This window comes from Lineus longissimus, chromosome 6, assembly GCF_910592395.1.
Source record: "Lineus longissimus chromosome 6, tnLinLong1.2, whole genome shotgun sequence".
In the NCBI taxonomy this organism is placed as follows: domain Eukaryota; kingdom Metazoa; phylum Nemertea; class Pilidiophora; order Heteronemertea; family Lineidae; genus Lineus; species Lineus longissimus.
The window spans coordinates 11,970,553-12,042,641 of record NC_088313.1 but is presented as its reverse complement, the minus strand read 5'-3'; the positions used below and the strand labels follow the sequence as shown (position 1 = coordinate 12,042,641).

The window sequence follows — 72,089 nt, the reverse complement described above, 5'->3', positions numbered from 1 at the left end:
TAGCTATTTGTCATCGCGGCGTGGTAAGGTCTACACTTCAATCTATCTAAGTGTCATCCTATATGTAAGCTTGCATCACAACAAAAGTGACCTTTCGAAAAATGCACTACTTATTCATGGTCAAAAAAACTTGACATTTACAATGCTAAAATTGGCTAAAAACCGAGCATGAATGTTTAGTGTCATTTGATAGTGTATGATGACATTATAAGCATGACATTTGCGACCTTCCTACCATATCAAGAATATGTTGTCTGAACGTGTAAATGACGTTACTCCAAAAATGTTATTTTGCCGCTTCCATGAGAGAACTTATTCCAAGTGACTGAGAGTAAAAGAAGTAAAATGCAAAATGGAGGCAAAATTTTAAAATATTTTTTTGGGGAGTATCTATATTGTCAATAAAAATTAAAAAGTGTGCGAAAATTTTCAGGTTGACAGTATAGTCCAAGGAATGGAAGTTCCAGCAGCCATTATGGCGCCAAGCAAGCCGGAGGCCAAGCATGCAGCAGCAGCAATGACAAAAAGAGCATTATAAATACGGATTCCCCCTACCTTACTTTCAGTATCACGAAATATACCCTGGAGTGATACCGACATGCTGACACCTAATTGGCTTCTAAGCTCTTTACTACGTTCTAGATTTGATAGTGTGCAGCGCTGTCGTGATACAGGTCCCGATTGTATAGACGAAAACTAATCACATCGAGACAAGAAATTAACTTATTTCCTATACACGTATAGCTCCCGATTAGAAACACCGACTACTCATTGTTATTGTTTACTAGTAATATTTTATCGTATTCTCCTCAGGATACGAAATTACAATCAAAAACTGTCCAGCCGAATGATGAATAACGAATTACGAATTTGACTCAATTTGGCTCTCTCTTAATACAATCTGAACAACATAAGCTTACAGGATTAAAATGCAAATACATGTACAAATGTTAACCCGCAACACCTGCCACACCACATGACGATAATGAGAAGATTTTCCGATTTTCGTAATGCATTGTATACTCAATGTTCTGTACATTGATTTTAATGTTGTCTAGCCGATGCGCAAAGAAATCGAGCAGCTGTTGGGTCAATGTTCTCTAAGCCTGCTACGGAAAGAGCTGCGCGTTCAGTCTTATTACCAGAACAAGCAGATTCAGGCCATTTACACTCCTACACAAGTTATTTGAATTATTGCGAAGCGGAGTGTTTAGAAAACCCTGGTATTGGAGGATGCGTGGACAGGCATGCCCCTTGCCACTTTGATAACCAAATACTTTAGAAATCAGGACCCATTTCGAGTATTACTTCTGTCCACATTCCATTCAGGTGAAGATAATTGTCTTCTGCGGAATAGAATTTGGCTAAATAACCGAAGATACACATTACTAACTTAACACCACAGACTTTTTACTACCCGTGTTTAAAAAATTAAACTTTCACAACTTTTATTTTGGCGAATCGAATGAAATGAGATAAAGTTTCGTTTTGTAAATTGAAGTTATTCTCGAAATCAGCGAAGAGAAAACGCCAGCAAAATTTGACAGTATTTGTCAATGATATTTAGGTTCATGTAAAAAAGTGACATTTAAAGAATAAGGAAGATATTCTCGCAAACGTCAAAACATTTTTTCTTTCATTGTAAATTTCCAAGCATAGAACGATCCTGCATATTTAATGTGATTCGGCATCGGAATAATTGATAATCGGCTTTTGGACATGAGTTTCGGGTCATCCATAATCATCTCTCAGAAGTTCTCTAAAGAGTGCAAAATGTGATCTTATTGGCAGATTCCTCCCTCCCTTAAACCAGAGTCTTGATCCCGTCAGTACTAGTAAAATTTGTAGATGTTAGAGAGAATATTAACCGACATGTAATAAAAAGTTGAAACCACACATTTGTCACTTTTGTAGTCTTTTTACACTGGTGATAATAACGGATGACCACTATCACTTGCATTTACCATATGGCTGAGAACGGCAAAGTGGTGAGATGCAGAGACACAACAAACTGAAAAAGATACTTCGTGTCCAAAGCAGGATTTGCATAAAATTCATGTAGTCCCGATCACCTGCAGAACGAACCAGTCATTTCAAAGGAGAAGGCCACTTAGCCACTCTCATGATCTTTATGTCCTGTTTTCAAGCCAAAAAAGTCCACTCACGAACATTCTCGTTGAAAGCGACATGGGACTCGTGAACCGTGACAAGTAAAGCGACGTGAATTCTTCGTTAGCTCGGCCTAACCAGAGTCTTTCAAATAAAGAGTCAGGCAACTAGAGACCGTATGGCTTCATCATCAAAACTACCGCCCGTTTCGGAAGACGCGCGCTGGGACAGAGCTCTCTCCGGTCACGTGGTACACCCAAGCCAATTCCGAAACAACTGGACTTTGAAGAATTCTTCGATCAGCTGAACATGGCCGTTACAAACACCCCGTTTTAAAGCAAACGCCTGCTTCAAAGTCACTGATCTCTATAAAACTATTTAGATAAAATGTCAAAGATAACATTTATATGAAAAGCGATATGTTTCGCATTTTGCTGTTCGACAGTTTTGAGGAGAAGTGATGGCACTGGTTTGAGAACAATTTTCGAAAAGCGTTTTTTCTGTTTTTTTTTAATGGTTAGATGTTCACATGTTCAGAAATCCAATTTTATGTCTATAAACTTTTTTCTAATTTAATGTAACTGTTATTTAATGGGATATATTTGTTAGTTTTGTGATTTTGAAGCCCAGTTTCTAGTTTATTTAGAATAAACAACGGTTCATTTTCCCATCGATGAGCTTGTTTTGGCTCACATATAAGCGCAAAGCGGTGTGAGGTATACCGTTCCAATACTGTTGAACACGCAATTTGGCTTAAACCTTACAAACATTTATGATGTGTACATCACTTTTGGGTCACCTCATAAGAAACAATTTACAGAATAATATGTTGCCATTGATTAAAGCCTGCTTATGGATGTTTTATAACAAATTGCATTCAGATGAGAGTGCATGCAGCTTAATTGTGGTTTGATTATTGTTATGTTAGGCAATTAGCAGCTAATCAAGACATCTGCCTAAATTCTTAGATCGTTCTCATCAATATAACTTATATTGTATGTATTTTTAACCCGATAAATCATATGTGTACCTCATGTGCAGAGTAAATATTTTTCTTTGAATTTTGGTCGTTTTCATCATTGTTTTCACCCAGCTCAGTTTGTAGCTGAATTAAAAAGGGCTTCATCCTTGCTTCCAGTTAATTGCCAGTTATAGGCCAGAGAGCTGTGGGATCAAAGGAAAATTGCCGTGACCTGACTCTTTATTTCAAAGACTCTGGCCTAAATGTCAGTTATTTGTGGCCTTATTGTCTGTCTCAATCACCACACGGAACAAGACAGACTAATTAATAAATGGTGAGATTCTATCTGGAGCTTCACCATAAGGATTATCATGTATATGAAGCTGACTATACTGAGAAGGCTGTCATCTAAAGCTGTAGGGCTGCCGATTGAGTTAATGGCTGTCAACAGTGTTCGGTAGGCAGAGCGGCTGTTGGCTCTCTTATGGTCTTAGATGTAGCATTGACTAATGAATAAAGGGTAAACCTATAGCTTCTTGATAGACACCAGTATACATGGACATAAGACACATCAAAATGAGAAAAATAATTTGTGTCTGATTGGTTCACCACAATCATCTCATGGAACAAAGCCCACTAATTAATATGCGGTCAGATTTCATCAATATATTCCAATCAGCCCGGTGCTCATACATGTATCGGGTTATTCAGAAAATAATTGCCTGTATTCTAAAGGATGGACGCGCAGAAAGTTTATAATATGTGTGCACATCTAGGCTCAACTAAAAGATTATAGACTATTGCATGTTTATACGGCCTTTAATCTTTTAAGACTTCATGAGCAGGCATGTGATACCAGTAACTTGATCAGCACACTGCGTTCACTCCGACATATTTTATGGTTATTGTTTTAAATAAAATGTTATTGGTGACATCAAGAATGGATTAAATCTAATCTATACTTGGTGACATACTAGGCGTTACTGACCCAAAATCATTGCTGTCATTTGATTGGTTATCGTTCGAATGACGTCGTCATTCCAAAATATCTATAAACATGATAAATAACGGTAGTTACTATTCAACAAGAGGCCCAAGGGCCTGGCGCTCAGCTGAGTTGTTGCTGCGTTGTTCGTATATATTACATTACTCGTCAAACTCTACTAAACTAAGGACTCAAAGCCTAAGGATAATAGCTTCTGGATGTGTAACAGTGAATTGCGGTAGACTGGCGCAATCTACTTCAAGCAAGCTCCACCCTTGCAATGTGTGCGCAAACAGATAACCTAACCTATATTGGACCATCAATTCTACACACAGCAACATGATTCATCCTCAGCTGTTACCATGATGATGATGATGATGATCCTTTTCGCAAATTGGTCGTCTTCTGTCGTTCTTCCATACTTCAGTGCCACCGGATGTAGTCTGCCCTTGTGGAGGGATCCTTTCAGCACCGGGACACAAGAATCCATGCGAATTGAATCACATGGAGAGACTAGCCCAATCACCCGCTTTTGGCTGGGTAGAAATGGGTAAATCTCGCAGACTGGACCTTAAACTCTACTGCCGACGTGTGAGGCCGGTCTGACAGATGAGTAAGTGGGGTCCACCTAATGCAGAAGGCACCAGTTTCCCTAACTAAAAGGGTAATATTATTGCCTAAAGGCCTGTGTACACTAGTAAAATATTAGCAACATTTTTACATTTCCAGTTGCAACAAATGTTGCAAAAATGTTGCGTAGTGTGTACAGAGCAAAACGCGTCTTACAACATGTTGTAAAATTGTTGCAAATTAAATGCAATGCAATTCTTTGTTGCATGTTGTAAAAATGTTGCAAACTCTTCAGCCAATCAGAAATAGGATTTGCGTCATGTGATCTACCGGAGTTCATGTGACTTGAACAAGAAGCAGGTATAGCAACTCTCAAGTGAGTGTCTTGCTTCGTAGGGTGATGAAACCTTTTCTAGAAGTTTTTGTATGACGGCTTGTCAGTCAGCCGCAACTCCTTTAGGCTGCGTATCCATAGGCTGTTCCGTGCCCTGCACAACATTCCCTTTTTACCGCCTGGCGCGCCACACGGACAATGAACCTTCGTTGGTGTTATTGATCGTTCCCATAGGTTATGCCGTGTCACATTGCGGGCATATATGCACTGTGGATTGGGAATATAGGCCCATATTGGGATTGAACATGTCCATTCTTTTGCGAGGGAACAACACGGAAGCAATGTCTGAGGCGAAATTAATTCAAGAGGTTCATCAACGGGAACTACTCTGGGACCCCGAAACTGATGATTATCATAACAAGCACGAACCTGTAATTTGTTGCTTAAAAGTCAGGTTTTATATACATGTACATGTCAATTTGATGTTGCAAGTGAAAATACAAGTTACTTGTATTTTCATTTTCAATATTCATAAGAAATTGTCTTCTGAAATAATGACAGCGTGCGGATAAACGCGATTGACTGCTGCGAAATGAGGACTACAAAGGCCTACATTACCAAAAAGGAATATCCAATGGAGACGCAGGGCATAAGCCGCACTTACACCACCTGAAAATGGACCACCAATCTTGGTTCGGGAACCAATGCCGCACCATCGAAAATCCACCAAGCGCTTACACCAGCGCTGCAGCTAGTTATAAAATCCGGCTACAGATGGCGCGCAAACAATAAGCAGAACGCAGAAAGCCTTGGCAGAAAGCGCCATTTTGAAAGCGCCGCCTGGAGCCGAACCATCTAACTAGCTAATTGCCGATCCATTTGCGCGTACACCACGACAAAGCCGAGCTTTTAACAAGCCGGGCGATTTGGACCATCAAGCTTGGTGGGACAAATTCGCTCGGCAATTTGTATCGGCAATGGATTGCCGAACCAATTTGTCGCGGCAATGTGGTGGTGTAAGTGCAATTGGTCCACCAATATATCGTGGTGTAAGCGCAGCTATAGTGCCAGGTCACAAGGCTGTTACGCCATAACGCCACACTACACAAGGGCATACCCTATGGATACGCGGCCTTAACAGGCAGTGGTATGCCCCATCATCCACCCTCATTTTGATCCAGGGCCTGGTCCATATTCTCTTTGGTTATTTCGCCGCCTCTTCCGTCTCTCAACAATGACAGCTAAAATTGCTGCAGAAGCACTCAAAACACATCTTCTCTCCTTGGAATCATCCATTTTCCCTCCAAAATACCTATTTCCCTTTGTTCCCACTAAAAAGTTTGCAACAATTTACCAACATGTTGTAAAAATGTTGCTAATTTGTTGCTAGTGAACACAGGGCCTTGAAGGGCTTGTTGCAAAATTGTTGTAAAAATGTTGGTAAAATGTTGGTAAAATGTTGGTAAAATGTTGGTAAAATGTTGGTAAAATGTTGGTAAAATGTTGCTAATATTTTACTAGTGTACACCCTGCTTAAGTCAAGTGAAACTCTTAACAAACCTTAGCAGAATGCCACCATTGAAATGTTGATAATAATGATAGCAAGTAAAAACTTTAAACAGATAGACTTGATTTTTTTAACCAACTGCCACATGTGGTTTTCTTTATTTAGTAAATTTTGAGGTAAGTATTACAGAATGAAATACTTGAATACTAGAATTGCCTGGCTCTTCTGATGATTGCACTGGTGAACACCGAAGTCGATGGGATGTGCAAAGTCATAGCTCGATCCTCTCTCTTGGTCATCTTTGAGATGTGGTCACCAAATATGTTCAAATGCAGCTGCAGATCATTCCTGTCCTGCAAAACATGATGAGGAGATAACATTTTAATTTTGATAGAATAGGTAAGCTAGCCAAGTTTTATATCAAAATACAAGGCCAACAACAACTGATAAGGCGCTAGGGCCGAATGATCAAGGAAGTTCATTGATATGATTGGGAATACATTGTGATAAGAGTGATGAATCGGCCCCGTTTGAAGCATTGTGCTATGTACAGTGTGCAAGTGTCAGTGTGTATCAGCTATCGCATTTATTGTTTGTTGACATTTCAAATCGCTGGAGTCGATCCTCAATTACACTGTTTATGTACATTGGCAACCTTACCCGATGATATCAGAACGATGTTTATTATTGTCTTGTTTATTCACATTAGTTCTGCTATGTGACAAGAGTTATTTGTTGAGAAATCCATGATTTAAAGCCGGACTTTGACATCGTTTCTCAGACCAACCAAGCTGCATTTCGCAGATCGTTTTTCAACGATCGTCGACGAACTATTTCAAATTTATCACATCCAATTAAACAATCCAAGCCTTCCCTAATGTCATCAACATGCAATAACACAAGCAGCCAAATATTATCGCCTATGAAATTGTGAATTTAATGAGAACTTACCTCTGAATTGACAGAACGCGATCTATTCCATAGCATGGTCTCCTTACGTCTGAACTGCGCAGACTCGAGACGTGACGTTCGCTGCACGTGTGATTGGACGTGGGATAACTCGCGCGAAATTTAAAATGCTCTTCTTGGAGGGTGCTCACTAAATTGCGCCAGTAACACCACCTGGTGAGAAATTCATGAACTACGCCTATTGATAATGAAAGAGAAAGCTTTGCTCTATAAAATTAGATTTGATTCATGATCCCCAACTGAGAAATCAGCTGCTGGAAAAGTTTTTGGAAAATTTCGCTCGGTGCCACCTAGTGGCCAAACCGCTCATCCTGCCGGACCCACATTTGGTCTATTCAGGAGTCCTGAAGGGTCTCAACGCCTCAGAGGGAAAATCTATCGCCTATCCGCCATAGTTTTGAAACGTGCCTGTTTAACGGACAGACAGACAGACAGACAGACAGACAGACAGACAGACAGACAGACAGACAGACAGACAGACAGACAGACAGACAGACGGACATTCATTCTACCATTTACTCATATGAATAGCTCAGCTTGTCAGCTGAGCTAAAAATGGTTCAATAAGGCCTGCGGGTATATTCTGTGACACTAAGCTGATCAAATACAATAATGATAAATACCGAAAATATGGGCGTTTTTCTCATGTTTAAGTATTTACGAGTGTCTCATCTGTAAAACCAAAGCGCTCAGACGTCACACCAGTGGCAACCAATCATGTACACCTGATCACCTTTTACCAGCAAAATCTCTTAAAAAGCAATCATACATCTCAGGTTTTGTACATCCTGTACCGATAATCTAGTCAGTTATGAACTTCATTGTTTTGTTTGAATGCAAACATCCGGGTCTGATGGTCCAACCAGAGCAAATTGTGGATGCCTACGTATACTATCCAGGGCATTATTGTGAGTCAGTTCGGGAGCTTCAGTGACAGGATGATCGGATGAAGATCAAGTATTGTTGTCTAGCTATTGACTGTAATATAATTATATACATGTATATCATCAAGTTGGCGTACATTTTATCAACGTTTTAAAGTTTGTAGATAAGGGTTTGTAAGTAGTGATGTCTGTTGCTATTGTAGATCTCATAATTTCTTGAAGCTGGAGCACTAAACCTATATTGATATTGATATTGATATTGATATTGAATCAAACAGATGTGGGCTAATGTTCTGCAAGCTATTAATGTCGACGTTTTCTCCTTTTTCGTTCTCCCTTTTTGTGATCCCGAGCCTTTTAATCCCCTCCCTCTAAAGAATATTAATAGCACATTTTCAAAGAAAGTGGTAAATCAGTAATATGTATTTTAGGCGTCCTACATATGCCATTACTGCTTATGGTTCCAATATCCACATCACTGAAATTTACATGAGATATAGCAAACACGTCATAAGAGATGATCACAAATTTGGGACACTTTTCGTCTGTCCACCTTCTACATATAGATCACTTTAAAGACAGGCATTTTGATTCTGAATTACCCGGCCGTTATAGGGATTATTTTTGTATGATGCTTAGGGCAGAGCATGATGTCATTTGACAATGTTTCAAGCAATTGTGGTGTCATGTGATTTAATAAAGGTATCCCCGAACACATCAAAATGATTACACTCGAAGGCTATACTTCTTATATGGTGAGAAGATCGGACCGAAATTCAGTGTTAGAGGTCACCCGATCTGGGAGGGCCTTTGTACAAAGTTTCAAGTTCATAGCTCCAGCGGTTAAGAAACGAGCCACAGTTTTTGAAACAGGATACAGACGACGATGGACGACGACGACGGACTACGGACGACTAACACAGCGGTATTTTTTTTCATTTCGGACGAGCGGATCTTCTCCCTGATTTCGGACTAGCGGACAATCAGATCAGCGGGATCTTTTTCAAAAGGAATATGATAGTGCTCTTCTCGGACTAGCCGGTCTTCGGACTAGAGGCCCTTCGGACTAGGGGACGGCCACCGTACAAACTTGAAGAACAGCCTACTAAGTCTACACACATGGATTCAGCAGGCAAAGTCAATAGAAACCGTCAGCTCAAAATAGAGGGTGGCGACCTATTAACTAAACACGAACAGCCTGTAGGAATGTAAGTGCACCAGAGATGAATAAACATCCCTAGATCTAGGTTTAAATCCGCAAGCTGACAGGTTCATCATCAGTATTGCCGTCCACAGTAAGCTCTTTCTATCTATAATGCACTACATCAATATATTTACTGAATGTTTTGAGTGTACCCCCGATTAAGCAGGGGCGTAGCTAGTGTTTTGGTTGTGGGGGGGGGGGGGGGGTGAAAAGGCTCTCAGGGATGACTCTCTTTGGGATTTTTTTTAAAACTGAAACCGTGGTCAAAAACACAAGTTTTGGTGACATATTGGGGCATTTGCCCCACCCCCCTCCGTTAGCTTCGCCCCGAGTTAGTTTAGTTGCGGTAATCCGCCGAGCCAAGCTGGATGGCTTTTAATGCCATAGGAAGCCTTCGACCAGTGTCCAACCCTAAAATGTGGTGTCGCATTGCTATGTCAAAGACCTTTCCAGAATTAGGTATCTAGTTGGTAAATATGACCGACATTTATATCGGATTCGGAAGTCATGAATTTACCCGTGCAAATTACGGTAAATAAGGTCTATTAAAAAAAAAACTGGCTGCATTTTGACAATTTTACGCTCCGTATCCAGGCCTTGCCAAGGTCGAGAAAGAGGATCTCGCCGACCTATGCACTATCAACGAATCAACGAACGTTGTCTCCACTCTTCACGACATTCACGCTCATTTTATGATTTGAAGCACTTTTGGTGAACAATTTCGTTTCCAAAAAACGATAATTTAGATGAAGGATATATCAATGAGGATATTAACCTTATTACAGTCCAAATCACAATTGACATCCACCCTGCTTCGCGTCAGTGACACGGACGTACGCTCGAGTTGCGCGTCAATGATGACGCACTAGTGACGCGCTTTGATATCACGCTCGACCTACGCGCGATCTACAGGCGGGAAGATTCGTTGGAAGAGAATCCTCCACCGCTAACACAAATTACGTATCAAGATAACGTATATATCATGCAGGAAAAGATTGAGGAAAATGGGCAGAGCTATGCTGGTCACATTCTGTTGGTACATCTCATAATCACCGGCGATAAAACCCTACATAGAAAATGGCAAATTACGCGAAACACGGCTTTTTGGATTTGGCCAAGGCAACAAGGGTCACCATTTTCATGTGACTATCATCCTGACTGTGCTGGTTCTATGTGTGTATACTTATTAAGAATAAAGCACTGATGACGAGCAGACGTTCATGGAATATGACTGCTTATAGGAGTAGGATGTTTGCTCAAACCATGGACGTAATATCACACCCAGCTTAAACTGATTACAGATATAGACACTATTATCAATAGTGCCTTGTGCACAGGAAATTGTACATGACAGGATTCTGCATCCGCTTCACGTCAGCTCGGTTTAATCAATAATGTATAGATTACTAGTATATTATTTATGCACATTTTGAGGCACCTCTGGGGCAGCCAGCATAAGTTGAGTTTAACTGTAGACATCACGATTATGCTGAATATCACGTATGTTCTTATGTTACAGGCAAGTCATCCCCAAGTCGTCTGCATAATTTCCTCTTCCAGTGTTCACGTCATCTCACGGCGGATACTCCCATACTTGTCGGATGAAAACAAATAGAAATAATTAGCTAGAGTGGCCAAGACATGCGTTTTGACACGCACGTTGGCCGTACATATTGAAGGGGAATTGTGTCATGACGCTTTGAATCTCTAGGACTTGGCACGAAAAGTAAGCACGTGTAGTGGCATATAAAAGACGCGTTGTGACAGTTTAGGGTATAGTAGGAATCTGCCTCACACTATTTGATTTTCGAAAATGTCCGTTTACTTATAGGACTATGTTGACTAGAAATGGTGTCAAGACATTTAAAAGGTATGTCTTGGACTGGGTGTTGTAAACATCATGGCCCCTTTGTAGATCAGGGCAGATTCGTTTGAGGGGAGCAAAAAGGAATGTTCCCCTACCTGAATGCGACACTTAGAACTGATGGGCGAGAGCAGTCCGACCAAGGCGTGCCTTGATGCTTATTGGGAAATGATGTCGAGACGCTTTGGATGTAGATGACTTTGTTTGAAACAGCTTCAGAGTTAATTGACAGCGAAGGACGTGATTTATTTCATAAAGGTTTTTTTTAAAACTTTTGCGAGAAGAAAAAACCCTGGCAGCCGATTGGCTAAAGTGGGCAAGACACGTGACACTCATATTGGCCGTAGTCTCGGGAATGGTGATTTCTGAGACATGGCGTGATAATGGCGATCTTAAAGTCACTTGAGTGGTAGAAAGCTTCCACAAAATGTTATAAAGTATCTAAACTCCAGAATTACAATCGTTGACTTGACTATTCTTTACAGATGGTGGCGGTTTCGTAACAGTTCGAAATAATAGGACAGATCCAAATTAGATATCCAACGATGTCAATAGATCATGTGACATTGGCGCCAGAACGTATCCAGTTTTCGAGCTGGTTGTTTGATTAATGGCTAAGTAAACCTGATGACGATACTGTATATTGCAATTACTGAGTGGTGACATTTAAGGTTCATTCAGGAGGCATTCTTTAACTGTAGATCGAGAAAGATGGTGGTGGTCCAGCATTACATTATCGGTACCAAAAGCCTTCGGATACAAAATAAACCTGCAACAATGCATAAGGTAACAACTTGTTATGAAGGTCCTACATTTCCGGTCTCCCTCCGACTCCCTGGAAAATGCGACAATGGTATGAAAACCTTGTGCAGCTTCTGTTATCTATCAAAATGGGTTTGCTGTGTTAAAAATGGCTGAAAAATTATGAAATTTAAAGTCCCCCTTTGAATAAAGTGCCGCTTTCTTATTCAGACCACAAGTGCTGAGAACATGAAGTTAATGATAATAGTAATAATAATAACCATGAGATTTCTATAAGGTTAAATCCAACTGGTTTCAGTTGCTCAAAGCGCGTTACATTATTCCCCTTGCTTTTGGCCAGTACATTCATGATTAAATCACTCTCTGGGAGTATTACAGGACCGAGCTGCAGCTATACAGCGCTTAGGACCAACATTCATAGTTTGCCATTTCTGCCAGCTAGGTACCTGTTTACTCCTGGGTTGAGGGAAGCAAGTAGGGATGCCTTGCTCAAGGACACAAAGACGAAACAGCTGTGATCCTTCCGATAATCGAACACACGACCTCCTGATTATGAGCCCGGTGCTCTAACCACCATGCCTGGTCTCCCGAATACTTGTTCTACCTGTTTCACCATTAACGTGTTTAGTCTTGCAGTTGACAGCAATTAAATTCCTTCTTTGTTCTACAAAGGACATCATTTTCTTCTCATTCTCCTCCCGCAATAAACTATATTTACTATCACCAAAAGACACGTTTGAAGGGCTGAGAACCGGAGGCGGGTTGACATACATTTATGTTGTTTTAGATAAAAATTTGGGCCAGACTTCCCTATCATCAAGTATACTAGCTGTATAAAGACCGATACCACTCCGGCTTTTCGGACCTCCAAACTGACGGGCAAAAATATTCCCATTCTGACGAGCTGCCGATGCCAGATTGTATATTCACCCAACGATGATTTTTCAATATATCACCAGAGAATCCCTTTCTACGTCAAGAAATCGCCTGACCACGAAACATTAATGCCTCCCTTCGGATTTCCGAACATTAACCAACAGATCGACATATTACACATAACATTTGATTCAGTAATAGCATTCAAAGATCGATAAGACTCCTTTGTTTACTTTTGAATCGGCACAATCCACGACCATTTGAATGACCCCAATTTAGCAAATTATTACACCAAATAGGCTGAATAAGGGATGAATGCATTCCAAATCTTCCCTAGATACGAAAACAAGCACTCAAATTACAAGACACAATCGTTTCTTGCAGTACAGGACGATTTCATGAGACTTCATAGAACATTTTCCATGGGGTGTATATAAATGATGACTCAGAGTGCAGATCTGATTTGACGGGGCGTATACAGGGCGTCATCATTTGTTGCAAAGGAGCAAACCTCAAATTTGGATTTTTTTGGGTAGCCCACTTTGTCTCTAAGCCCTCCACTTGTTGACGACATCTTTTCGCCTATAGTTATATTTTCGCGGGCTTCGTGAATGATCTCGATTCGCGAACATAAAACAATTGCAAAACTATTTTTCCATATGAAAAACAAAAAAAAATCGTAATCCGCCAAGACTAAATCGAGAATTTATTTTTCAGATAATTTTCGTGAATCGCCAAAAAATATAATGGTGCAAAAATGTTGTGGTTTACAGTAAGTATTGCACTAAATAACGCAGACACAGGCAGGTTGCTATTTTTCTCTGCAAAATCTTTGCCTCTTATTTCCTTTCTTCCAATAAAGTATCGCCTATCGCCATTGTCTTACAGAGCACTCATAAGTGTCAGTTAAACCCATTGCCGCTTGTTGACTTATCCTTACATAAGCTGCTTAAGGGATGCGGATCAAGAGACGTTCACCAATGGGAAGACTCAGCTTCTTATTGGAGTTAGCGTTCCCGATACCACACAAAGTGATATTGGTAAACGGTTCGTTATAATAGGTACGGGACCGGGGCATAAAGGTTTGATATCGTATTTTAATTTTTAACTCTGCATTGACTTCTTCATTTAGCCTGCAGCACACTAGCCGCCAACTTTGGCGACAAGAAGCGTTCAGCTGACGCCTCTCGACGCCGAAGTTGGCGGCCAGTGGATCCCGGTCAGAGCACACCTGCCCAGAATCGGCGTCCAGTAGCGTATTTTCCGCCACTTTAGGCTGCCATTTTGAAATCATGTGACATCAAGACGCATACTGATTGGCCATAGCCTCGCCGCCGACGCCAATTCAGGCGGCCATCCGTAGCACACCTGGCTTCTTCTTACGTTCAAACGCGGCGACAAGCGTCAAAAATCAAACATGTTAGATATTTGGCGTTTATTTGCGGCAAGTGGCGTCAAGTCGCGTTCGCCGACGCCGTTCGTAGCAGACTAGGGATTTTTTAGGCGTTCAGGACTCTTGCGGCAAAAAACGCCTGTGAACGCCGAAGTTGGCGGCTAATGTGTTACGGGCTTTACACCGACATCATGGAGCATTACGTTTATCTGTCCTCGCCTATCGACCCTCCTGAAAGATATTTCGTGGGGTTTGATGTTATCAAGATTTACCTTGATGATCTGCCTCAGAAACTCTACGCTACTTCTTCTTCGATTCTTCGATTTACTTTTACTATAAATCTGTTGTTCGTCCAAAATGTCCGTGTCGAAATTCTTACTTCTATCCAAATTTTTGTTATGAGGGGAGCAGTCATTCGCTATCCATAATTTGATCACCACGCAGTGCTTACTAAGACTCCTTTTATATGGTACATGTAATTGTTAAATAAGTGATTATCAGTGAAAATGATAGGTAATTGCGACCCGATAGTATTGCTAACATCTAATTGATTCCATTTCAAATGACGTCATCATACGCAAGCTGTCCGTAGATAACGATGTCTGGTACTCAGAGAGGGCTATAGTCAATAAAAACAGCGTATTTTACGAAATCTATTGACAGTATTCCAGGCTGCTTGGTTTATCACTGCATGTACTTTAGTCGCCAATAGGAAAATACAGAAAATACTAGCCATTCCCCAAATTAATTCATTAACACGCGACTCATCTGCAAAAGCTAAGCGCCAAGTTATATTGAAGACGTAACAGTATAATGGCAACCAATTATATATTAGACATTTTTACGTGCCAAAGCGAACAAATATTAGCGATAATGTTTTGATGAAAATGATAAATGAATGATAATAATAGTGATTTTTGGTGTCCTACAAACATCTTTACCCTAAAAAAAATACAATTTATTGTCACGTGCTAGATTTACATGTATGGCCCCTTTTTGAGATGTCTACAAATTTTGGACACTTTTTGTGTGACCAAGGTACGCTTAGATACTATACGTTTAAAGACATGCGAATTTTCCTGAATAATCAGATATTATAAAGATGCAAACCCACACGTTTCCTTACGTAGGAAATAACCCTGCCTTGATTCATATGTTACCTCATATAGTACATGTTTTAATCCGTGTCGTTGCGTGATTTTGTAAGAAAATATTGTAAAAGAAACACATCATGAGATATGTACGTTATTTTTCATGCAAAAAATGCCTGCGTAGGACCGTGTTCTCTCCAAATAGGATCATTGAAAACTATTTAAACTGCATGTAATAAATAGTTCACCAGGAATGGAATGAAAGCCAACCTGAAATTCATAATCGGCCACGTTTTAGAACTCGGGTCAAAATTCTTTCTTGCCATTAGCATTTATGTGATGACGCCCGCTACTTGTGGCGGCGAGCAGTGATATTTTCTTCCTGCTTACTTAACTTCCACGCCCAAGATATGCACTTAATCTTCTTCACAACAGGATCACTGTACAGGCGCGTCACGAGCCGACGGAGCTATATTGACAGGAAGAATGTTTCAATGATGTACATGTGTTTATTTAACTCACTCTGTATAACAACAGGACATCGTCATATGTTGTTACATCTGTAACTTGCTATAATTAGCATTGCTTCCTGAAAATAATGTTAAAATATTTAAACAAAACCATCACCGAACACTTTCAAACGATTCCGTCAAAATTCTCAGTCGGAGAAGCATTCCCTAGACAAATATTCTCCCAACTGTGATGCACTTGAAACCACAAGCAATCACATAACTATACTCCAGCATGCACCAGTCATGAATTGTGAGTTTAATTACTAGGTAACCACTAAACTAATAATAGGCCTAATTATAATCAATACTATACTCTCAACTCAGCTCTATAAGACCAAATTTATGATGTTTATTCATAGGGATATTCATCTAGGTTAGGGGTGTTAGGCCTATAAAAATTCTTGTCAGACCTCATTGCTTGGAATCGTGATTTTTGGTAATCCTACATGTATGATTAACATGAACATGTATTTAATGGGCGGGCAAGAAATATATGATCTGGTCTTATACAGCCGAGTTGAGAGTTTATAAATACGATCACCACGTCCAAAGAAGGACTTCGTATTCAGGATATGCTACCTTTATTTGCGCAATCAATGATACCCAGTTCGCAAACTTATATCTAAAAAAAACTATTCGGGAAAATAGTTTTACGCGGCGCCGTTTTCCTTTGAAGATGATAGATAAGCTAGCTAGTTACGCAGGTGTTGCTTGAGGGCCAATTGCAGCCTTGTGTCTTGATGATATTTCAAATAATCGTGTGTTTGCAACATGATGAGACAGGACACCCCGGGCGCGTGCCGCTCTGTAACTATATATCTAACTAACGAGCTACTCGACAGGACTAGGGGCGTCCTATAGCGCTAAATCTGCGTCGGATAATTTAGCCATGGTGATGCATTGTGTTACGGTTGCCATAGTAAAGGTTTGTTTTGCTGTATGATTATGTGACGAGGGTTTGTAAGGTTTGATGAAAGTCCTTGAGAATGCTTGACACGCGTTTACCTTACGAAGAAGGTGTGGTATTTTATACAACTTTCTTTCTTTTTTATTGCTACCCCTTTGCATCTGGTGCTAAAAGTGACCAGAACGAAGAACTGGCCAAAGGAAGCATCCTGGAATTTCTGCTCACAAGAACCAGATGTCAGAATAGAGGCGACTTAACATACGACAACATGAGCCATCTGCCGCTGAAAATTGTATGTACTGATTTGATACTGCATTTTCTTGAACCTTTCAATCGAATTGTACTCAAAGGTGCTTGCAGAAAAACGCATCGCTTTCGATTGTGCACAGAGGATGATGGGTAGTCAATAGAGAATCCTAGTGATGGGATACGAGCATATCTGAGGGATTGGCCTCGGCCTTACACTGGAGAGTATGTATTTTGACCCGTCAGCTTAAGATACAAAACTATTGGCATACCGGTGTAACAGTAACAAATGCCCCCCTGGAAAAAGAGTCCGGCCCTATTGTATTCTGCAATATGGTTCTATAGAGACCCTGACCGTCGATAGCTCAGAGATTGAAGCGCATAATAGAATCCTTTGTTTCCCGGGCGTTCTATCCTAGGACATTTTAAACTTCTACACCGATGTAGAAGAAGTAGATAATGTCCCCCTGAAAAAAGTGTACGGTCCGATTGTATACTAATGGATTATGGAATGGTTCTAGAGAGGCCATGATCGTCAATGATACAGCTCAGAAATTAAGGGCATACAAGAGGTCATCCTTTGTCACCCGGACATTCTATCATTGGACATTTCAAAGTTCTACACCGGCACACGATTCATGTTTTAAGGCTGCGATATAGCAGCCATTTATAGAGTCTTGCACTGAGGAAATGATGCAGAATGCTTCATAAACATAAATATATTCTGATTTGCTATGTACCCTTCTTGGCATTACCTTACTCGTATCCACGAAAGAGTAAGGTTCAAATAACAACAAGATTCCTAACAGCCTTGCCGTCCGAAAAGTGACCGGATTCTCAAACTAATTACATCAATGGCCAACCGAAATAATTGGAGTCTTATTGGCTTATCGCCCACGGCATCTGAGAGTGGATTCCACCATCAGTCCCTTCCCTGTCTCCACTGGCGATGACGTCCGTGCATGGATAAATATCAGAACAATAATGATATTTTTCCCGGGAGGGTACATCACAAACATTGTCTATTCCAGCCACAGACTACATCATTGGCATGTACACCATGACATGAATCTGCTTAATATATTGGTTCCACAAATTTTTAGGTGGATCGGAAACTACTAAAGGATTTAAAACATCTTAACTATTTTTGGCCTGCGTGAGGTAGACGTTCTTTTTTTTAAAAATCTACGTTATCTCAGGCCTCGTCGAATTGACGAAATGAACGGTATATGATGGAACGTGATAACATCAAACTTAATCGTCGCCAAGAGTTTTCCAGTCTTAGGGCGGCAGTTGTAAAATTCGGATTTCCGCGGAAATCCGTTGAAAATAAAAAATCTGCCAAAAACACCCGGGCATTACATACCTTGATAATAATTTTATCCAAACAAAAACATATATCGTAAATTGGAGGACAAGAACTTGCTGTGAACTACCCATAATAATCGGTCAGATTTGATTTCTATGGTGCTCCATTCCGATTGACTCGTCCCTAGATATGTTTTTTTCTTGGTCTTGCAACTGGCGATTGGCGAGTGGTGATTAGCGAGATGGTGATTTTTTCATTAAAAGGGTACGCCGTTCTCTTAAATATATTCATCGAGGTTTGATCTTATACAGTGTTTCTAATTTACGCTTGGCGACACCAACAGTCAGTCATATGTTAATGTTGCATGCTAACTTAAATCGCTTGCATCAATCCAATGTGTGTAATTTATGGTACTGTGTGCACTTGAATTGTCATGAGAATACGACAACATGGATGTATTCGCTGAGGGTACCAAAGGGTACATTTTCAGTGAGAGCTTTACCGGTATAGAGACAAGATGCCGAGACAATAATGTCAGTGATCTGCAATTTGACTGCACCGGCTTGGATACACCCACTATTTTTTACTCGGATTGGACTACTACATGTAACGGTTGCCTAATTTTGGCTTATAAGTGTCCTGATCAATCCGATGTTAACGTCACCGGTCAGAACACGGCCATTTCATTAAAAAAAACCTTCATTTTCACTACTTCTTATTGTATTTTGTGGCATTTGGGGGATGGGGGGGGGGGGGGGCTTTCATCTGCAAAAAATGCTCATGAGGGGTAACTGTAATCCATTTTTACTTCGCCCCCTAATTGATGTTGACTCATTGCTCTTTTGATACGTTAAACTACGTTGGGCACATCGTCAGGCCAAAACGATGAAGTAGAAAATCAAAGTGCTCATTACGAACATTCCCGGGTGCTGAAGACAAAACGTGGTGAGTGGCGAATGGCGAGTTGGCGAACTTCTGATTATGAGCTGACGCATGAAATTCACCACCCCGAGTAAGGCGAAGCCGAGCACTGGGGAATGTTCGTAATGAACATTTGGAATTTCTGCTGAGCAGAGTGATTCCCCATTACGCTCTTTTGGCCTGACGATGTGACCAACGTCGTTTAACATATCCCAAGGCCGATATGAAAGTGGTCCGAGAATTCGCCAACTCGCCTCACACCATTAACTCGAGGTAGATGGGAAATCGTGTTTTACGGGGCATCCAGCGATCCATCGTCGCAATTACTCTTAGAACACTCACCTGTTGACCAGGTAGTGACCGAATGGCCAACAAGTTTTTTGAAATGAACTTCATGATTTTTTTCCCGCGGCAATCCGCGTTCCATAACTGCCGGTTTCAGTGTGGGGATTAGGTCAGTGTCAGGAATACACTGTCCACTTATGGTTACCACAGCGCTAGCAGACGACAATAACACATTTGAAAACTCAGGCAGATTCAATAGCGAATAATTCCTGTTCTATGGCACTCGACGTGGATTTGCTCGTAGATATTTCTAAATGATAACTTGAACATATATATTGATAGGTTGATATTGGTGTAGCTGCCCTGAATAAATAGATAAAGAAATGTTTTGTAGCCCTATGTCTAATTTAGGGTACACTTTGTGCTTATTTCTACCATATCTGCCTAAGTTGAGAAGATTATTATTGCATGTGCGGTGTTGTTTAGCATGTACACCAGAATAGGCAGATGTGATAACAAGCACTTGGCTAAACGTGTTCCATAAAGTGACTTAAAATGTTATAAAAAAGGCAGACTGTCCGCTATGGTTTGGCGCTTCGGGAGTAGGTAAAATGGCCCCAATAAAACGCATCAATCATCCTTCGTACTCTAAAGTAAAGAGGGAAAAATGACCCATCATTTTTAATTTGAGATGACCAATGCAGAATGCGAAAACAAATTATCGATTAAATGAATTTTAGCGACCAGTTTAGGATTATTGGGTAGGTCGGCACTGGCAATGGCTAAAGTATTTTTGCACGCTATCTTAGGCACGGATGATAACAGACCATTATATTGTCATTCCAACTTAAATTGCTTGATAATCGCCACAGTTATTGCTATATCATGAATGCAATCGCTTTGATCAATTTATGAATTAACTTGCTGAGAAAAATCAATGCTTGTGTGAGGAATCAATGTCAGTCAAATGTTGCCTTGTGTCTCGCTTCTATTCTTCCTGAGGTTATGATGTAAAAGGAGTATATAAAACTACCAGCGAGAAAATTTAGGGGACAGACTTCGCATCCTATATTGTTCCGTTTAGTCCTGTCTTAAGAAGACAATGAAATTCGACCATGCTTGTCATTCTTATGAGAGTGAAGTGACATTGAGTCGTGATCCTTCCTCTTTTTCCGACAAGAAGTATGAAAGATAACTTACGAGCGTCTCGTAAATGACTTAGCACAATAATTGATAACACCTAATACCTTGCTTTACCTGCCTATTGACGCTAAATGACTTGACCAATTACTTATATTAGTATTAAATACAAAGTGAAACTGCCCTTAAGAGGAAAATGTAACCGTTGACGTGAATCAAAAATATTTCACTGTCATAATATGAAGCATGTTGACCTTCAATATTTTCCCATTGCTTAGCTTAAGGAATTGATACCAAACTGGACCGGAGGCATTGGTAATTTCACCAAAACCACGAGGGTTGAGCCAAAATGTAGACCAAAACCGAGGCAGATCCGAGGATTTGTCCAACATTTCAGCTCTACTCGGGCGATTTTCGAGAGACAATCGATCAATACCGACGATGATATTCTAGAATATCTCAAATTAAACAACGAAAAATTTGGATTTAAATGCTTTTTGACAGCTTCCATAGTTTGCATCAATCCACTGAAGCGGTTACAGTTGCCTAACCATAACCACTGAATTCAAAACGAGGCTTTGTTTGCGCATAGTGCATTTACACTGTAAAGTGCGGTTCGTTCTAAATCCAGGTATTTTAAAATTTCAGACTATGCACAAGTGTCGAAGCGAAGCCCTCGAGAAGTTTAATTGAGTATAAAACTGATAGCACACAGCTGCACACTGTTCTCTTATCAAGCCTGAGTTAGTACTCTGACGTCATATACAATACAAAACTAGAAGGACTCAGTTAGTACACTGACGTAATATCAAATACGTAATATGGAATTGTATTGTTTTGATTATATGATTGTTTATTTGATATAAAACCCATCGAACAATAAGGTTACTATCGTCTGTGTTTCACATGTGTTGTATTGATGTTGGGTTGGGTTATCAAGGTGAATTTGTTCATGAGCAGCCATTAGAAAATTCCCTCCGGGAATATTTATTATAAGGCATCGATATGCATTTATCAAAAAACCACTATTAAAATCTATCGATACATTTTTGAATTCAAATTCTTAGGAACATAACTACTTTCTCATCACCAGGGTTAGTTGGTCGAAAGCACAAACGACAGGCTTATGATGAAAGTCGCCCGGACGCCCGATCACGCCCGACGCCCACTTACGCCCAGTCTGCAGATTATACCTTTGCAAATGTTAGATTCAATCAACGGTTGCTGGTCACGTGATGTAAATAAACGCACGTGGTCCACACTCGGCATTTAATACCAAATACAAAAATATGGATTTTCCGGGGAATTTCATGCGGGAATTCGACAGGGCGCATGCATGTGACACCTTGACAGGTCTGATACACCGGCAATATCTTTGCCTCTTGTATTCATGACTGAGAAGGGCTTGAAATTTCTAGGAACGCATGCAATCAGAAGGTGTAGAGCGACATCCCGCTTCGATCCTGGGCCAAATTACACCCTCATTTACCCTACAAATACCGTACCTTACCGTACCTTAGCCAAGGGTAATTTTTTTTAGTAGGCGCATCTTGTCATCAGTGTCTGGTCGCATTTGCTTCTTGGTTATCCTATGTTTATCACTAAGGGGCCGTACCTTTTTTAAAAGTACGCCCCCCCCCTCATGCAAATAATCGTAAAAATGTACAGTATACTCAAAATCCTCCCCCCTCCATGTAATTCTCAGATGCTTGTATATGTAAACACACGGTCAACACAGTCCCCATCCCCTAACTGTACATATTAGTAAAATAAAGATCACCAATTCGACCCCCAGCTCCTACCTATAGTCGCCCTTTAAGAAACTCTTTTCGAAACACCGGGAAACCCAAGTCCAGCAATCACTCACGTGATTCGAACTGCGCACCTGCGTTTGTTTACAAATCAGGTGACCTCAATCGTGGTTTGAAAATAACATTCACCAAGAGTTGCGGGAAGAGGCCGCGTAACAACAAAAATTCAAAAATTGTTCACAAACATCAAAATGTTCAAGAAACGTGTGAAAATAACACTCAAACTTCTTGTTTTACTAATTACTAAAAAAATATTGTATATTTTGAGCAACCTTCCGATTTTAGAAAGTGAAAATATTTCATTACATCCCTATTTGTGGTTTGATATGTTACTATTTCCTTATGGTAAAGGTAGTCTGCAGACCTCAGCGTGGTGGGGCCGGGCGTGGGCATTGGGCGTGATCGGACGTCCGGGCCTCTTTCATCATAAGCCCGAACGAAACGTTATCTCCAACGGTTACGTACGTTAAGTATCCTCAAAAACTTTATCTCCTGCATATCTCTTTCAGTTAATCACATTAGTACTTAACGACCCCGTAAAAGCTAACATGGTTTGAACAACCCCGCCTCGATTGTTGGCAGAGTTAGGCGGATTCTAGTTGGTATGCGTGTCAGTCAACATTTTATGACATTTCTTGTGTCTTTCTTCGAAATTGTCGCTCAAACTCACTTTCGGGAGGTAATATCCAAGGTTCGCTCACACGGAACAAGTACAGAAGAAGAAGAAGAAGAAAACGAAGAAGATGAACAAGAAAATGGAAAGAAAAATATCCAACATACCTTTAGACGAAAATACCGTTCAGAGCAGGAACATAATCCACTTTAGAAAAGCAGTGCAGACCTATCCGAATGGGAAATTCCGGTGACTTTTCTTTTCGCGAAGAATTAATTCTCTTTTTTCAAGATGTCAGCGATCTTTCATATCGGTGTTGTTCCCGGTGATTGTATATCATGACTTCGTGCCAAAGTGATCCATGTACTCCCCTAGCGATTCAAACTCCGACAAGAGAATCAACTTCGCTCCAAATGCCGATCCGGTGTTGGTCAGTCAATTGTTAGGGCCCTCATGAGCGGTACGAATTCCCATTCATAAATCTGTTTTCTGTTTTAAAAATCCTAGCACGTTTAATCACCCCTGAACCACTATCGTACAGCAAAGTACCCGGCACCGTATTTGTGAGATAATGCACCGTTGGTTGTGAGCATTGAGTCACCGATATTCACAAGTTGCGCACTTTTTCAGAACAGAGTACGGCATTTCATAAAACAATGTCAGACTTTACAGTTCTATGACCGTATCATTAAGCTACGTCCGTCGTGATCCACGGTGAATAGAAACTGCCGTTCTACATAGCACAGAGATGCACTTTACGTGTGCGCACGGCGGTTGCAAACAATGTTCTATCGACGATAGTTCGGTCGCTAGGCTGTTGAAGCTAACATTCCCTTGACAACCAGCTGTAAAATGCTCTTCAGTAAATATCAAGACGCTGGTGTGATCACGTTCCCTAGGTCACGCTCTCGCGAGAATATTCGTCATTACGTTTCAAATCACAAAGGAGACTTATAATAGTAACTGATTTGTTTTCTCGTTAAGTTAGTTTGCGAACGGAAATTAGCTCTGTTAATCTCGATATTTTACTAAGCTTGTCAGTTGTAAAGGTTTTGATCTTCATTATCAGGGCACGCAGTGAACCTGAATTCCAAGTGAACACATCGCGATGGCAATGTAGCATTTAAAATGCAATGTACCAAGTGCCTTATTTTTACGAAAAAGGTATCATTTTCAATCGCGACGACTGAGTGCCGGGTTTGATTTGACCGAACGGAGTCATGTCTGAAGAGATATTTCAACACGTGTTTTTGCGGAACTGTTTTTTTAAAGGTACCTTTAAAGAGTTTCCTATGTGTTTGTGCGCCTATTCGTATTGAAATATCTGGCCCATGTCTTCAAACCTGTGTCAGATGTTTGTCTTGAGGCAGTTTTAGGCATATTTGTGCAGTTCTGAATCGGGGAGCTTTGGTGGAAATGATGTTCCAAGGGTTTTATAAAATATCAGTACCAGAAGCGTGTATGGTGCTATTTAAATCGGGGTGATGAATAGGGACTACCCGAAGATTGACCTCGAGTTCAATGCGGTAAATTTTGGTCGAATTTACACCATTATAGGTAGAAAAAAATTAGCTGACTAACTTATTATTTTTTTACCTTTTTTTCTGGTTTAGAAATGCCTTAAGACAGAAAACGTATTTTTGTGACAATTTACCTATAGTGTGGGTATTAATAGGATCACGCAAGCATGATTTGATACGCCACATTTCCCTTTCCCGGATGAAAGGTATATTTCTGCCTAAGCACGAAGTTCCTGCATATTTAGATAACCACCATTGGTCGTATTCCAGGGGGACAAGCATTCTTGTCACACAGAAAGTTATATACAGATAAATTGTATGAACTTACTTTTGGTCAGTATTGGTTTTTCCCAGTTATTTAGAAGAGCAATGCTAAACTACGCCCTTTTAACAACACGGTCGTTTGAAACACCTACCCAACTGTTGCTTGCATGATTTAGTTTTAAAGCTTCAATAAACTTTCCTCTAAATTACCATGGCAACACGACATGAGTTCATGTCTTGTTCTCGCCCTATAAACATGACTGAATATCTGACTTCAGAAGAATACATGAATGAAAAAAAAAAAAAAACCGATCACATTGAGAACGGCGCAAGAAAAGTGTATTAAGGAGGAGCGGGATAAAACACCTTTGGGTTATTAAAGCAAATGCCATTCTTAAAGGAGACCGAATCAAATGTTTTTTTTACATAATTCAGTGTACTAGATGGAGGTTTTAATGTAACACTTTAGAAGAGGAGCCATTGTCTATAGCGGTCAAGATATCCCTATTGTCGGCGTGAGACTCTAGGGAGGGTCAGGTTGTTCAAAATCCTGTTAAAATGGCAGCCATGAGAATTGGTGACAACCTCTTAATCCGGGGTCTACTTGATTAGCAATTCAAAATGGCTGCATCATAGACCCTGGACACACCCCTATGTCATATGCCGCGTCACCGCTAGAATCTGGGGGTGACGTAGTATGTCTGACGTATGTCTGACCTCTGAACCGTCTAGTGGGCCGTTACGTGTCACTATACTGTTACTACATAACAAAAATATTTTTGTTGCCAAACAAGTAAGTTTTAAATTGAGAACACGTCTTATGGTAGACATAAATAAAGATACCTGACACAAAGAACATACAGAAATAAATTTTTTGTCGCTAATTGTAATATATTATTTTGCCACCTGCTTAAAATAGTACGACCATTTAAACAAATCCACGTGGCTCTCATTTAATCTTGATGACAGGTTTTTGTTGCAGTTAATTCACAATTGGAAAATATTTGTCAGTGATATTCTAGTAGGTGTCGTTTGAAATATTTAAGTGTAACATGTTGTTTATTTGCCGCATTGGGGAAATTTTCACACCAAAGGTCAAAAGCGAGAATTCAACCCATAGGAGGCTTGGATTGCCGTTCTTATGATTACCAGAAGCAAAATAAAAAAATGCATGTGTTCAACAACCTATGCCAATGATAAAAAGACATGTGATAGCGAGTGACGTTATCGATATTTATGTTACTTGTCATTAACTAATCACAGAGCTTTTATTTTTTGTTGTGTCCAGGGAATGCAACTTCGGAACCGAGGAGCGCCACTATCGGTGCTGAGACAAACCAGGCTGCTGGGCGAGAATTTTTTGGGCCGGAATAATTTGTACTGCGCAAAATGTGGTCTTGTTTCTTTATCCGGGATCTCAATTTAGGCACAAGTTTTTGGGGTCGATGAAGGGGGAGGGGGCAACCTGCTGAGTGTTCTTGCTTCAAAAACTTGATTCAATTACAATTTGATTCCCAAACACGTGATTTCTAGGCCACGTGCTTGATGTAAATGAAAATAAATCCTCTCATTGTGGGAACACCACAATGACGTCATGACATCATCAATGGACTTTCGAGTGTTAAAAATAGATAAAATCACATATATTTGTTGACATGGACTTGGAATTTCTAGCATAAGGCATCCATATCCTTTTTAAATTAAGTGTTTTTGGGTGATAACCGGTGCCGAGTCATAAAATGGAATGATTCTAAACCGTAACATTTCAACTTTTCTCAGAAATTCAGACCCTTCGATCAGGTCCTCATGGTATTATGGAAGAGGTCAAAAATGTCATGTTATCATTTCAAAATTGGTGTCAATTTGTAGGACGGTATAGGAAAAATACGCCTTCCTCCTTAGTCCAGCATCATTATCCAGTTCCCAGGTTGCAGGGGGTTCCACAGGGTGCTCGAAAAAACTTAATGATATTATCAAAGTTTCAGTTTGATCACAGTCGTTTTATCTCATTCAATGTCATGATGCATTGTAAGTAAAATGTTCTATGTTCACATTTGCGCAGGAATTCAGGTTTTTATATGCTGGTGCCACCTGCTGGTGTAGCATAGTACTTGTACTAAATTGAGCCCATATTAGGAAGCTGACATCTGTCACCTTAAGGTATATCCAACAATATACCTTATAAGGGGATTCTTGGTATAGCGTGCATAACCTGTAGTTATTTTATGCGACCTTTGGTTGGACCATCTACTTCAACACTGACACGAACAGCACCACAAAACTAATTTGCGAACTGATAAAATATTTCAACCACACCGCCAATGCTTCTTTTTTTGGCCACATGACAATCACGTGACTATCTGTCACTTAGCCATGTGCTTTTCTAAATTTAGCATATTCCGCCATGACACCTCCTTGAAACACTCTTGGTCTAGCCTCACCCTAGAGTCAACCACTCTCTTGAATGCATTGCAGAGAGTGGCCCGTAACTGGCCAATAGTGGTTACACACTGGCCACCTGGCGGGAGCTTATACGAAGGGACAACGTATATAACAGAAGTTGGTCGTCGATTTTCAAATATGGAACATTTTATTGAATTAAATCTGTTAGTCCACACTAACAATCAAATTTGTGTAATTTATGACAGACAGCTCATATGAAAGACCATCTGTTACCAATATTTTGCGTCATTAAAACACTAAAACTTATTCCCAGCCGATCATCAATTTACGTAAAATGCATTCTACAAAAAAAATTTTAAGTTGAAGAGAGGATACTTATGGCAAGCCAAAGCGGAAAAAATGCAGGACTTCATTTGTACGTATTAGAACACAAATTTAACGTCAGGACCTTTCATTTTCTCATCTAAATCTCCTTTTTTCAATACTTTAAAACAACATCATATCATAAACAAATTTAAAAGGGCTTTTTATTCACCATGGCTTCATATTTTCATATCCGTTAACTATCATCGATCATGTCAGAAATATTTCGTTCTGTAAAAAGATTTTTCATATAAATTTTTTTTCGTTTAGTAAAGACCTTTTTTATATACAGAAAAATGTTTATCATACAAATATTTTTATCATATCAGAAATTCTTTCGTTCAGTAAAAACATTTGCATACCAGGAGCACGTGACCTTCCAGGAGCACGTGACCGCAAAAATTGATGACGTCACGTTTGGTACTATTGTCGTGTTGCAAAAATGATTCCATGCTTCATATTGTTACCCTCCTGTATCATTCAATTCCTCCCGAAATCTAAGTTGATGATGAAATACAATTCTTATTGTCTCTGCCTCGTTTTGCGTCATTTATACCATGTATATTACCGGTACACGACTTAGATTTCGAGAGGAATTGAATGATACAGGAGGATTACAATATGAAGCATGGAATCATTTTTGCAACACGACAATTGTACCAAACGTGACGTCATCAATTTTTGCGGTCACGTGCTCCTGGTATGAAAATGTTTTTACTGAACGAAAAAATCTCTGATATGATAAAAATATTTGTATGATAAAAATTTTTCTGTATATAAAAAAATGTCTTTACTAAACGAAAAAAAATTGATATGAAAAATCTTTTTACAGGCCGAAATATTTTTGACATGATCAATGATAGTTTACGGATATGAAAATATGAGGCCATGATGAATAAAAAGCCCTTTTAAAAAAAAATTATGATGTGATTTTGTTTTAAAGTATTGAAAAAAGGAGATTTAGATTAGAAAATGAAAGGTCCTGACGTTAAATTTGTGTTCTTATACGTACAAATGAAGTCCTGCATTTTTTCCGCTTTGGCTTGCCATAGATACTACCATTCATCACATAGTTCGAATGAAATCAATTGATAATGTTTTAAGAAATCTACAGGACTTTCAATAATTTGTATCAATCTCAATTTTCATTAAAATTGATGTATCAAGAAATCGTTGTTGACTGTTGGGGACTTAAACTAAAGATAAGTAGGGGTTTTTGGTATTATCATTTAGTTTGTCGGTCCCATAATGGACCTTTGTTCTCGTTTTGGCATTTCATCACTTTAAGGTTGGGGTTCACATACAGCCAGCACTTTTGACAAGCGGCGGTCCTCTGATCAAATGCTTACTAATTCACACCATGTGCATACCAAAATTTACTTCAATGCAGATTTCGGCTTCCATGTTCGGTCAGTCAGAGCTAGGCCCATTGGCCTGGTTTGCAATTGACCACAAGTGATCGCAAGTGACCACACAGAATATCCGAACAGCAATAGGCAGTGGCGGGAATGAAGTGAATTACAATAACAAAGCTGAACCTTACTGGCGGTTGGCACGCGATATTTTCTGATTTTTGTTACAAGTTTTCTCTTGTATGGATGGATATATTTGAAAAATTATGTTTTGTAAAATATATCAATCTGTGCATTCTAGCAGTTCCTAACGATCGCTTTAAAAAAAAATTTGGTCTCAAATCGGCAATATTCAGAAAATTGTAAATCGAGTCATTTTTGGGCACTAATTGGTCTGTACCAAATAAATTGAATGTATTTTTAGAAAAAAACAGATCGTTAGCACCTGTGGTGACTGTAGCCAGTCTGTTTTTTTTTGGTAAATCACAGTTTTATCGGTTGTAGCCGGCCTTAAAGCATTTCAGGTGGCGGCCCTTATTTTCTTCTCGTGTGGTCGCTTTTGCCGCCATTGCTGCGATCCTGAACCTTTTCCGATTATTTGGCCCATCAAAATGAGTGAATTTACCTCATTCCAGAAAGTTTATAGAGCATTCAAAAAGGCCTTACAAAGTTTATTACTTGGTGAATGGATGGTAAACGAAATCAAGCTTGTTGATGTTGTCTTCCTAGTTCTACAGTTTGTTGAGAGAGAGACGAGATAAGGCTGGATGAAAAAAGCCACGACATGATTACACACATGGAGGGACATCATTGCCGCTACAGTAATAAACTTTGAATGTTGCACTCAAGTTACCCTGGATTTTCAGAACGTTAAAGGAATTGATGCTGTGATAAGTGACATAGCTTCTAAGTTTATTGAAGCGGACATCCGTAGACTCAGCTGTGAACTTGAGAATTTGGATACACGGCTGGCTAGCCGCCCGCAAACCTCCACCCCTGGGCAACAACGTGGAAAGTTGATACAAGAAATTGTAGATGAGGCCGAGGTGTGTGTTTGAACACAGAAATGAATCACAGATAAAGGGGCCTGATAAAAAGTTGGAAGAACCAAGCCCCAGGAGTTATCAAGTTTATTAGGACACGCAAGACGAACCCGAGCTAAGCAGGTATAATAGTGACTTGCCAGAGAAGCATCGCATGCCCGAGCCAAGCGGGTATCATAATGTCTTGCCAGAGAAGCATCGCGTGCTCGAGCCAAGCGGGTATCATAGTTACTCGCCAGAGAGGCGTCGCATGCCCGAGCCAGGCGGGTATCATAGTGGTGTGCCAGAGACGCATCGCATGCTCGAGCCAAGCGGGTATCATAGTTACTCGCCAGAAAGGCGTCACATGTCTGATCCAAGCGAGTATCGTAGTCACTTCCCAGATAGGCGTCCAGTGCCCGATCCAAGCGGTTATGGGGATGTTTTGCTGAAAAAATGGCCTCGACCGCCGGAGCCAAGTGGGCACGACGATGCAACTTCTATTGAGTTATCAAAGTTAGCAGAAATCCTGGCTAACCGACAAGACACTCTCCCTAGAATGGAGCCGGAGATTTTCAAAGGACAGCTGCTGCATTATCCGATCTAGCTGAAATCCTTTTAAGCTTTAATAGAAGACATTGTTCGCTCACCTTCTCAAAGACCGTTTTACCTCAATACATACACCGCTGGTGAGGCCAAGGAGGCAATCATGGGTTACCTGACACTCCAAACACCTGATGCATACGTAAGGGCAAAGGAGCTACCCAAGGACCGTTATGGCCACCACTTCATAGTTGCAGAAGCCTATAAGCGCAAGATCAATGAGTGGCCGCCAATAACGTTTGGTGGCGGAAGGGAGATACGAAGGTTCTCAGATTTTCTGGCAAGTTGAATAGCTGCCCTGGAGACAGTTGCTTACCTCCAGGGTCTTAACGATGTTGAGGAGAATAGAAAAATGGTGAAGAAGCTTCCACACTCTAAGAACTATTTTATTATTAATAGTAAAAAAGTTACTATTTAATGGATTAATATTGCACCCACATAGAAGTAGTAATTTTTACTACTTCAAAGTAGTTAAGATATTTAACCATATAAATGGTAACTTTTTCTACAATTAAATAGTAATTACTTTACTCTTTTGATGGTTATTTGTGAATAGTTAACTATTCCTGGTGGTTTTGGTTGAACCACATAAATGGTTAAATTTTTACTATTTCTGAGAGTAGTGGTCGCCATTACTATTCCTTGGTGGTAATTATCTAACATGGGCCGTATTTTGGGGCATTATGATCTTGCTGCATTTTCGTATCCAGCAGTCAACGATCATGGACTTGGACCCCAGTCCAGTGTTTTGAGTCACTTCCATCTTGTCTGAACCCAGACGGAGACGCCACAAGACATCCAGCTGAATCTGTAGTCTATCCAGAGCAGGAAGGAAAAGGAAATTATTTTTGATTCTAACAATTAAAACTTTATTTAATAACAAACATCAACTACATTGTACTAAATCCTGCAGAAACTCCCAAACAATGTGACAGCTTGCTGGATATGCGATGTCCAGAGCAAAGAAAAGCTTGAAGCAGCAGTCAACTGCTTTCAACAGAGATGGCTGCTCCACTGCATTGCGCTCAACTACTACGAATGATTGAGACGGATTATGGCGATCCCCCAGAGCTAGTATGAACGGTTGGACAGATCCCTCTACAGTGTCGAGGAAGGCTGGTATGTTTGTTGTTGCCTGCAAGTCCAATTAAAGATATAAACAATCAGAAATAATCCTGTGAATTGATCAGAACTTAGATAAATGAAATGATGATTAGTAGTAAATAGGACTCCTGAGTGAATTACACACAACGCCAGGTTCATTTACTTCCGAGTCCAGTTTTCTTTGTAGCCCTACAGCATACATGTAGCAGGCACAAGGCATGTATGCCTCCAGATATTTACCTGTTTGAACCTGATAAAAGCATTGGCTGCTTCCAAGTTGGATGGTCTGTGTACAACATTGGAGGACTTGATGGGCTTTGGTGGCAGTATGTGTGGCAACAGTTGGAGGGCCACCACACTTTCTTCATCTACAAATAAAAGATGAGATAAGTAATAAAATATGTTGTCCTTCATAATGGACCAGGAGTGATCTTGTGTCAGGCATTGGACTTGTAATCCCAATGTCTTGGGTTCAATTCCTGTCACTGCCAGCATTCGGCAGCAAGTGCCAAGATAGGGTAAATACTGTGGAGACGCTATTAAGCCGGTTTACGAGTGCCTGTTGAAAAAGCCTACATTACGTGTAATAGGCCTACCGATCAAAACCGGCTTAATAGAGTCGACACAGTATATAACCTGTTGGACTCCCTCCTATGGCCAGTAAATACTGCAGTAATGCAGAACAACGCTCACTTCATTAGAATGAATGCCAACAATCTGTTGGTACTACTTGTATGAATATGATTGATAGCATTTACTTTGAAAAACATTAAAAAATTACCTTCATTCAGGACGTCTTTGACACCTTACTTCTCACGCCAATTGCCCCTCTTACCAGCTGAAGCATATGCAATGATGTGTTTACCAAAAAAGCCATCCCAAAGTTTGGTTAGTTTGTCACCATTTTTAAATAGACAATCATAATCCTGTACAATCTGAAAAAGATGAAATAAATCAACAACTGACACGAAAATGAGTTTTGAATGAGTTTTAAAAGTCTCATGAATACCACGCAGTATTACATTACTGCAAACTGGTATACATTTATAAGGAATCACAATTGACAACATTTCTAAGACAAAAGAATAGAATTACACATCTAAAAAATACATACATGTATCTAATGTGATGAATAATCAATCTTCTTTCTCTGCAATCCGTACACTGTGACTGTAGACCATGCTGACCCCAAACTGTGTCAAATCAACAGTGTGGATACTTTGAGAAAATCGTTAACTGCAACTTCTTCATCAATACCTTGTTCTGAAATGCATGAAATGAGAGATATTTTAAGCATACTTTATAACTTGTTAATTTACAGAACAGAAATAAACATTTAACCGCATTTAACAGTCAATACGAGGGCCTTGTTGTGAGGAGGTCTTCGGTTGGTGGCTGGATTTGCTCGGAGAGGTTGTTGGCCATGACTCGGTGAGGCGGGAGATGCTCGGAGAGGTTGCAGTTGATTTCACGGGCCTGACGGGGTGAAAAAGCCAACTGATTAAGGGGCCAGACCATACAAATAACCTCTGTGGGGTGCTGACTCGGTTTCGAAAGGAACCAATAGCGTTCACATGTGACATCCGAAATATGTTTTATTGAGTCACTGTGGAAGAGGAGTACCGTGACCTTTTACATTTTCTGTGGTGGGCAATTGGCAAGTTAGATACCGAGCCGAAGGACTACAGAATGACACGCCACATTTTTGGTGCTACGTCATACCCTGATTGTGCGAACTACGCCCTGAAAGAGACTTCAAACCAATATGAAGGTCAGTTCGGAAAGGCCACTTCAGATTTCATACGCCGTAATTTATATGTTGATGATGGAACTCAGTCAGTTGTCACAACAGAGATGATAGAAAAATCAAGGGAACTTTGCAAAAGGGAGGATTCTATCTCCACGAGTACAAATGCAATGATAAAAATGTTGTTAGCAAAACCCCGAGGAATGGAGAGCACCAAAAATCCAAAGTTTCGACAGCCACTCGGAGAACTTACCAGTTGAAAGAATATTGGGGATCCGGTGGTGCGAACCAGAATCAACTGGTCGGTCCAAAACTAGAAAATTTACACGTCTTGAAAAACTTTGATTCGAAATTGGCTCACATCAAAAATCGTAAACAGCGTAGAGTCATAAAAACTTGATCTGGGAGTATTTACATATCTCTTTAAAATAAAGAGTCAGGCAACTAGGGACCTTATGGTTTCAACAGAGCCATCGCCCGTTCCAAAAGACATGCGTTGGGACAGAGCTCTCTCGGGTCACGCGTTGACCCAAGCCAACTTGAACAATTCTTCGATTAGCTTAACATAGCAATTTCAAATGCTCCGTGATAGACCAAACGCCAGCTTCAAATTCACTGATTTTTATGAAACTATTTATATATAGTTTCAGAGACAACATTGATATGAACAGCGATGATGCTGCATCTTTCACTTTTCGGCAGTTTTGAGATTTAGTGATGGCACTAATTTTAGAGTAATTTTCGAAATGAGTTTTTTTACTCCACAGCATCACATATTTTTTTAGTTAGCAGTAAAGTATTTTGTCGGTGCTTAAGGGACCATCTGAGGTTAGCATATATGGTGGGGATGTGAGGGGGGAGAGCAGAACACCACTTTTCGTCCTAAAAGGGCCTATATCTGCATGACCAACACATATTAATACGGTCCTGGGTGACTATGCCAGGACTGATCCCACATACGGTGGACAGTATTCTATAGTTGACGCCACACCTCCGGCAAAATCCAATAGGGTTTACGACGCTGGTATTATAGGGAGAGGGTGATGCAGGCCAGGCATTACCAATTAGGCTAATCGTCGACAGCATGAACCTGATCACATCAGTTTGATAATGTCTTGGCTACTGTAGTCGCATGGATATTGCTCTTACGTACGGTATACAGAAGTTTCACCTATCAATAGTTCGCTTCAAAGGTGCTGCCATAGTTTTTATGTTAAATTTCAATGAGTCGCTTCCGGGTGGACAACATTGTTGTCAGATGAGTAAGCGGAAGGGAACATGTATCACCCTGGAGAATCGAAATCCTGAACTCCGGGCAATTCGTGCCAAGTCGAGATTCCGAGTCATTTGGTATTCCTGAGTTCCGAGTCCCTCGGTAGTTTCCTTGCCAAAATGGTTTTCTCATGGCTTCCCTACATATAGCTGTATTTTATTGTGCGTACATTCGGATCTTTAGAGATACTGTGCCTGGTGTGGACTAATTTCAAGCACCTTCAAGCAAGAAAAACAAAAGCTTTTCACTTATTGCAGCCTATCAGATGAAACCTTTAATGTAAACTTCAATTATCGTGTTCCCAATGCAATATCCACAGATCCGAATGCACAAGTTGAATACAAACTTTATCACGTCTTTGAACGAAGAGTGCGCTGTTCTTTACGACGCCCAATCGAGGGACTCGGAGATGACTTGGAATCTGGATTTTGCAGTTGATGCTCAGAGGTCAGGATTTTGATTCTCCGGGTGTGTGTATATATGGAAAAGAAGGAGGTTGTACAATCGCAAGGGTCCAGGATGTATCAAAAGAGGGTAGATGAATAAAAAAAGTAGGATCCTGATAAGAGTCTTATTATGTCGGGTACTCCAATTCAATAGAACGAACCATACTCATGTGTGTGTGCAGAGCTGGAGCTTGAGTGTATGTACATTGTGTACGGCTTTTGCGGATGGTCGAGTTTTTCCCTTCGAGGTGGTTGAGTGAAGATTATGTCTCCCTTCTGAATCAAAAATCAACAAATGATATGATTGCAAAACAATATTTATTGCAAACTACACCGATTCGTTAATTTTACAGACTTAAATAAGTTAACATATCAATAGTTACATAATGCTTTATAATGTATTTGTAAGATTTACATGAACGTTACTATTTTTCAACACACAGTTAATCATAAAAAGAATCTAACATGGGAATCCAATCGGACATGTTTATTATAAATCCTATGTCCTGGAAACATAGCTCATTCAGCACTTCACACTGCAAACTACACACTGAACATGTGACTAGCCACCTCCTCTTAAAACAGCCAGGAATAAAACTAACTTTAGCAAATCGAAATATCTCAAACTATGAACACAGTCATGTGTGTATACAAATTATATCTTTTTACTTAAAAAGTCATTAAATATATAGAAACGCGTTGTTTATAAAACACACACATGAACACGTTGGGCGAAGCGGGGTAACTAACAGAGCTATACAATGTAAAGGCACGACTAGCTATTCCCATTGTCATTGCTGAGCAATTCTCCAGTGCATCATAGCGGATCTCAAGGAAAATCTTCAGAAATATTATACGTTATTGAATCTTGAAAAACAAAATCCACACAACATATAAAGGAATATGAAATATTCGCATTTGAATGAAGAGAGAAAATGTTTTTCACTCTGTGCAATACATACAATATACAATATCTTCAAAAATAATCTAGTTTGAATCTAGAACAAGATGTTTTTCAATCCACTATATGTTTGAAGCATTCATCCATCTCCGCAATTTTCCCCCTTTATTTTGGTCGTACTCTTTCACCTTACGTTGTTAATCGCTCTTAATTTTTCGAAGTACCTTATGGGATTTCATCACGTGATACACGTCAATTAATAATAAAACCGCCTCACCCGACCCAAGCACTGGGCGCAAAGTACCGCACCGCTCCCTATATGAATACCCGGGGCAAATATGAAAGATAATAATAAAATCCCCATTAACATTTTTTCCCTGCAATAAAAACAGGCTAACCACTGCAGATTTACAAGTAAGTGAGTGTTCTGGAACGAGTGGAATCCGTGCGGTGGGTGTCGAAAAAACCCTAGGCGAACTACTTCCTCCGTCTGGTGCTGCCACCCACTATGCTCGCGGCATTCGTGACTTCACGCCAATGTTGCCTCTTCATCATTCGCGAACTAGTTCGTCAAAATGGAGTGGCGTTTGATTTTTCCGGTCACAACCCCTCAGACCAATCAACCCATATCACCAAGATAGTCCCAATCATAAAAATCAAGACAACATCACAACCCCCAGACATATAATTTCATTTCACCCAAATTGCCCCAACCCCACAGTAAGCCAACACCCTAAAACAACCCGCGCCACGGGTATTATGCTAGTATATACAATGTAAGCTTACAACAGTATATTTAAAAAATGATTATTCTAGGGTAATGGGTTTGGGAATACCTACATGTGGGGTACATCAACAATGAAATGGGCGTTTTGAATACATGGATATATACAATATGATTTTAGAACAGAGTGTCCATTCTGTCTGATATTCTGAGATAAGTAATTAAGGAATCTGTTCACACACTTTCGATGCAACAACTACTTAAAATCACATCTTGCATCGAGCTATTGAAGATAGGCTTCCTTTATTGGACTTCAGACTTTTAAACAGAATTGCATAAAATGTTACGGGGCTGGTGCTCGTTTTGTTTTTTAGGAAACTGTTTATTAATGAAGCGATTGATAGAACTGCATTGTATTTTATTTGGACTTTCAATGTAGGTAATCGTTACCAGTAAATGACTGACTTTAAGGACACTGTTTCGCTCCGCAAAACCTGTCGCATTGTTACCATGTGTATTTGTCTGTCTATGTTCTCGAAGGCGGGAAGGGCTGCAATTATGTATATGAAGGGAGATGAGCCGCAAACAAAACGAACAGGACGTACATGTAGATAGGAAATCGGGCTCTGATCATGGATCCGGAGTCAGCACTCGCGACACTCTTTCGCTCCGCCAAACCTGTCGCATTGACGCCATTCTGTGTTATGTTTTCATTGCCCTCAGTTATGTTCATACTTGATGTCATGGGTGTAGTGGCTGCGTCTGAAGGAGAATACTTCGTGTTTAATTTCTTATCCATGATGAGAAATAAAATGAGTGTCAGGGCTTCATATAGATTGAATGAAACACGTATATGTAGATCGAAAATATTGCATCGCAGTTATTCTACGTAAATCTTACCTTTCACTAACATGAACTCGAAGACTGTTACTCCAATGCCGTTCATTACAGTTGCGATGTAATATCCGAAGTCAGAATTTCCAGTGACTTGAACCTTGATGGAAGAGGTCACGGCGTTGCCGTGGACGGTAAAGGTCGCTTTCTCTCTCGACTGGCGTGACCACTTGATACTAGGTGGACTGGGATTAGCCGTCACGTGTAGGTTTAAAGTTACCCATTCGTTGAGGTTCGCCAGCTTGGTCATGATTTTAGAGAATTGGGGGTTCCAGCGGGGTTTATCTGGAAAACAAATCGATGGAAATTATTCACCTAGAAGAATTTTTTCTGGTATAATATGCGCCGTTGTATGCCAACATTCTCACGTCTAGAAGCTTTACCCTTGTGTGGGAACCGAAGTCTCGAAATAATGTAGCTTTTTAAGTAAAGCCATGGGCCAATATTGCTTAATCGGCGTTAAGGTAAATGTCTGGGAACTTTCGGCAAGTTCAAAATTCATGCCCGTATTGCGTATCCGTATCGTTTTTACGTATGGTATTTTCATATCTTGCACATTATCGATGCGTGATATGTGATTGGGACGCTGATTTACATGTGAATGATACTTGATTGAGAAGTTACTTGGACGAACCATATCATTTCAACTTTCAGCAACATTGTAGAAGATGGAAAAAATGTCAAACGTAAATTTGATAGGGATACGTAACACGGGCGTGAATTGTGAACTTGCCGAGCGATACGGAGCATTAGGGAGGTTAAGAACTCGAACGATAAACGACAACGGTACCGACGATGACGTCACTACGTTATATGTGAAGAAATAACGTTAGTTGGGTTAACAAGCATACATCGAATTTCCGGTAAACGTAAAATGTTCATTTGGCTGACACTGTTATGCATCACCCAGATAGAGGCTGGGTGATATTGTGCATCACCCAGGACAACAATAACCCTTTTGGCACCAGTTAGCAACTTATCCTTTTTGTCGAAGGTACTTGAACGTGTTATTGCAGCCCGGTTGAATACGTACATGGACACTCACAACCTTCACGATGCCTTCCAGTCAGCCTACAAGGCTAAGCATAGTACTGAATCGGCTTTACTGAGGGTCCAGAACGATATTCGCAACATGGTTGATAAACATGGTGCAGCTGTATTAGTGTTACTAGATCTCAGTGCCGCGTTCGACACGGTCGACCACGAAGTTCTCCTCTCGCGTCTACAAAATCTCCTTGGTATCGACGGTATCGCGCTAAAGTGGTTTCGTTCATATCTGGCGGGGAGGACGCAACATGTGTGTATCAGCGGAAAGAGATCAGCGCCTCAAACACTCAATTATGGCGTACCACAGGGGTCAGTATTAGGCCCCATCCTTTTCCTGGTCTACATCCTGCCACTTGGTCCCCTTATCGATGGTTTTGGCACCCCTAGGCACGGATACGCGGATGACAATCAGTTGTATGTAGCACTTCTGTCACTCAGGCCGCTTCAAGGATCATCAACCTCGAGATCTGTCTCGTTGATATTCATGACTGGCTTACTGTTAACAAGCTCAAAGGAAATCCTTCTAAAACAGAGATCGAACTCTTTGGCTCACAGAGAGTAATCGATTCACTGAACGTTAAATCACTTGTAGTCGCTGGCGTCCAGGTCACTCCGTCCAGTGGCCCTGTGCGGAACCTCGGAGTGTATTTTGATCAAACTCTTTCTATGGCATCACACATAAACTACATCGTCAAATCTGCAACTTACCACTTGCGTAATATTAGTCGCTCTCGCAAGCTCCTTACAACTGCAGCAACGAAAGAGCTAGTGCGCTCACTGGTGATGTTTCGTTTGGACAACGGAAATAGTCTGTTAGCTGGGGTTAATGAGCAACTCCTGCACAAATTACAACTAGTGCAGAGCCGTGCAGCAAGAATAATTACAAGGACTCCACTACGTGAGCACATAACACCCGTTTTGAGAACTCTCCACTGGCTTCCGATACCATATCGTATCGATTTCAAGGTTTTACTCATGGTGTTCAAAGCCAAAAACAACATGGCTCCATCATATATCTCGGACATCCTACCATCGTATGTCCCAGGGCGATCTCTGAGATCGGATAACCAAGAGTTGTTGGTGACTCCCAGGTATCGCCTTGAGACATTTGGTGGCAGAAGCTTTACAGTTTATGCCAGCAAATTATGGAACTCGCTGGACACTAACACCCGCAACAGCTCCACCGTCAGCGAGTTCAAAAGAAGATTACAACTTCAAAACCAAACTATTTGAACAGTGTTTTTGTTAAGCGCAGCTGAGCAATTTTTCTAATTGGATTTTGCGCTATATAAATGCTATTTGTATGTATGTATGTATGTATCGTCATCTGAATCCTCCACTAAGGGCTATCTATCCCGGACAGCAATGTTGTGGAGCAGGCAGCAGGACTGAATAATAATGCTTGCCTTTTGTGGTGTGTATTGAATCTCCTTGCGGAGGCATCAGAACCGTTGCTTTAGGAGACCGTTGCAACGTTCTATGATGCATCTGGCTCTTATTTGCATCATATTTGCATCCTGGAATGCCCTTTCCTGTCTGGTTTGGGCATTGGCAAGAGGTGTCAAAGCCACCTCTTGCAAGGATACCCCGAGTCTCCCAACATCCAACCATTCGCTGGATTGTTTTCAAATGCCTGGCCAAGGGCTGAACTGTGGAGAACGAAGGCGTCATGAGACCCTCCTGGAAAACGTGCCACCTAGTTATTTATGATCATATCCCAATCACAAACTAGCATGATATTAATGCTGTGGTATCCTTTCCGATTGATATACACGTTTTCGTTGATGTGAGGCTAGCGTATACGGCAATGGGTCCCATCGATCGATCCAATTACTCTTGGAAAACCCGTGTTATGAAGAAAAAAAATGGTTTTGACCTTCTGGAGGTCCCTCTCGAAGTGAACGTGTTGGTCAATGCGTGCTGCAAACGCGGATGACACAGCACCAATACACCTCGATGTTGTCGCAATGCTCACATGGTGAATATCACCGATACTATCACCGATACTATTCACCTATTCCGTTCCTGAATCAAGCGCAACATGATTCCACGTCTACCCTGGACGAAGTCCTCGCGACTAAAGGAACTCTAGACTACCTTCAGGTTTAAAGGAACCGAATAAAATAAAGACAGGATTAAACCACTACCTGAAACACTCTTAATGGTAACATTAACCTAGATATTTTAAAGGCACGTTTATGAAAAGCGTTCTCCCTTTAAGGAGTGGCTTTATCCTAGCATTAGGGCTAAAGGCACTTTATTAGGCTTTATGATGTCCCAGGCGCCTATATCATAAAGATTTTTAATGGTTTTCCATTAAGGTACTTTAATGGAAGTATTTAAGTCCACGGTAATGCCACGTCATTAAATACTTTCATATAGCGTTTTTATCGTGTCATTCCATTAACTTTAGCAGCCCTTCGAATCTAAGGTGTACCATTATGAGAATGCATACAAATCTGTTCAAACGCGGGTTGGGATTTTGTGCTTGTACCGTAATCTGTGGATCTGGATGTCGAAAAATGAATGAACTATTGTAGGTAAAATGCTACAGCTTGATAAAATGATTTCTCGGTATAAAATCGAGTGGTTAAGACCACCCTGGCGCTATGGCTGTAGGCAAGTAGTGAGCGTATTGATGCTAAACATGTACCCGTCTACCACGATATTTTGACTTGAAATTACTACCCTCTAACCGAAGCAACCGATAGATGAAAAATCTCAGTGCGACAGAAATTTGGCGACAGACATTTTGATACTGAGTGGTGAACTCCGTATCAAAACGACTTTCTGCTTTGAGTCCTGTCTGAGATTAAGGGTAGCAAGGCACAGACGGCTATGGATCCTTTTTAGAACAGATATGCAAGTAATGAGTTATTATTAACAAATACAAACAAACTTTGATCAAGATGTAACTTGTGCGCATAGACTGCAAAGAAATTGAAAATAGCAAAGGAAAAGAAATCATCCCGATGTTGTGGGCAACGCTAAGCTGGTTCTTGTTTAATTATATTCATTCTAGAATGTCAATAATGAAACTTATAAGTACATGTACATGTATTTTGTAAATTCGTCCCTGTCCCGTCTATAACTGACCGAGATAAATACTAATAAATATTCTACCCGAGTAATGACAATAAGCCTACCTTTGCCTGCCCCGACTGACCCCACACCAACATACACTCAGATGGCCGCTTTTTGCGTCTTTTAGCCGCACAACTACTGTTATAATAATTTGTAAACCGTTTCTCAGGCGTCCAAAATAGTCTCCATGTTTCAACTGCTGACCCTCGCATCGAAAATTCGGTATTTTTGTCGGCTAAAGGAACCCCAACCTTCCATTAGATTTAAGGTTACCCTATTAGTAAAAGACAGATAAAAGCACTACCTGAAACGCTTCTTAATGTTACCATTAACCTAGATATTTTAAAGGTACCTTCTTGATATGCCCTGCTCTTAAAGTGACCGTCATCAAGATGCCATTAGCACTAATGGAAATATATTATGCTTAATGATATAGGCGCTAGAACAAGGCCATTTAACTGACTTCAGTAATGTTTTAATGTGACTTTTCCTGGCCTTTCAGGGCCTGTTGTACACGGCTATTCAATAAATTCCCTCGTCAACTTTAGACGTGTAGATGTGCATGCCACTTTTAGATACATTTTTTGTAGTCAGCGGACCAACACCAACATTGATCCACTGCTTCTTCTGGGAGATGACGAAGATTTTTTGCTGCTCTACCATGCACAACGACAACTTCTCTCAGCTGCAGCACATCCTGGTCTCATTTTGAGTTGAGAGAAACGAAACTTCGGTTTCATGTTCCACTTGAGTGACTGTAAAGAAGTGAATGATCGAACGGGCGGTGTAACAGTAACAAATGCCCCCCTGGAAAAAGTGTCCGGCCCTATTGTATTCTGCAATATGGTTCTATAGAGACCCTGACCGTCAATAGCTCAGAGATTGAAGCGCATAATAGAATCCTTTGTTTCCCGGGCATTCTATCCTAGGGCATTTTAAACTTCAAAACCGGGTCGACAGGGTTTCACCTGGGCTATCTCACATGGAGTTACAAGTTTGTTACACTAGGCCTATGGATTACATCATCAATGTGTGTAGAAATTCATAATCATATTAAAGACCTGCACTGCGCTCACAGAAGGTGCATTATAGGCCTGTAATGACCTTCTGAACCGAACGACATTATTCATCATTGAAACCGTTGACGATTAGGACGACGACGTCGTTACCATACCGTTCCCGTTGACGTTTATCGTTCGAGATCTTAACCTCCCTAATATCTAAATATTGTAAATATAATTTACAATATTCAAGCTATACCATATTGACATTGTTATTTATTTGCCCGAAGTAAAATATATCACGCTTACATTGAACATCGATGTTTCCGGCGATTGACACAGCACCTCCTGGCGAGTAATTCCTTACTTCGCATCTATAGGTTCCGCCCTGCGTGTTTGATACATTTTCTACCCGGTAGACGCTTTCTCTCGCACCGGAAATTAGGATATCATTGTGGTACCATGAGTACGTATAGTTGCTTGGATTTCCAGCGAATGCTTTGCAGGTCAATACCAGCTTGGCGCCCTCTTTCATTATGCTGCTGCTCTTCTCCATCTCTAGTATGGGCGGGTCTGAAATTGAATCGGTATTTCATCAGAGTTATTCGCACGTACACAGAGCGCAGTTTTGTAGAGCTGGTGTGTTACCTTGTCGGTCGATTTCGCAACAGATATCAACTTGCGTCTGTGCTGGTTGTTTGGCGTTGGAAAAAAGGCGATAGAAATTTACCTTTGGCAGCCCGTGGTTCAAGACCTCCAGTTCAACTCCTAACCCCAAGCGATAAAAATAGCTTTTTGCAGAAAAATCGATGTACAAAAGTGCTGTGATGTCTGGCAATGGAATAACGCTTACATCGAGCAAAACAAAATTTGGCAGGCCCGCTGCAGCTGGACCTAGGACCTCGGGTCACGAGTACCAAAGCTACTTAAAGGAAAGTGGAGTGCCAATAAAACATCCGTACTGTCGCAAAAAAGTTAACGTCAACATACAGCGTGTACTTACAAAACACTTCTACTAGAGCAGTATCCATCACTTCAAAGCCGTGAGCCTGATCCCTCACCAGACATCTAAATTCTGCACCGTTGTCGTGTCGCGTCGCGTTAACACGTATCTGACTCGTTCGTATCTCGCCATTGTAGGCGCCATCTTTTTTTCTCTCTTTTAAGAAAATCAAGCCGTTATCAACCGTAATGTTCTCCCAGCTGTGACCTTGCCTCTTACGATGAACTAGGATATCTGCAGCAGGATTCGCACTGTCCGCTTTGCATGTGATAGGAAAGATCTCGCCGGCAAGTAATGGCCGAGTTGGTTTATCTGTGATTGAGATGTTGGTTGGGTTGACTGCAAGAAAAATGATGTAAAATGTATATCATATGGGTACCTCGTGACAAAATGTGACAACACAATCCGCCCAGATGGTTTTCAGAATGTATCAACTGAGTACTAGTAAGCCTAGTAGCTCCGTGCGCTGTGCATGATGGTATTAAGAATTAAGAGCATCCGAAGTGTACCCTAATGCATTTGCCTTTGCAAAAATCACTCGTGAAGGAGTGTTATTTATTAATGTTGGTCCAAAAAAGTATTGATATTCTTAAAGACCTCAATATCTAATAATGCAAATTAATCGGCTCCTCTTGAGTAATGACTTACACTTCACATTGTTACGTGCTGGCATTAGCAACGTCAAAGTGTTCATGTAGGTCGCGATACAGAGGTACTGCACCCCGTTATCAGAACGGCTGGTGTCAACTAACACCTCAACTTTGGCGCTATATCCTCCGTTGTCTCCGTCTGTCACATCTGGGCCGACCCGCTGATCCAGCGCTTTACCTGCTTTCCACATGGAAAGAATAACTGGTGGATTACTACTCGATGTGGTCTCACAGACCAAAGTGTTTCGATCGCCTTCCCATGATGTTATAAGCGAGTCACTCAGCTTGATTCCGTCCGGGATAACTAAAATAACGTCAAAACATAAGATGCTATCTATACAGAGGGGCAATCGCACTAATATCGAAATGCCAAAATTGTGTTTTTTTCTTCTGATTTGGGCCCTGCCCTAAGGCAATTTCTGTATGTGAACGGCTTTCAAATCAGCCAGGTTTTTACCGAATAACGGGCTGAGAAGATTATTAAATCTGCCATTAATAAAGAACGGGAAAAAGAATTTATTTCCCAACATTAAGGATTTTGGTATACATGCTTTTACAAAGAGCCTAACAACATAAAGTCTGGAAACGGGTACATTAGAAGTTGACTATTCCCTTCGCCTTCCAAGGACTACTTTTACTACCCCAGTTACAAGTGCGCATGCTCACAGCACTGGGTGTCTATAAACCGAAGACCAAAGACCGAAGACCGAAGATCGAAGATGGAAGACCCCCCCAAAACTATAAAACGAAGATCCCCCCAACTATAAAAGGAAGACCCTAATGTCAACTATAAAACGAAGATCCCCCCATCTATAAAAGGAAGACCCTAATGTCAACTATAAAACGAAGATCCCCCCATCTATAAAAGGAAGACCCTAATGTCAACTATAAAACGAAGATCCCCCCAACTATAAAAGGAAGACCCTGATGTCAACTATAAAACGAAGATCCCCCCAACTATAAAAGGAAGACCCTAATGTCAACTATAAAACGAAGATCCCCCCATCTATAAAAGGAAGACCCTAATGTCAACTATAAAACGAAGATCCCCCCATCTATAAAAGGAAGACCCTAATGTCAACTATAAAACGAAGATCCCCCCAACTATAAAAGGAAGACCCTGATGTCAACTATAAAACGAAGATCCCCCCAACTATAAAAGGAAGACCCTAATGTCAACTATAAAACGAAGATCCCCCCATCTATAAAAGGAAGACCCTAATGTCAACTATAAAACGAAGATCCCCCCATCTATAAAAGGAAGACCCTGGTGGTTTTAGACCCTCAGGTTCAGTTACTGCAGACTTGCACGTCATAACACGTGACTGAGCATCTGTATTTCAACAAGCAAGCTAGCCTGAGTGCGGCGTAGTGACATAGGAGATCAGATCATTCAGGTAAATTCCGGATTTTCCTAACACTGCATTTAGGAGTTGGCGACCGACCTGCCAGTCTCGACCCATGATGGTGGAGCCTAACCCCTGGGGACGAGATTCTAAATTACCAAGTCACCCAGAGCAGGGAAACATTGAAACTGTTGGGGGGGGGGGGGTAGCTATGGGTCGACGTTTGGATTGTTTTTCTGTATGTAGGACCAATTCCATATTGGCCGTGTGATCAACTAACCTGCTGGGAGCCTATGACGATACACACACATGCACATAGAAACAGCTTCTGGACGAAGCTGAGGGCTGGCTATGATGAGTACAGTGAGAAACTAGGTCATATTGGAGCACGGCTGCATGGTAACAGGTACGGGGCTCCCCGCCTTATGTAAACTGTGCCACTAAGCTGCTAAGGCTAGACACGACTGGTGTAGTACCCGGTACACTTACTTTCTCAAATCATTAATGTAGCATGGACCGAAAATGAAAACAAACTGTGCAGTAACTGAACATGAGAATGAAAACCATCAGGGTCTTCCTTTTATAGATGGGGGGATCTTCGTTTTATAGTTGACATTAGGGTCTTCCTTTTATAGTTGGGGGGATCTTCGTTTTATAGTTGACATCAGGGTCTTCCTTTTATAGTTGGGGGGATCTTCGTTTTATAGTTGACATCAGGGTCTTCCTTTTATAGTTGGGGGATCTTCGTTTTATAGTTGACATTAGGGTCTTCCTTTTATAGATGGGGGGATCTTCGTTTTATAGTTGACATTAGGGTCTTCCTTTTATAGTTGGGGGATCTTCGTTTTATAGTTTTGGGTGGGTCTTCTATCTTCGATCTTCGGTCTTCGATCTTCGGTTTATAGACACCCTCACAGCACTGGCAACACGCTGAGTACACAAGTAGGAGATTTCTTCCGACTTTGTCAAAATGGTCGGATTTCCAGAAAACCTGTGAAAAATACTAGGGCTTCCCAAAATAGTCCATTAAAAATCAAATGCCTAAGTTTAATAGGGTTGATGAGGTATGATGCAAACGCCCAAAGTGACCCTAGGTGTGAATAGTAATTAGCTCAACTCCTTGGACCGTTCGCATGTCACACATTGGTGGATCTGGGTTGGCCCACTCCATGTTCAAGCAGGGGAGACTTTTACAAAATAGGTCTAATTCTATATGGTAAGAAACAAAGAAAACACTGAGTTTTATGTATATAAAAGCAATTGGTCATTGGAACCTTTATAAGTTATTTACTCACTGATAACACTTTAGCACAAATACCTTTTTGAATAGTTCCACACTACTATTTTGGCATTTTTAGAAAATCGCATAAAACCACATTTCAACTGCAAACCGTTAATTTTTTGTGACCATTATAGTTTTGAGATTTTCTAGAATGGACCAAGAAATTCGAACTTAAAGAGGCATACAATTAATGCATAACCATTAACTCTATATTAACCACTGTCGCAGATCTGCTACATGGTCAAAATGGTATGAGTGATTGACCAAGATTACGATTTTTTTGCTCCTTTTACCACTGTGGATAATCTGCTACTTAGATCAGTTCCGTTTATAACCATCAAATGGCAGTACATTTTGGTGCTGTTGACCAGATGGCACACTTTACGGGGAAAATATTTGTTTATTTGCTGTAACGTAATGTTTGTTAATAACTGAAGTAACTGTAGGTTGCAACAAATCAATAAAAAGTGATCACACGAATGACAGGGGATGGGCCAATTTCGGTGTAGCAGATCTGCTACGTTGGTCGACATCGGCATTTGCTCTGTTGGTACGGTGTCAAAGGGTTAATACTCAGGTTCGGTGGTAAAAGAGTTAACAAATATGTCCAGTGCAAAAGAGAGTTAATTACCCATGTACGAATGTTGTTAAATGCTGTTATACAGGAGGGTTGTCTCGATCTAGCACCGTGTAAAGTCCCCTTTTGTACTTTCTGCATTGCGACGTAACACGTTTTTAATAAGGATCTGTTAAATGTACCCTTTCTGCTGCACTTGTTCAACTCTATGCAACAGACTGTCGGATACATATTTTGCGTCTAGCTTTAAGTATGGTGTACAATTCAAGACGTTTGATATAAAAACAACTGTCTTACCAATGGTATTCAACATACATGTAGGTATTGGTCTGTATCATGCATGTAAATACTATAAATTATACAGTTCAGCACATCAAAAATTACTTGAATTCACAAGGCTTTGTTGTCGTGGCCATTTTACATGTTTTGGAGCTGAAGCGTTTTTTACCACAGTTAAAATTTCCCTCCAAGTTTAACTTGTCTTATTCATACATTACTTACACAGGGTTTTCTCTGGCTTGTGTACTGCATATTTTCACTGGGTTGTTCAATAAAAAAGTATTGACAACATTTAAAGGCCATATATCAAGGTTTGAAAACATGCCAGATACTCATGAAATATGTTGAGGGTTAAAAAAACAAGATCTCAGACATTAAAAAAATTCTAATAATAAAGTCATTATTTAGTTATTTCAATTTTCAATTTTAAACTATTTGAATTTCCCACCACACACAACTTTAGATTAGTTCCACATGTGGCCGCTAGGGATTTTTTGATGACGTAGATCAGGCCAGTCAGAACAAAGCAAGATGGCTTCCGCATACAGTTCAGAGAGTGAGAGCAGTGAATTTGAGGATGTTTTGGTCGATACAGAAGGATATTTAAACGTTGAGCCGTACATGTTCGAGCCATTAATATCACTAGATCATAATGAGAGTGATCATTCGGACGAAAGTGATTAGAATTTGTGGTTAATCAATTTGCATGGCAGACCTGCCGATATAGCAAAGAAGACATTTATAGACGGTTGCAGATGCATAACATGTATGATTTTTGAACAGACTAATGTTGCACAATATTGTTTCGCCTCGTCTGTGTTGTATCGCCAGTTATGTCATGACGCTGACTACTATTGAAAAGTGACGGTATTATGCACAATCATCTTGACGTGACGATATAATGCCGTGCAACGTTAGATAGGCCTAGATGTCAGATGACAATAATCTGTCATTGACGGTGGCTGTCACTGACACTGACCTGTGTCGCTGTCACCTTGCTATGGCTGGAACACAAGAAGACACTATGCGGTATCACAGGCCCCAATAGGGCCTACACATTATGTATAACAACCGACCTCAGCAGCCTCGGGCATTAAATGCAATTGACATGGTTGGAACAGCTGTTTTTAACAAGTGGCATTTAATATTCAGTTGGATGCAGATATCCGGCTTCATGTGATAATCCGTATCGATAAAGTGATCACTGCAAAGTTTGGCCGAAGGCCCAGGCTTCCAACACTCCAAACGTTTGCACTTCCGAATCCACAGCTTCCTCCTCTCTCGTTCAACTGGCTTTGGAAATTCATGAAAATGGGTCCCATCCGTCATTCGATTGTTCTTTGTGATAGCCTTGACACAATTCGGAGCCACACAATACACCATAGTGAATGAAACACATTACTTCCAGGTGTGCATAATTAATTAAGGCCCTCCTGCTTTTATGATTGCATGACATGTACAGATAACCTGATCTACATCACAACTTTTGCTGAACCCGCCGCCTGGCTCTAACAAGCCAGTTGCTAGCCTGATTTGGTAACCAAGTTGTCAAACACATAATTGGCTATATCTTCAAAATGGATGGAGCTAATTGCATTTGGTTTTCTGTATTGTATAAAGTGTTAGGTACACTTTTGAAATCGTCTTACAGCAGAAAATGGCAAAAAACCTAGATATATGGCCTTTAAAGACTATTTTGGGAAGCCCTATTAATTTTCACTGGTTTGCTGGAAATCCGATCTTTTGGACAAAGTCGGAGAAAAGTCGGACAATGTCGGAGAAATGTCGGAGAAATCAGAAAAAGTTAGAAAAATCGTTAATAAGTCGGAAAAAGCCTCCTACTAGTGGTAATAATATAACGTATGCGCGTGTTCTGAAGGAGTTGATAGTTGACAGGTCGACAGGTGCGAGATAGTGAGACTGAATGACAGGTTGTCAGGTCGACAGATCGATAGGTAGTTGGATAGTGTGACTAACTGCATGAGAGGTTGTCAGGTTGACAGGTCGACAGGTCGGTGGATAGTCTGACTGATATATGACAGGTAACGTCATATCAATGTTGTATTCATCATGAACAATGCAGGGCATTTTTGAATACATCTCAAGGGTTGAGGAACCCAGTGTGGACGCTCGTGCAGTGACATCAATGTCATTTACAGTGTTGATACGAAGTAAAGGAAATGATGATAATGAACCATCATAATAATTGAATAAAAATCAAAATGTTGACTTATTTATTTTAAAAGTATCATAAGATACTTTTATGAAATGATAATAGTGTGTTTTCTAGTAAGCATTCCCCACACTCTGGATAACTACGGCTCACGATGAAGTTGCCGTAGGGCCTACATGAATTTGAAAATGGAACGAGCCGTCGAACTGTCGAGGTGTCGACCAGTGCGGAGGTGTTCAATAAATGCTCTGAAAACATAACGGGCCGAATTTACAAAGGGTGTTTAGCTTAAAACAGCGTTTAATGTCTGAATAGACAGAGTCAGGGCCTTGCAGGGTTTGTTCATGAAAACCGTATTAGGCCCTGAAACTGATTATGTAGAATTTACACGCGTCTAACTCTTAAACACCCTTCGTAAATTCGGCCCAACATGTTTGGAACTACAATAAAGTGCCGGAAAAAAGTTATCTTTAACCTGTCGACCTGTCGACCATTGAAAATATAGAGACTGAAGCCGAACCACTACCTATTATTTGTGTTACCGCGTAAGGGAACTATTTCAGGTGAAGTCAATTCAGGCTGAAGAGTGATTAAATCAGTGTCAAAGTAGGAGGTTGCCAGGGTGCATCATCGTTTGCTGGAAGAAACCAGTGTCTACACTTACAAAATACTTGTACAGTGACCTCCTTCCGAAAGGCTTTCTCAACGTTAATCCTGCACTCAAAGCTGGCCTGGTTGTCAATTTTGTCAACTGCGAACTGAAGACTACTGACATAGTAATCCACACCATCTCGTTCTGAACTGGATTCTGATATAGTGAAACGTGGAGGGACTGGCTGGCCGTTTTTGAACCAGTCAAATTCACCGGGTGGGCCAGATTGGCTACTGCTCGTTTCACATGTTATGTTGACTGCCTCACCGACATTAATTGGGTGCAGGGGCTTGTCTGTCATCAAGACTTCTGTTGCCGCCCCTGAAATAGGAGCAAAAATAAGATTTTATAGTAGCCGTGACAAAATGTGTAGTTATAAAAAGGGGTCTGTGAAGTTGGCTCCAGTTCCCAGTTCCCAGTTCCTTATTCGTGGCCATTTTGAAATTTGTTATTTGCCTGCGAATACTTCCAGTATCGGGAGAATAAGGAACTGGGAGTGAGCCTAAATATTTCCCAGTTCCAAGGTCATTTTTCTTCCAAATATTAACCCTCCAAGGTCCCATAACTGAATCGGGAGCTGAATCGGGAGCCAGCATTTGAATCGGGAAACGGAATTAGAAAGGGTTAAACGAATTGGACAACGAATTAGGAGCTAGCATTTTGAGCCGGGAAATGCAATAAGAAATGGTTAAATGAACTAGGAGTTGAATTGGGAGATAGGATTTAAATCGGGAAATGGAGTTAAAACGGGTTAAGCGATAAGGAAAATGAATGAGAAGCCAGCATTTTAAACCGAGAAATGCAATAAGAAAGGGTTAAACGAAACGGGAGTTGAATCGGGAGCTAGCATTTGAATCGGGAAATAGAGTTAGAAAGGGTAAGGCGAATTGGACAACGAATTTGGAACTCGCACTTTCATTGGGAAAATGGACTAAGAATGGGTTTAACTGATCGGTAGTTTAATCGGGAGCGAGCATTTGGATCGGGAAATGGACTTACAAAGGGTTAAACGAACCGTGAAACGAATACGGAGCTAGCATTTTGAACCGGGAAATGGAGTTACAAAGGGTCAAGCGGATATCAAGTTAAATCGGGAGGCAGAAATTAAATCGGGAGCTAGAGTAACAACGGATTAACATCAATCGGAGGAGTTAACGGACTTTGGAGGGTTAATATTTGAAAGAAAATTGAATTGGAAACTTGGAAATACTTAGCCTAACTCCCAGTTTCTTATTGGCGCCCATACTGGAAGTAATCGCAGGCTAAATAACAAATTTCGAAATGGGCACGAATAAGGAACTGGGTACTGGGAACTAGGAGTCAACTTCACAGTAATGTCCTGGATCAGCGAACTTAGTTTTTGATTGGTAATGATAATAATCAACAGTTATGTTGCAGATTTGGTAGTCAAGTGACATCGCGCAGTCGCAATCAGCCATTCGAGAGAGTCATCGGCCTTGCTATTGGCACGTTGTCCGCGATGGTATTGTCTCGTAGTATTGTTGGATCCAAGTCCTTCAAGCTTTTGGTGCCCGACGTATCGAGATGGCATAACCGCTGTTACAATGTTGTCGTAAAACTTGGGCGGGTGTGCCATCCCAATCGCAGGTCGGACCAATGTGCCGACCAGTCAGACTGAACTAGGCCAGAGTCTTTCAAATAAAGAGTCAGGCAACTAGCTATAGGGAACATATGGTTTCAACATCAAAGCCACCGACCATTTCGAAAGACACGCGTTGGGACAGGGCTCTCTCGGGTCAAGCCCATTCCGAAACAACAGGACTTTGAATAATTCTTCGATCAGCTGAACATGGCCGATACAAACACCCCGTTTGAAAGTAAACGCCTGCTTCAAAGTCACTGATCTCTATAAAACTATCTATATCATAATACTATAAGGCGGCTCGATAAAGTGCCATTTGGGGGTCGTGTTTCGTCTCGAAATTTTGCACGTTTGCAGATGATTATGTTATCCTGATGCAACGTTATGTTTATTTTCGGAAATTTACTTCAGCGGAGCAGTAATGAGGGATTTTTAATCGGACACTGTCAATTCTCCTTACCACTCACAGAAGCCAAGCCATTGCTGTTTAGTTATGCAGGGGCTTAATCAATCACCTGCACTCCCTGTGGGGTGACTAACACTACCTGTTGAACAGCTGGCTGTAGGGGGATGATTGGAACAGCCTGTACCTGTTGACCTGCTGAACCCAGGTTAATGTTATTTTCAAACCACGATTGCAGGTCACCTGATCTTCGAGATTTCGCGGGGAAAGAAATTGTAAACAAACGCATGTGTGCAGTTCAAATGTAAACAAAAACGTATTTTTTGGTACTTTTGGTTGCTGGACTTGGGTTTTCCCGCAGTAAGGAGCTGGGGTCAAATTGATGGTCTATTGTTTATGGGTACTGTATTAGCCAGAGCTAGCCCTTGATTATAAAGGGATTTTCAAATTAAGGTTACAATGGTATGTTTATGTGCTCCCCACAGCTTTCAAAACTTGATGTATCTGAAGAGGCAATCTGAACTTGGCATGGCCTTATCAAGGAGCTGCTCACGGTGCTGAACTACTAGCTTGCTGTCGACTAAGTGCCTTGCCCGAGATCATGCTACATGTAGGAGGAGCACGCATTTTAAAGTTATAGTAGTGATAGTGCAATTGGTCCGAGCCATTTGGAGGCCGACATGTGAATGCCTATCTGGGTTCTCCTTCTTCTCCGTATAAAAAGGGGCATATTGCTGACTAAGGAACGAGGCATATTCACATTGCCTCATCATCTCTATCGGACCAATTGACTTACTTTTATGTGCACGCATACAGCACGCCACAGCTATAGGTCCGAGTCTGTGGACAAATGGTTGGTTTAATTTGTCTCTTCGATATCGCTCCTTTGATTTTGCATTAGATTTTCATTGCAATTCAATCTATTCAAGGTATAGCCCATTTGAACCTGCCTGCGCCACGGGTACAATGCTAGTTTAGATACAATGTCAAATATAACATTTATATGAAAAGCGATATGTTTCGCATTTTGCTGTTCGACAGTTTTGAGGAGAAGTGATGGCACTGGTTTGAGAATAATTTTCGAAGAAGGTTTTTCTACTCCACATCATCACATATTTTTGTGGTTAGCAGTTTAGTATGTTGTCGGTGCTGAATGGACCATCTAAGGATAGCACATGGTTCCATTTGTTGTCATCTAATGGAATATTCATATCTTATTAATTTTGACCGATTTCAACTGGTTTTATAGCAGGTTTAATTTCGCGTTCGCGGTAAAAAACTAGAAAAAAACATGAAAAAATGCAAAACGTCTCGTTTGTTGTGGTTAGATGTTCACATGTTTAGAAATCGCATTTTATGTCTATCAAAATGTTTCTAATTTAATGTAACTGTTATTTGATGGGATATTTGATAGTTTTGTGATTTTGAAGCCCAGTTTCTAGTTTATTTAGATTAGAAAACGGTTCATTTTCACATCGATGAGTTTGTTTTGGCACACATATAAGCGCAAATTGGTGTGAGGTTATACCGTTCCAATATTGTTGAACATGCAATTTGGCTTAAACCTTAAAAACATTTACGATGTGTACATGTACAGTCCTACAAGAAAGTAAATGTCCACAGGTTTTAAAAATATCACAGAGATAGAATAAGATAATTGAATGCGGTTTTCAGCAGAGAATGGTATATCTAGTTGGTCATGTATCTGTTGCATTTGGGCCCAGCTTATCCTGTCTCTTCATTATGTAACAGGCAATTTTTAAAATGTTCAAAAAGTAACTTTTTAATTTATCATCTATTTTTTGTTCTTTTTCACAATGTATGAGTGAACTATGACGTAACAAAAGTTGTTTTTTTGCTTTCATTACTAGAAAATTCCTGCTAAATTCTTTCATTTTGAAGATTAGTTTTAAAGCTCGCTACAGGTGATTGTTTTTTTCAGACAGCTAGTGACCTTTGAAAGCACCACTCATAGTCAGTAATGCAGTCAGTCAGGTTCTTTATGGCCAACTCAGCTCATACATGAAGGATTGGGGGTCTTTATCAAAGGTTATTGAAGAGAAAAAAAATAACATAAAAATCCTGAGCAGAAATGAAAGGATGGAGTAAGGTGCATCCAAATACAATACATATATGATCAACTAAATATACCATACTCTGCTGAAAACCGCATTCAAATATCTTATTTTATTTCTGTGATATTTTTAAAAAACGGTGGACATTTACTTTCTGGTAGGACTGTTACATCAATTTTTGTGTCGCCTCATAAGAAACAATTTACAGTATATGTTGCCATTGATTACAACCTGATTATGGATTTTTTATAACTAATTGCTAACAGATGAGAGTGCATGCAGCTTATTGTGGTTTGATTATTGTTGTTTGGCAATAAGCAGCTAATCAACACATCTTTCTTAATTCTTAGATCGTTCTCATCAATATAATTTATGTTGTATATATTTGTAACCCGATAAATCATATGTGTACCCAATGTGCAGAGTAAATTGTTTTCGTTGAATTTTGGTCGTTCTATCATTGTTTTGCACCTCAGCTTAGTTTGTAGCTGAATTAAAAAGGGCTTCATCATGGCTTCGAGTTAATTGCCCGCGAGAGCTGTGGGATCAAAGGATATTTGCCGTGACCTGATTCTTTATTTGAAATACACTGACTAGGCTAATGTGTCTTGTAACGAGAAGCGTGGTGTTTCAACGAAATACTCAAATTTGGAGCACATATACGTATGTACGTTCAATACTAAAATACGCACATGTATCATTTCCGTATTTTTTAAATTTCTTACTACATGTCTATTTTCTTCCTTGTAAGGATGAATATCGAGATCATGGTTGCTGGCGGCGGAGTAAGTCTGTATTTAGTGACTTTGTTTTATCTATTTATTCATCATTCTGGTCTATCCCTAAACTTACATTTGACTTTTATGGTGGCGATTGAGGAATTTAGTACCATGGATTCGTTCCCCGATGAATAGACAGACATGCATTTATACTTCCGGCTGTTCAATGCTTTAGTAGCTTTTAAACTTAACGAAGATACTGTCATCGTTCCGCCATAATGGCCCGGCACGTCTTGTGAGGTAATGTTGTCCTTGACTTCGTTCCAAGAGGGGGCTGCACCTGTGATAGAAAGTGACTAAAGTAAATAGACCATGGATCACCATGTACCAAGAGTACGAAGCAGTTGCCGAGTTGTTACCATTCCAAAGCTGATGCTTGGTGCTTACCTCAGTATAGAGGATGGTTTCGGCAACCACCTTGACCCAGCAGCTCAGCAAGTGGTTGGCCATAATGAATAGTCGTGGATAAGTCATCACTTTGGGGGTGTCTATAAACCGAAGATCGAAGACCGAAGACCGAAGACTGAAGATGGAAGATCTATAAAACGAAGATCCCACCAACTATAAAGCGAAGACCCTACTATAAAACGAAGACCCCACCAACTATAAAGCAAAGACCCTACTATAAAACGAAGACCCCACCTACTATAAAGCGAAGACCCTACTATAAAACGAAGATCCCACCTACTATAAAGCGAAGACCCTATTAATATGCAAGGTCACAGTCTTAGAGAAATCACACAACGTACAATGGGGGGGGGGAGCCCCCAAATCCCCGGTCCTTCGAACATGTGCTATCCAGTGCGTTGGGGGAGCCCCCTCGTGGACTCTCAACAAGTCCTTCCTTGATGCTTATCCAGTGCGTTGGGGGAGCAGCCCCCCCCCCCCCCCCAGTCGACTCTCAATAGGTCCTTCCTTGATGTTTACCCAACGGGCAAAGGGCGATATGACCCTGCCAACTATAAAGCAATTCATTTTGGGTCACAGTCCTATTTGTCCTGGATTGACTGGACTTCAGGATTACGGAAGCGCTGTCTTGAGCCTGTCCCCAAACCTACCCTACGCTACGCCAACCCCACTGATACCAGCAATGATACAGTGCAGCAACCAATCAGAAGAGAGTTAACAAACAATGTCACAGCAGTTGATCGGAAAAATACCTAAAAGGCCGACAAACCCACCGTGGGGAATCACCGTAATTTTGTGGTAAAAACACAGAGTATTTATAAATATATATAAAAAAATAAAAATAAAAACGAATTTATAAATTTAAAGACAAAAAGCAACCTATCCGCGGATCGAACCCACTCCGCTTGCATAAATAGGATCATTGAGATCATACCGTAACCATTAAGCTACGCCCCGTATCACACTCACCGCGCGCTAAAAATAGGTTCTATACTGTATGACCTGTTTGCGAGCACCTCAGACTGAAGCGTACACCCTGTGTGCAGAAAGAGACGGCCAGATCGGCCAATGAACCCGTTTCGCACGTAACACGTTTTTATGACTGCAAAAAGCGTTTTATACAGTAGGGTCTTCGCTTTATAGTTGGTGGGATCTTCGTTTTATAGTAGGGTCTTCGCTTTATAGTTGGTGGGGTCTTCGTTTTATAGTAGGGTCTTTGCTTTATAGTAGGTGGAGTCTTCGTTTTATAGTAGGGTCTTCGCTTTATAGTTGGTGGGATCTTCGTCTTATAGTAGGGTCTTCGCTTTATAGTAGGTGGGGTCTTCGTTTTATAGTAGGGTCTTCGCTTTATAGTTAGTGGGGTCTTCGTTTTATAGTAGGGTCTTCGCTTTATAGTTGGTGGGATCTTCGTTTTATAGATCTTCCATCTTCGGTCTTCGGTCTGCGGTCTTCGATCTTCGGTTTATAGACACCCATCACTTTGGTGGGATACACCGCAGGCCGCCCGTTCTACCAGGCGTAGTGGAGGCTTTAAGTCAGGAGGTAGAAAATATCATTTCGCGTTCTATTCTTTCATTCCTACGGTGGCTGGGAAAGGACATCGAGAAAAAAAAAATTCTCGGCGGGACGACTTATTATCTCGGGGGGGACGACTTAGTAAGTTGGGGGACGACTTAGTAAGTCGGGGGGACGACTTAGTAAGTCAGGGGGACGACTTATTATCTCGGGGGGACGACTTATTATCTCGGGGGGGACGACTTAGTAAGTCGGGGGGGACGACTTATTATCTCGGGGGGACGACTTATTATCTCGAGGGGACGACTTAGTAAGTCGGGGGGACGACTTATTATCTCGGGGGGATGACTTATGAAAGCGAGGGCGAGGCCTGGCTGTGACTGTCTCATCTCTCTCACCATGTTGTCAACACGGTGGAGCAGCCAGGACCGATTCGGCCTGGCTGTGACTTCCTCATCTCTCTCATCATGTTGTCAACACGGTGGAGCAGCCAGGACTGATTCGGCCTGGCTGTGACTGTCTCATCTCTCTCACTATAATTATTGTCAACTACGTTGTAAACATAATGCTCAAAATTGATTCATGAAAAAGGCAGTAGGGCAATATTATTATTAAGTTGTCAACATGGTGAGAGAGATGAGGAAGTCACAGCCAGGCCAAATCAGTCCTGGCTGCTCCACCGTGTTGACAACATGATGAGAGTGATGAGACAGTCACAGCCAGGCTGCATGAGTCTTCGCCGCACTGCTTGTTATTGATATGGTGAAAGAGATGAGACAGTCACAGCCAGGCCTCGCCCTCGCTTTCATAAGGCGTCCCCCCGACTTAATAAGTCGTCCCCCCGAGATAATAAGTCGTCCCCCCGACTTACTAAGTCGTCCCCCCCGAGATAATAAGTCGTCCCCCCGAGATAATAAGTCGTCCCCCGAGATAATAAGTGGTCCCCCCGACTTACTAAGTCGTCCCCCCGAGATAATAAGTCGTCCCCCCGACTTACTAAGTCGTCCCCCCGAGATAATAAGTCGTCCCCCCGAGATAATAAGTCGTCCCCCGACATAATAAGTCGTCCCCCCGACTTAATAAATTGCCCCCGAGATAATAAGTCGTCCCCCCGACTTACTGAGTCGTCCCCCCGACTTAGTAAGTCGTCCCCCCCGACTTAGTAAGTCGTCCCCCCGATATAATAAGTCGTCCCGCCGAGAATTTTTTTTTCTCGATGTCCTTTCCCAGCCACCGTACATTCCTGTCTGTGTTACACGTAGCTTACCTTCTCGGTATGTCAACTCAAACAACTTGAGAACAGCAGCTGGATTGCTCTCGTCTGTCCGACAGTGAAGTGTCGTTGGACTGTTCAGCGGGGAAGCTGTCGTGTGGTCGCCTTTGAGTTCTGTCCCCGTGTGAGGAACTGGAAAATAATTAGGGCCGATAATTTTATCGTGGCGTGTATATTATATATACTACACGAACAGAATTTCATTCAGACAGAGAGAGTTATTCAGCCTCTTCCTTCTATGCTTGAGTTCATGAGTAGGCTTACAGCTCTTAGGATTTCAGTGGTGAGAACTTACATGTGACATTAATCAACACAGTACTTTGGATGTCAGTCTCTTTGATTTTGCATACATAGGTAGCATCACCGTCATCTCTGGTCGCCAGGAAGTTGTGTTCGCTCTCCTGCACTGTACCGAAGTCAGCCCTGTCTTGCTTTGATTTGATCGATGTGTAAATTTGCTGCGGAGCTTGCCACCCTGGTCTGAACTTTAACCATTCGATTTCGGCACCTGGATAGCTGCTGTCTGTCCGACATTTCAGGCTCACAAGATCACCGTTTCCAACTGAGTTTGGTGGCTTCTCTGTCATAGTGATCCGTGTGGCATTGACTGCAAGCAGATTATGATAATTGAAATGATGTTGGTATTTATAACAAGTTATAGCTATTTAGTTTCTGTTAGTTGCTTAGGCAGCCTAACAGTAAACTTGTCGAAACAACCCAGCCTTTATTTTAGCTCTTCGACAACAGCACACAATTCTTCAGGGACCAATCGTACGGTAATTATTTTTTCTCATTTGATGATAAAACGTTCTCACATGTAGTTGCAATTGGTTGTTCTCTTAAAAGCCCACGGTAAAGATCTTCAGCACCGTGTTGCGGCCGGCAGCACAACATACGCTCCGATCACTCGAATCAAGCGACATACGTGTACATGTATAAATAAATATTTGCCATATGCATCTCTGCTGCTGGCTTCATTGGCAAGAAGACCTGCTAACAGTCTAATGCGGCTTACATTTTACTGTGATGGTGATCGTTTCTGAAACTGTATTCTTTTCCGGGTATCCGGGCACTTTTGCTTCGCAGTAAAAGCGTGCCTGGTTGTCCGCCTTTGACAATATATAGTCGTTGTACATGTCCACCTTCGTCGTACTACCAGTCTGAATTCTGTAGTAATGCAGTTCTGGAGCTGGCTGGTGTTCTGTTGCAGTGCAAATAAACGTAACATGTTCTCCGGCATTCGTAACAGTCTTGTCCGACTCGAGGTAAACAGAAAGAGCAAGAACTGTAGCAAAAACAAATAAAGTAAATCAGTCAAAGAAAAACCGAAGTCAAATCATGTATATCATTGTGTATATCATACATAATATGTAAAGTCAAGGACTTAGTGAGCCCCCCTTTAGGTCGGGGAGCACCCCCGAACTCCCCTACGTTTTTACCCAGTACAATGGAGGGGAACCCCCCCTGAACCCCCCCTGTTGGGACCATCCATAGTTCCTTCCGACACATTTTTGTTTTGGTAAGGTAATACATTGTGATTGTCCTTATTCATGCGCGGCCAAGCCCTAACCGTAGTTCCTTAAATCATTGATTTCTCGGTCCTCACAGTATGTCAGTGTTGATTTAGCAGTTGTTTTGGTAAAGACATGTTTTGTTGGAGTTTCTGAAACCTAGAGCGCTACCCAATAGGCGGCTAGCAAGAAACTACGCATTTACTGTTGTTGCCGACGTATGTGTACACTGAACTTGGGATGTGCGTCGGCCCCGTTTTGAAAAGCCGTCCAGTGCCAGTTGGTGCGTTTTTCTCTGATTTGTGCAAAATTCAACATATCTCAAAAGTTCAATGGTTGACCCTCGATTTTTTTTGATTGTTGTGTAGCGTAAGCAACTGTCTTTCATGGGGGAATGGGCGCTGTAAGAATTATTCAGAAAGAAATGTATAATATTTGGGGTTTTTCGTGATTGTCCGGCCCAATTGGCAATATTGCCATTTGGGATGGTGAACAGAGCTAGCAGCAAATGCGACGCTTATGATTTATTTAAAGAAATAAAATGCCCGATTTAGCATCCTGCAGAATCACGGGAATCGGGCGTTTCCAGTGATATACGACACAAATGGGTTGTCCTCATGCATTCACTTTGGAAACGCATTTTAAAATAGATGTTACGTCCTGTTATTTAATGGGGCACGTGATCATCGCGTACATTTTGGAAAAACTCCCTAACGGGACCGGAGCAGACGGCTGAAAGTAGTTTAATTATTGGCCGCCAGGGTGCAGAATGTCGCTCACCCGAATTTTTCACGCAACTATAGCTAAATAGTGCTAGTTCTAGTTTATGATTCATTTTGATACTTCAGATTTGGGCAGTAGACCAATATAACTTAGTCGTCAGTGTGGTTTTAAGCAGGAAAAACGTATTTGTTTTTTTTTAAAGTGCTTTTTTGAACGGGTGTGTGCGATTGTTTTGTTTATGTCACGTGACCTCAACCATGTGGACACAAAATTGAAATAAACCACCCTTTTCTGTCATTATTTAGGACGGATATTTCCCTAATAAAAATATAATTGGCCAATTTCTTAGGCATATGTAGCGAATTCCCATGAAGATTTAAATTAATTTCAACCAATGGGATAGCAACCACCACCGGAAGATCGTGGAGAAATCGTAAACTAAACGGAGTTAATTGAGCGCCATTTTGAAAAACCAAACAAAATTGATTGTAGCCTATGCAAGTTACTCTCGTCATTTCTCGTCATTATACTCCCGCACACGCGTGTATCTTAAGAGCCCCTCCTAAGAAGGGGGGCTTATAATATCCATATGATAGGTCCTATGTGGCTTATGATGAAAGACGCCCGGTCGCCCGATCACGCCCGACGCCCACGCCCGGCCCCACCACGCCGGGGTCTGCAGACTACCTTTACCTAAATGAAAGGGTAACAGATCAAACCCCAAATAGAGATATAATAATATAAATAATTTCATTCCCTAAAATCATAACTAAGGTCGCTCAAAGTATACAGGGTGTTATTTTCACACATTTGTTAAACTTTTGGATGTTTGTGAAAAAATATTTTACATCTCTATTTTGGATTTATTTTGTAACGCGGCCTCTTTTTGATTTTCAATCAACGATTGCAGGTCACCTGATCGTTGAGATTTTGCGGGAAATGAAATTGTAAACAATCGCACGTGGGCAGTTCAAATGGGGGGGGGGGGGGGGGTCTTTGGGTACGTACTTAAAAAAGTACGAATTTCGCTGGAAAACATATATCCGTATTCGGTATTGAAATGCGAAGTGTATACTGCGTGCGTTTATTAACATCAGGTGACCTGCAATCGTGGATTGAATAGAACAGTGTCAAGGTATAATCTGCAGACCGGGCGTCGGTGGGCATCGGGCGTCGGACGGACGTCCAATCACGCCCGACGCCCGGTCTGCAGATTATACCTCGACAAATGTTATATTCAATCCACGGTTGCAGGTCACCTGATGTTAATAAACGTGGTCCACATTCTTGCTGGAATTCGACAGGTTGCATGCATTTGACACCTTGAAAGGTCAGGTGCGTACTTTTTTTGTACGTACCCACAGACCCCCCCTCCCATGCAAATAATCGTAAAAATGTACAGTGTACTCAAAATTGTCCCCCTCAATGTAATTCCTTCACAGATAATGTGTATGTAAACACACGGTCAACACTGTCCCCATCCCCTAACTGCAAATTCAAGTAAAATAGAGACCACCATTTTGACCCCCCCCCCCCCCCCCCCCAGCTCCTGCCTATAGTCCCCCGTCAAGAAACCCTTTTCGAAATACCGGGAAAACCCAACAACACGTGTATTATATTTCTGTTGACATTCGAACTGCGCACGTGCGATTGTTTACAATTTCATCTCCCGCGAAATCTCAACGATTAGGTGACATGCAATCGTGGATTGAAAATAACATTCACCAAGAGGGGCGGGAAGAGGCCCAGACTCTTGATGCAGGGTCTACTTGATTAGCATTAAAAATGGCTGCACCACTAGACCCTTGATACTCCTATACGTCATATCCAATCATATCGCTCCTCACCGCTAGAATCTGGCGGTGACCTATGACCCGGGCACTGCGTGTCAGCACTGTTTCAACATGACCAAAACCCGTTTGTAGCTGACTATCATCTGAAAGCATAATACCCGTTGCGCGGGTTGTTTTAGGGTGTTGGCTTACTGTGGGGTTGGGGCAATTTGGGTGAAATGACATGTCTGGGGGTTGTGATGTTGTCTAAAATCCACCACTCTTCAAAGTGGTCTCGAGTTATTTTGACGAACTATTTCGGTAATGGTGAAAAGGCAATGGCGTGAAGTCACGAACTAAGTACAACAAATGCCGCGAGCATAGTGGGTGGCAGCACCAGACGGAGGAAGTAGTTCGCCTAGGTTTTTTTTCGACACCCTCCGCACGGACTCCACTCGTTCCGGAACACTCACTTACTTGTTAATCTGCAGTGGTTAGCCTTTTTTTATTGCAGTAAAGAAATGTTAATCGGGATTTTATATGATATTTTATATTTGCATGGGTATTCATATAGGGAGCTGTGCGCTACTTTGCGCCCAGTGCTTGGGTCGGGTGAGGCGGTTTTGTTATTATGTGACGTGTATCACGTGATGATTTCCCATACGGTACTCAGAAAAATTAACAGCGATTAACAAGGTAAGGTGAAAGAGTACGACCAAAATAAAGGGGAAAAATTGCGGAAATGGATGAATGCTTTTAACATAGTGGCCCCAATACTTTCCCGGCTTATTTTTACATAATCCCACACTTTTGATTTAATAGATGGCCCCATATGCAAATCAGACCTGCTGAAAAGGCCCCTTATGTTAATTAGTATGCCTATATATAGAAAGAACAAAAAATGCTTTTTCTCCGAGATCGCTGCAAAGTTTACCCATTTAACCCGGCGAGGACCATCTCCATATCAACCACAACTTTCAGGAAAAGTTTCGAGGTCATTCGATCTGAACTGACGGAGGAGATGTGTGACAAACTATATCAGCTCTATGTCCATTATAGTAGTGATTATCTCAGGATGTTTACATATAATAGCCTTATACTCGAATATGAAAATAAATTATCAAAATGGGTTTTGAAATAATATGTTAACAGCGCTCGCGCGATTGGGACTTGTAACATGAGGTTCTTCGGTTCTATTTTGCTCGGAGTGCCCGCATATGGGCCCACTAAATGACGCAATTATTTTTTGATATCAGCATTAGCTCATATATAACTGGCGTCCATGTAGTTCTATAATGCCGTCAATTGATTTGTGAGCGCATAATAGGGTAATTGGTTGTATGTAGTCTGCTAAGTCGCCCTTTTCGCTGATTCAATACATGCCATGAACATGCGAAGTGTCAAAACATTATTTACATCTTATTTGCTTGTCAAACATTATTCGTTGACCAATAAAATATGTTTTAGCTCAACATGATACCAGGGGCAGTGCAAGCGACCATAGGATCACGCAATGACCCCTGGGTAAGCGGTTAGGAAGAAGCCGCATAACAAAGTAAATCCAAAATTGAGATGCAATAATAAATGTTTTTGAAATATCACAAACTTTTAGAAACATGAAAAAAAAAAACCCCAAACTTCATGCTTTACCAATGACAACAAATGATGTATATTTTGAGCGACCTTACGATTTTAGAATGTGAAAGTATTTCATTTGGGGTTTGATCTGTTACCATTTCATTTTGGTAAAGGTAGTCTGCAGACCCCTGCGTAGAAGGGCCGGGCGTGGGCGTCGGGCGTGATCGGGCGTCCGGGCGTCTTTCATCACAAGCCCACCATCAGCTGCATGTGTACATCCATTTGGGTATTAATAAACAGAGAAACAGAGAAACGAAGAAATCGAGAACTTCCCCCATCGACTAGTTAGGCCTCGTCTCCCAATGCATTACTACACAAAATCAGTACTTGTGTGTCAACAGCCATTTTGTTTTGTTCAAAATGAAGTAGCATCAATTTAAAACAATCAAGGGGCGTATAGCCATGTAGCAAATCCTGACCTAGCTTGGACAGTTTTGACTGTGTATTAGGTTATTAAAAACCAAGAAAACAACCACTAAAAACCAATCAACCAAGACTTTAGTTGGGCAATTTTAGACCTGGTAACCTCGTCCCTCCTGCTTGTTTGGTCCTGGGGACGAGGCTTGTTTCGTGAGGCGGGTAGCAAGGAGGATACCGCGGTGACGTCACGGCTTTTCCAAGATGGCGCTGCATATTGGCAGGGCAACAGAGGAGACAAGACCACTAATGAATATTCATAGGTTGGAGGGTCGAGGCCTATCAATTAGACGAGTGCATGTTTTTTACTCTCAAGTACATATTTGGAGAGGTATTGAAAAAATATTTGCTGTGGCAAGTCTACAGATATAAATAAATTGTTTGGTAAAAAATAATTTTGAATTTCGACAACCTGGCCATAGGGGGGTGGTTCAAATTTGGAGTGAAAATGGCCGATATGGGTAAAAATGTCCACTTGTGTCAAACTTGTCAATTAAAAAAAAAAATTCCGTGGTCAATCACCAATTTAAATCGCACCAGTTACTCGCAAGACTAACCCGTATATCATATCCGAATTTCAGTTTCACTACTTGACGCATTCTTTGATGCGTCGCGGTCAAACATTGACAATTTAACTGCTAAAAGGCTTAAAAAATCAATTGTGGTCTTGTCTCCATTTACACTACATTTTGGGTCAATTTAGTGAAAAATTTGAATGTGCTCAAATCACTCTAATTCATTTAGAATATTGTATTGCTGGTGATTTAAGGTCAAAACAAGCTAAAATAATGAGAAAAAAACTTGATTTGACCCAAATATGAGTCAACCTACCCCCGGTCTAAGTTCGGTTTCATTTTTACAAGTCTTGTTGTGTTGCCATTCATTTTGTAATTTCTTTGAAACTACTTAGGCCTTGATTCTGAAAGTTGTGTCCAAAGCAGCAAAGATATTCCTAAATCACATCCTAAAGTTTCAGCTCCATAGCTTGCTTATTCTGGCCAGGGCTGGTCTTTGAATTTGGTGCTGTTGGCTGCAAAATCATGACTTTTTGTCCTCTTTCGTCGCTTTTGGCACAGTGTACCACTCTTTGAAATGTCTCTCATTTCTCCAAAAATGTCCAGATATGACTTTCCTTTGTTGGAGAGTTGTGGGATGTCATGTACATTAGTTTGAAAAAATTCTCAAAATGTTAACCCCTGAAATGTACCTTCATTGAGACAAGACCACCAATGAATATTCATAGGTTGGAGGGTCGAGGCCTATCAATTAGACGAGTGCATGTTTTTTACTCTCAAGTACATATTTGGAGAGGTATTGAAAAAATATTTGCTGTGGCAAGTCTACAGATATAAATAAATTGTTTGGTAAAAAAAATAATTTTGAATTTCGACAACCTGGCCATAGGGGGGGGGGGGGGGGGGTTCAAATTTGGAGTGAAAAATGGCCGATATGGGTAAAAATGTCCACTAGTGTCAAACTTGTCAATTTAGAAAACAATTTCCGTGGTCAATCACCAATTTAAATCGCACCAGTTACTCGCAAGACTAACCCGTATATCATATCCGAATTTCAGTTTCACTACTTGACGCATTCTTTGATGCGTCGCGGTCAAACATTGACAATTTAACTGCTAAAAGGCTTAAAAAATCAATTGTGGTCTTGTCTCCATTTACACTACATTTTGGGTCAATTTAGTGAAAAATTTGAATGTGCTCAAATCACTCTAATTCATTTAGAATATTGTATTGCTGGTGATTTAAGGTCAAAACAAGCTAAAATAATGAGAAAAAAACTTGATTTGACCCAAATATGAGTCAACCTACCCCCGGTCTAAGTTCGGTTTCATTTTTACAAGTCTTGTTGTGTTGCCATTCATTTTGTAATTTCTTTGAAACTACTTAGGCCTTGATTCTGAAAGTTGTGTCCAAAGCAGCAAAGATATTCCTAAATCACATCCTAAAGTTTCAGCTCCATAGCTTGCTTATTCTGGCCAGGGCTGGTCTTTGAATTTGGTGCTGTTGGCTGCAAAATCATGACTTTTTGTCCTCTTTCGTCGCTTTTGGCACAGTGTACCACTCTTTGAAATGTCTCTCATTTCTCCAAAAATGTCCAGATATGACTTTCCTTTGTTGGAGAGTTGTGGGATGTCATGTACATTAGTTTGAAAAAATTCTCAAAATGTTAACCCCTGAAATGTACCTTCATTGAGACAAGACCACCAATGAATATTCATAGGTTGGAGGGTCGAGGCCTATCAATTAGACGAGTGCATGTGTTTTACTCTCAAGTACATATTTGGAGAGGTATTGAAAAAATATTTGCTGTGGCAAGTCTACAGATATAAATAAATTGTTTGGTAAAAAAAATAATTTTGAATTTCGACAACCTGGCCATAGGGGGGGGGGGGGGGGGTTCAAATTTGGAGTGAAAAATGGCCGATATGGGTAAAAATGTCCACTAGTGTCAAACTTGTCAATTTAGAAAACAATTTCCGTGGTCAATCACCAATTTAAATCGCACCAGTTACTCGCAAGACTAACCCGTATATCATATCCGAATTTCAGTTTCACTACTTGACGCATTCTTTGATGCGTCGCGGTCAAACATTGACAATTTAACTGCTAAAAGGCTTAAAAAATCAATTGTGGTCTTGTCTCCATTTACACTACATTTTGGGTCAATTTAGTGAAAAATTTGAATGTGCTCAAATCACTCTAATTCATTTAGAATATTGTATTGCTGGTGATTTAAGGTCAAAACAAGCTAAAATAATGAGAAAAAAACTTGATTTGACCCAAATATGAGTCAACCTACCCCCGGTCTAAGTTCGGTTTCATTTTTACAAGTCTTGTTGTGTTGCCATTCATTTTGTAATTTCTTTGAAACTACTTAGGCCTTGATTCTGAAAGTTGTGTCCAAAGCAGCAAAGATATTCCTAAATCACATCCTAAAGTTTCAGCTCCATAGCTTGCTTATTCTGGCCAGGGCTGGTCTTTGAATTTGGTGCTGTTGGCTGCAAAATCATGACTTTTTGTCCTCTTTCGTCGCTTTTGGCACAGTGTACCACTCTTTGAAATGTCTCTCATTTCTCCAAAAATGTCCAGATATGACTTTCCTTTGTTGGAGAGTTGTGGGATGTCATGTACATTAGTTTGAAAAAATTCTCAAAATGTTAACCCCTGAAATGTACCTTCATTGAGACAAGACCACCAATGAATATTCATAGGTTGGAGGGTCGAGGCCTATCAATTAGACGAGTGCATGTTTTTTACTCTCAAGTACATATTTGGAGAGGTATTGAAAAAATATTTGCTGTGGCAAGTCTACAGATATAAATAAATTGTTTGGTAAAAAAAATAATTTTGAATTTCGACAACCTGGCCATAGGGGGGGGGGGGGGTTCAAATTTGGAGTGAAAAATGGCCGATATGGGTAAAAATGTCCACTTGTGTCAAACTTGTCAATCTAAAAAAAAAATTTCCGTGGTCAATCACCAATTTAAATCGCACCAGTTACTCGCAAGACTAACCCGTATATCATATCCGAATTTCAGTTTCACTACTTGACGCATTCTTTGATGCGTCGCGGTCAAACATTGACAATTTAACTGCTAAAAGGCTTAAAAATCAATTGTGGTCTTGTCTCAGAGTCGAGAATATCGGAGATGAAATGCTTTATTTCTCACGTCGGACTACGATCTACTGTTACACTGGGTAGATCTAAAATACAGACTTTGCTAATTAAGACTGGACTATGCTGAATACTCAACAAGGCTGAAATGAGATATGAAGTGGGGGTGCAACTTCGCCGTGCCAGGTGTACATCGGTGCTTTGAGAAGGGACGCAGATGGGAACCATTTTACTGACACTTCTCTTAATAACTGAATGGTTTCATTCTCCTATCCAACCAGTAAATAAACGGTCTTAACTTGTGCTGGACATTATTATACACCTCCAGAAATGCAGAAATTAAAGCCTAACTACTCGATATGGGAAGTTCTCGATTACTTCGTTTCTCTGTTTCTCTGTTTATTAACACCCCATCCATTGACCGTGATATACTACTACTACGGTAGTATGTATACGATGCGTGCAAATCGTTGGCTATGCTAATTTGGCCGATTCGCCAAGTGCCATATGAACTGACGACCACGTCATGGCATGGCTAGACGGTGAATCTGCATGCATGTATAGAATATCCATTTTGGTATAACCAGTGGTTTTCAATATACTCTGCCTCGCGATATTTCAGACCCCTGGTAAAAATTGTATCTACCCTTCAGACAGATTGTTGCGGGTTGAAAAAAACTAAGAAAGCCAAATCAGAGCGTCGACAGCATCCGACTCGAAATTTCGTCATCGTTATCCAAACACGCATTTTTATTGGTTGTCATCCAGCGTCCGCACTGCAGTCGGCAATTACCGTGATACCAGTTATGCCCCCCCCCCCCCCTGCGGCAGGTTTAATAAATTTCACAATAAACACTTTGAATCGGTGTGTGTAGCAGCGTAAAATAGATATAATTTTGTATGAAAGCTTTAAAGAAATTGTTTAAATTAATCTCTCTTGAATTATACACCACAGGTACGGGTGTGTCGAATAATCGGAAAGTAATCGGAACAGCCTTCTCCGCAGAGGATTCAATTGCTTTTCGTCGAGGTTTTGTAATGACGAAAAAGTGACAAAAACCCTGAATATCAGGATGTTGAATCTGGTAACCTCGGTGTAATGTTATCTAAATTCTCTATCTACTGGCTAAAATGGCATGTTTTGACCTACGATTTTATAAATTCGTTCGTGAGACATTTCCGTTGCCAATGAATCTCCATGGTCCTGTCACACATAACTACAAATCGTTAGCCTCATAGCATAATTGCCTAACTCATATTAATTTTGAAGGTTTTGAGAAAAATTAAAGAACCATTTTTTTAGACAACGCTTAGGAAATTTTTATTCGAACTTTAACAAGAACTTATAACAGATGTCTCAACATTTTTAAAACCATTAAATAAGTAAACAATGCTTGAATTATACAGAAAAGTGACATAGACATAAAATTTTCACATTTTGGCCATAATATGACTTAGGCAATTATGCTATGAGGCTAACGAAATGTACATTTTGTTTTGTAACCTATCCTATATATAAAATATCACCCATATACATATACCTTGAGAGTTGACTATGGTTGAATAGAACAACACGTGCAGAACCAGATGTGTCATATCCTTTCCAGCCATGGTCGAATCCAGGTGTTGATGGAGAGAGAGGTCTGTATATTCAAGATAGTCCACCAAAGGCTACAGGAAATGAGCTCTGATGAGGTAAGATTAGGTAGTTCCCAAAGGAATTCCAGTTCTCGCTTCTATTGGGCAATACAGTTTCGTTTTGTGTTCGTTGGACCGTACGTAGCCAACTCCGAAATTAAACGCTCGATGATGAATCGAAATAATATGTACAAACGTTTTGCCACAGTATCACAATATATACATTGAAGCATTTTGATATGCCATCTAGCCTCTAGCTAGTTCTTTTATGCAGAAAACATATTTTCCTTTGACGTTCCATTTATACCATCTCATGCGCGAGAGTCCTACTGAACTTCCATTGTACATATAGGTTATGTCAAGTCAAGTGTTTATACTTCCTTTTGAGAAAACAGGCCTAGGCCGATGTATTTTGCGCTAAGGTAACATTCATCAGCGTTTACAAACTACATGTATAAGGAAGGCTACCGCTGATAGAGTGATAAAAGGACAGGGGCGTAAGGTCGGGGGGGGGAAACATCTTAGATTATATCAACCTCAATGTCCGCCCAAAACTGATGAATATCCTCGCGATTTTCCTCTGGCTTGACGTCATTTATAAAATGGGAATTTGGAATAAAATAATAGTGAAGGCATTATTAACGTAGCATTAATAAATGTTCGTGTTTTATCAGCTACATAAATAAAAGTCAGCTATAATTCGGTCGTTTATTCGGAAACATAGTAAAATTGGTAAAGTTGTAACCATTGTGGAAGTGAATAAAAAATTGTTATAATAACAAATGTCATTATGATTATTGTATCGTCAACCTTGGAACTTTGACATTTCAAATCCTTGCACAGGCAGATCGTCGAAACCAAAAAAGAAAAGAAGACAAAACATTTTGGGATTATTACAACATTTATTATATCTTAGAACCTGGACCGCCGTCTCGGGAAAACACACATTTTGGCCGTTTGCCTCGAAACGTTTGTAATAGTTACATCAATCGCTGTCGCTCTCACACTCAAGCGTGCTGCACTCGGGTCGGAAAATACAGTAAACTCTAACAAAAGGCGTTTTGAGCTTATAAAAAACGTTTTAAGCCTTTTTCACTGACAGTGTATTGCCAAATTGTATCATGGACAGCTTTAAGTCATCAATGCGTTTTTACAATACTGTCTTTTCATCGATAAACCACCGTTCCTAATATTCAGGCCAAACCCACCTTATGATGGTACGTAGTAGAGGATCACAATACACGCATGGTAACGACCAATAGCAGTAGACTGTCAACTTGGAAGGCATGCCTAGGTTTTAGAGCGGCTGCTGTATGTTTCACAGGTGACCTAATAGGGTTGCGTCATTTGTACGGACGAGTGCCGCGGCGGAATAATACGGGGTGTCCCACAAAATACTCCACCGGTTTTTACGGGGTGTTTAATTTCAAAATTTGAGTACCTTAAAAAGCGTAAAAAAGGCATATCAAGGCTTGTTTGCTAAGTGTAATGGATGATTGAAAGAAAGGAACTTCGAACAACAATGTCTGGTCCATGAGTTTGGAATCCGGGAGAATTACCTTAGCATTTTAGTTGGGACACACGTAGGCTTAAAAGGGCAAAAACTATTGAGTAATCAGTGAGGTTTCAGGCGTATATAAAGTTTGGGTACTATCGGAAACCTCTTCTTGCCGTGCCTACAACTTGTAGAAATATGGATGAGCCACTGCCGAAAAGAAAGCGTAGTTATTCCGTGTCGGAG

General features: G+C 40.8%; 1 protein-coding gene across 2 annotated transcripts; it reads right to left on the bottom strand.

Moving 5' to 3' along the window:
* Window positions 1-35,687: 35,687 nt before the first annotated feature.
* LOC135489671 (nephrin-like) lies at window positions 35,688-70,597 on the bottom strand. 2 transcript variants are annotated; one of them, XM_064775131.1, is made up of 12 exons: window positions 70,252-70,597; window positions 60,035-60,304; window positions 59,315-59,626; window positions 59,014-59,151; window positions 55,897-56,103; window positions 50,976-51,284; window positions 44,653-44,958; window positions 44,005-44,343; window positions 43,311-43,574; window positions 38,090-38,154; window positions 37,876-37,969; window positions 35,688-37,737 (listed from the first exon to the last, which is right to left on the bottom strand). In XM_064775131.1, the coding sequence occupies exons 1-12, from the start codon at window positions 70,319-70,321 to the stop codon at window positions 37,532-37,534; spliced, it is 2,580 nt and encodes an 859-aa protein (XP_064631201.1). In that variant the 5' UTR covers window positions 70,322-70,597; the 3' UTR covers window positions 35,688-37,531. The 2 variants fall into 2 exon arrangements, with proteins under 2 accessions (XP_064631201.1, XP_064631200.1); XM_064775130.1 differs by having other exon boundaries at window positions 37,876-38,154.
* Between the last annotated feature and the right edge of the window lie 1,492 nt (window positions 70,598-72,089).

Coding starts and splice junctions, on each gene's coding strand:
- LOC135489671 (XM_064775130.1), bottom strand. CDS start 70,321: ATGGCTGGAAAGGATATGACACATCTGGTTCTGCACGTGTTGTTCTAT. Junction 59,152..59,314: donor TGTGTTGATTAATGTCACAT/GTAAGTTCTCAC, acceptor ATTATTTTCCAG/TTCCTCACACGGGGACAGAA. Junction 43,575..44,004: donor TGCTCTAGTAGAAGTGTTTT/GTAAGTACACGC, acceptor ATTCAATTTCAG/ACCCGCCCATACTAGAGATG.